The 72,089-nt window shown below is 39.2% G+C and overlaps 1 protein-coding gene across 1 annotated transcript; it reads left to right on the forward strand.

Moving 5' to 3' along the window:
- Window positions 1-33,990: 33,990 nt before the first annotated feature.
- Lamp3 (lysosomal associated membrane protein 3) lies at window positions 33,991-57,803 on the forward strand. Its single transcript, XM_038344324.1, has 6 exons — window positions 33,991-34,039; window positions 39,024-39,718; window positions 40,559-40,687; window positions 42,958-43,015; window positions 46,424-46,594; window positions 57,670-57,803. Exons 1-6 carry the CDS (start codon window positions 33,991-33,993, stop codon window positions 57,801-57,803), a joined length of 1,236 nt encoding a protein of 411 aa, XP_038200252.1.
- The last annotated feature ends 14,286 nt before the right edge of the window (window positions 57,804-72,089 follow it).

A 72,089-nucleotide genomic window follows, 5' to 3' on the forward strand; every position in this document is an offset into this window, starting at 1 on the left:
AGGCTGCCTTTTTATCTTAGTGACAGTGTCCTTTGCTTTACAGAAGCTGCTCAGCTTCAGGATGTCCCATTTATTCAATGTTGCCCTTAATGTCTGTGCTGCTGGGGCTATACGTAGGAAGCGGTCTCCTGTGCCCAAATGTTGTAGAGTACTTCCCACTTTCTCCTCTAACAGGTTCAGTGTGTTCAGATTGATATTGAGGTCTTTAATCCATTTGGACTTGAGTTTTGTGCATGGTGATAGACACGGATCTACTTTCATTCCTCTACAGGTTGACATCCAGTTATGCCAGCACCATTTGTTGAAGATGCTTTCTTTCTTCCATTGTGTGCTTTTAGCTCCTTTATCAAAAATCAGGTGTTCATAGGTTTGCGGGTTAAGATCTGGGTCTTCTATTTGATTCCATTTGGTTGACTTCTCTATTGTTTATGCCAATACCAAGCTGTTTTCAATACTGTAGCTCTGTAATAGAGTTTGAAGTCAGGGATGGTAATGCCTCCAGAAGTTCCTTTATTGTATAAGATTGTTTTGGCTATCCTGGGTTTCTTGTTCTTCCATATAAATTTGATCATTGTCCTCTCAAGATCTGTGAAGAATTTTGATGGGATCTTTAAGGGGATTGCATTAAATCTATAGATTGCCTCTGATAGTATTGCCATTTTTACTATGTTGATCCTCCCAATCCAAGAGCAAGGGAGATTCTTCCATTTTCTGGTATCCTCATCAATTTCTTTCTTCAAAGACTTAAAGTTCTTGTCAAATAGGACTTTCACTTCCTTGGTTAGAGTTACCCTAAGATATTTTATGCTATTTGTGGCTATCGTGAAAAGTGACGCTTCTTTGATATCTTTCTCTGCTTCCTTATCCTTTGTATATAGGAGGGCAACTGATTTTTTGGAGTTGATCTTGTATCCTGCTATGTTACTGAAGGAGTTTATCAGCTGTAGGAGTTCTTTGGTGGAGTTTTTTGGGGTCGCTTATGTACACTATCATATCATCTGCAAATAACGAAAGTTTAACTTCTTCCTTTCCAATTCGAATCCCCTTGATCCCCTTGTGTTGTCATATTGATATTGCTAGAACTTCAAGCACTATATTGAAGAGATAAGGAGAGAGTGGACAGCCTTGTCGTGTTCCTGAATTTAGTGGGATGGCCTTGATTTTCTCTCCATTTAATTTGATGTTAGCTGTCGGCTTGCTGTAAATAGCCTTTATTATATTTAGGAATGACCCCTGTATCTCTAATCTCTCCAAGACCTTTATCATAAAGGGGTGTTGAATTTTGTCAAATGCTTTTTCTGTATCTAATGAGATGATCATATGGTTTTTATCCTTCAGTTTATTTATACGATGGATTACATTGATAGATTTTCATATGTTGAACCAGCCCTGCATCTCTGAGATGAAGCCTACTTGATCATAGTGGATAATTTTTCTAATGTGTTCTTGGATTCTGTTTGCCAGTATTTTTTTGAGAATTTTTGCATCGATGTTCATAAGTGAGATTGGCCTGTAATTCTCTTTCTTGGTTGAGTCTTTGTGTGGTTTAGGTATCAGGGTAATTGTAGCTTCATAAAAGGAATTTGGCAATGACTGTTCCATTTCTATATTATGAAATACCTTAAGGAGTATAGGTATTAGGTCTTCTTGGAAGTTCTGGTAGAATTCTGCATTGAAACCATCTGGTCCTGGGCTCTTTTTGGTAGGGAGGTTTTCTGATAACAGTTTCTAATTCTTCACGACTAGCAGGACTATTTAGATTGTTCACCTGGTCCTGGTTTAACTTTGGTATATGGTACTTATCTAAAAAATGTTCATTTCTTTTACATTTTTCCAATTTTATGGTATACAGGCTTTTGTAGTAAGATCTAATGATTCTCTGAATTTCCTCTGTGTCTGTGGTTATGTCCCCTTTTTCATTTCTGATCTTATTAATTTGTGTGTTCTCTGTCAGCCGTTTGATTAGTTTGGCTAGGGGTTTGTCAATCTTGTTGATTTTGTCCAAGAACCAGCTTTTTGGTTCATTGATTCTTTGGATTGTTTTCTGTGTTTCTATTTTGTTGATTTCTGCCCTCAGTTTGATAATTTCCAGTCTTCTACTCCTACTAGGTGAGTCTGCTTCTTTCTTTTCTAAAGCTTTCAGGTGTGCTGTTAAGTCTCCAATGTGTGCTTTCTCCATTTTTTTAAAAGTGGGTACTTAGTGCTATGAACTTTCCTCTTAGCACTGCTTTCATAGTGTCCCATAAGTTTGAGTATATTGTGTCTTTATTTTCATTAAATTCAAGGAAGATTTTAATTTCTTTCTTTATTTCTTCTTTGACCCAGGTGTGGTTCAGTAGTTGACTGTTCAGTTTCCATGAGTTTGTAGGCTTTCTAGGGGTAGCATTGTTGTTGAATTCTAATTTTAATCCATGGTGATCCGGTAAGATGCAGGTGGTTATTAATATGTTTTTGTAACTGTGGAAGTTTGCTTTTTTACCGAGTATGTGGTCAATTTTCGAAAAGGTTCCATGAACCGCAGAAAAGAAGGTATATTCTTTTCTGTTTGGGTGGAATGTTCTATAGATGTCTGTTAAGTCCATTTGGTTCATTAACTTTATTAAGTTTCTTAATTCTCTGTTAGGTTTCTTTCGGATTGACCTGTCCATTGGTGTGAGAGGAGTGTTGAAGTCTCCCACTATCAGTGTGTTTGGTTTTATTGCTGCCTTGAGTTCTAGTAATTTTCTTTTACATAAGTGGGTGCTTTTGTATTAGGGGCATAGATATTCAGGATTGAGACTTCATTCTGATGGATTTTTCCTGTAATGAGTATAAAGTGTCCCTTTCCATCTTTTCTGATTGATTTTACTTTGAAGTCAACTTTGTTAGAAATTAGTATGGCCACACCCGCTTGTTTCTTAGGTCCATTTGCTTGATAAACCTTTTCCCAACCCTTTACTCTGAGTAGATGTCTGTCTTTGTGGTTGAGGTGTGTTTCTTGTAAACAGCAGAATGTTGGATCCTGTTTTTGTATCCAATCTCTTAGCCTGTGCCTTTTTATAGGTGAATTGAGTCCATTGATATTAAGTGATATTAATGACCAGTGGATGTTGACTCCGGTTGTCATTTTTTATTTGGTAGTAGAGATTGTGTGTTTCCTTTCTTTGAGATGTGCTGGTGAAGGGTCGCTAGATGTCTGAGTTATTTGGGCAATGCTGGACTCCTTTGTTTGTGAATTTCCTTCTATTACTTTCTGTAAGCCTGGATTTGTGGCTACGTATTGTTTAAATTTGTTTTTGTCCTGGAATATTTTGTTTTCTCCATTTATAGTGAATGAAAGCTTGGCTGGGTATAGTAATCTGGGCTTGCATCCATGATCTCTTAGTTTCTGCAAAACATCTATCCAGGACCTTCTGGATTTCATGGTTTCCATAGAGAAGTCAGGTGTTAGTCTGATAGGTTTACCTTTATATGTTACTTGACCTTTTTCCTTTGCAGCTCTTAATATTCTTTCTTTATTCTGTATGTTTTCTGTTTTGATTATAATATGGTGAGGGGATTTTTTTTTGATCTAGTCTATTTTATGTTCTGTAAGCTTCTTGAACCTTAATAGGAATATCTTTCTTTAGGTCTGGGAAGTTTTCTTCTATAATTTTATTAAATATATTTTCTGGACCATTGAGCTATAATTCGTCTCCTTCTTCTATGCCTATTATTCTTAGGGTTGGTCTTTTTATTGTGTCCCATATTTCCTGAATGTTTTTTGATGAGAATTTGTTGGATTTGCTGTTTTCTTTGATCAGTGCATTTATTTTCTCTATGGTATCTTCAGAATCTGAGATTCTTTCTTCTATCTCTTGTATTCTGTTGGTTATGCTTTTTTCTGTAGTCTCTGTTCGTTTACATAGATTTTCCATATCCAGCTGGCCCTCGGGTTGTGTTTTCTTCCTTGCCTCCATTTCAGCTTTCAAGTCTTGTACTGTTTCCATTATCTGTTTGATTGTTTTTTTCTTGGTTTCCTAGGATATCATTTACGGATTTACTCAATTCTTCAAACTTTTTGTTATTCTTCTCGTCCATTTCCTTAAGGGAGTTTTTCACCTCCTGTTTAAGGGACTCTATTACTTTCATAAAGTCAATTTTTTCTACTTCTTCTTGATTAGTGTGTTCAAGTCCTCCTGTTATAAGTTCGCTGGGTTCTGGTGCTTTCATGTTGTTTTTCAAATTGTTGGAGGAATTCTTGCATTGGCGCCTGCCCATTTCTTCCTCTGAATAATCCCCTTTGGGTCTTCTTTTGGAAGTTTAATTCACCCCAATGAATTCAATTCACTCACCCCAATGAATGATGGATCTTCTGGTAGGCAGTCAGGTGTCCTTGCTGGCCAAGTGGCTCACTGACAAAGGGCCTATCTTGCTGCAGGCAGGCTATCGGAAAAGGGGACCTCCCACCGGCCTGGGTACACTCAATTCCAGGTCCCCGGTGCCCAAACAGGCTGAGCTGTGGGATTTTGTGGCCCCAAAGAAGGGAGGATGAAGCGGGTGAGGGGAGGGTTCTGGGTGCAAGCTGGGAAGGGACAGGAAGAGAAAGGCAGAATCCGGGGAGAATCCATACTTTACATTTTTAAATGAGGTACACAAACACAATACCTTAATCAAGAACAGAAATATACATATAACAAAATTAACCTTAAATTTGTATCAATAAACCAAGATCCATGCCAATGCAAATATCTATAGCATATCATCCTTTAAATATAAACAAACATTTATAGACAACAGTTGGGAATATGGGCATAGTTTTATCCAAACTTCTTCCTGCTGTTTGGGGGCACTGTTAATCAGGTCTTTCATGATGTATCCTATGTTTTAGGTTCATCTCAGTTAGCAGTCAGCATTTGGGCTAAGTAATTTATTGGGGTTGTCATGGCAACCTTTCAGGAGGTCATGGTCTATCAAACCATTTTAGTCTGGAAGCAATCCACAGGTTCTCATCCTTTGTAGAAACAAAAGAACCTCTTTTTCAAAGCAACATATCCTTAGACTCAAATTTTAAAGTCAAGATACCTTTATGTTGATTTATCTTAGCAGCCTGTACAACGAAATGTCTCTCTGTACTTAGCTCCTTCACATTCAAAAATTCAAAGAAAACACCATAATATTCATAATCCAGATTCTCTATGAATTTTTCATCTTTATGTGGCTTATTTTTCCTTTACTCCTTTTAATCTATGACAGTCTGTAGGCTGTCTCTTTACATTCTTTTAAAATGATACACTTCTTTTCCAACTCTCTATACTTTTTTCTTCTCTCTTCCAAGCCTACATAGATTTATCCAACATTGTGACCCATATAGATTTTTTTAATGTCTGAATCTGCCCTTATTGCATTATCTGTAATTCTTTACTGTCTTGAAGAGCTTTTAAAATGGTAGACAGCTTGGTTACAGTTGCTCTGGATGCTGGCTCTACCTCTCTCCACTTTTAAAATGGTGGAGGTACCATTACTGCCAGCTCTGGGGCCACCAGGTAGGAGCTGCACTCAGCACTTTTACTCTGAGAATTAAAGTGTGCAGCATATATACCCTTTTAATCTGAGTAGTGGCTAAATCTGCCATGCAAAGCACTGAGTATCCTGGAAATATCTTTTAAAATGGTGTATGGCGGCAGGAATCCACCATGCTCTCCTGCCTGTGCACACTTAGTAGATCTGATCTTGCTGCCTGCCCAGGCAGGAAGCACTTAGTCATGGGCATAGTCTCATCTACTTTCCTCCCGACCCCGAGTGGGCACACAAATACCTGGGCCCACAAATACCATTCAAATGCTCCATAGCCAGATTTTGCACTGGCAGCGTGGCCCAAGAAGCTGCATTTTAGAACATCTCCTAGGACTGAATCAGGAAAACCTCTCTTAAAGGAGTCATGCTCTGCCTGCTTCTAGCAAACAGAGCCCACCCAAGAAAATGCCGGTACCAAACCATGCTTAAGTCTTTTCCCATCTAGGTGATCTGCTATATTTGGGGTTGATACTGGGGAATTGGAATTGGAGGAAGAGAAGGAGACTGAAGATCACCTACCTGATTCCATGGCTAGCATAGTCAGTGAGTGTCCATGGAGAGAGTGCACAGTTTGTTGGTGACTGAAACTGGGGGATGAGGTTAGGAAGAAAGGCTGTAGGAGAAACTCTGTTTAGTTCCTTGGGAATGGGGACAGGGAGAAAGGAGAGGCAATCGGTGGTCTTTTACAGAGCTGGTGGTAACACTGGGGAATTTGAATTGGAGAATGGAAAGGAGAATGCCAATTACATTCCTGTTTCCCTAGCCAGCATGGCTAGTGGGTTTCTAGACAGACTGCCAAGGACGCTGGTGGGTGAACCAAAGAGATAGGGTAAAGAAGGAAGGCTGTGGAAGAGGGTCTGTTTAGTCAGTTTCTCTTTTAATGTCAAGGACAGTTGAGAGTCTGATCATCAGGGACTACTTAGGATTTGGGAAGAGTCTTTGGCTCTTTTAGCATTTTACCATTGTGACATCTGCTAGGGATGAGTCAAAGTCTTTTTGACCGTGACATTTCCTTAGGAAGAATAGGGAACATACTTATGCTGACTATCCCTTTTTTTCAAGTTTTACACTATTCAGAATCTGTCCTCTGAGATCACCATGGCCTCTTCAACCAAGGGGACAGGTGACGTACCACCACTGTTTCATCCTCTGATTGATATCTCATATTCCTCTGGGACTTAATTGACTTAGAGATATAGGCCAAAATATTGGTGCTCTTGATGCCTATGTGTATATTACCATTGGTGTCTATGTATGGTGTTCTACTTTGAGCACCCAGAAGGTCAATTACATCACCACTGAAGAATAATTCCTGCTTTAAAATATATGTTGCATGGCACTTAGATGAAGCTTGACAGAGATGTTTTTAAGCAAACCTAATGTAAGACTTTGTTTCTTAATTAGAAACAACAGATTTGTAGAAAGTATAAGCAATTATTTTGATAAAACATAAAACTTTTGTTCTGTAACCATATTAATTACATAAGGAAAGCTAAAAGTACAGGGCAACATTGCCATCCCAATCTGCAGACTCTAGGAGTAGCAGAGCCTAGAGGATCACCATGAGATGAGAGCAATAGTCTATGGGGGAACAGGGCCTGCCATGTCCTGAAAGTCAGTTTGGTTTCCAACAATACGATTTTTTTTTAGATCTCTTACAGAATCAGAGTGGGAACAATAACTAGGTAACATCTTGACTAAGGCTACTTAACTATTTATCTTAAATTTTAGTTATACTCTAAACTAGAAGGAATTTGTGTTAACTTGCAAGTTTAAGTTAACATGTCTGCTTATGCATTAATTGGTAATCCTGAAAATACCACATACTTATGTCCATAGGCCTTGGAGACTGTTCCTCAATTTAAGGTCCCTTTTTTCCAGGTGTTTAGCCAACACAATACACAAAGATAGATTTGAAAAAAAATCAAATATTTTGCATCACTTGTTAGAAATATTCTTGAAGTCTGAAACTTTCAGGTGAGCAGTAGATATTGCTGAGAATGTACTAACAATTCTAATACCCCTAGCCCTGTTACTACTGTCTGTCTGCCTCAGTCCCTTCTCTATTCCTTTGGGGGCTCCCCAGCCAATGAGTACAGCCTTGCTTTCTACCTGGGACCACACAACCATACTTGGAGGATCTAGGTAGGCTATATTCTCCCTCTTCTACTTTGTTCTGTTTTTCCTAGGGTACCTTCAATGCTGCCACTTCCACCAGCTTAGCCTCTTCCTCCCCAGCCCATCTTAATTCCTTTGGAATTCCATACTGACACTAACCTCATTTCCCACCAGTGACCCTATAGCCACCATACACAGTAGGTTATAATGTAGCAGCATAGACCCAGATGGGATACCTGTGAGTTGCCTGCTCACACATTCTGTGCCAGCTCATTTTGATCAACTCTTTTGCTCCTAACCTATTCTCCACTATAATCAACATCCAGAACTAGCCCTGGTGGCATAAACTGTGCTCAGGTCAGGTCTGGTAAGTCCCTGTCTTAGTTTGTGTTTTATTACTGTGAAGAGAAACCATGATCAAGGCAACTCTTATAATGAAAGCATTTAATTGGCATTGGCTTATAGGTTCAGAGGTTTAACCAATTATCATCATAGTGGGAAACATGGTGGCACACAGGCAGACTTGTTGTTGGAGAAATGTAGCTGAGAGTTCTAGATCCAGATGGGTAGACAGCAGGAAGAGATTGACACTGGGCCTGGCTTAAGCATTTGAAACCTCAAAGCACCCCCTCTGTAGTGGCATACTTCCTCCAACAAGGCCACACCTACTCAAATAAGAAAACACCTCTTAATAGTGACATTTCCTATGGGGACCATTTTCATTCTGATGGAGGAGTGTCTATGTGTTAATTTCATTGGTTAATAAAGAAACTGCCTCGGCCCTTTAATAGGACAGAAAATTAGGTAGGCAGAGTAAACAGAACAGAATGCTGGGTAGAAGGCAGTGAGGCAGATGCTTCAGGCAGTCGCCATAGTCAGTTGCCATGCCTCTCCTCTCTGAGATGGACGCATGCTAAGATCTCTCCTGGTAAGCGACCACCTCATAGTGCTACACGGATTACTAAATATGGGTTAATTAGCCAATAAGAGGCTGAAACTAATGGGCCAGGCAGTGTTTAAAAGAATACAGTTTCCGTGTAATCATTTCAGGTGTAAAGCTAGCTGGGTGGCGGGACGCAGCCCCGCCTGCTCCTTCTAAATCATTCAAACTGCCACTTTCCATTCCCTGGCCCCATAAACTTACAGCCATATCATAATACAAAGATTGCTTTCAGTCCAGCTTCAAAAGTCCCCATAGTCTATAACATCTCAACATCATTTAAAAGTCCAAAGTTTAGAGTCTTTTCTGAGACTCAAGGCGATCTTTTAACTATAAAATCAAAATCAAAAAGCAGATCACATACTTCCAACATATAATGGTGTAGATGATGAGCTGATGGGCAACGTTCCGGCCACCTGGCTCCCGGCCACTGGCTAGCTTATGCCCCCAAATAACTACACGGAAACTGTATTCATTTAAGCACTGCCTGGCCCATTAGTTTCAGCCTCTTACTCACATCTTGACTAACCCATATCTAATAATCTGTGTAACACCACGAGTGGTGTCTTACCGGGAAAGATTCAGCATGTCTGACCTGGCGGCTGGCTCCATCGCGTCTGTCCCAGAGAGGAGAGGTAGGGCGATTGCCTAACTTCCCAGCATTCTGTTCTGTCTACTCCACCCACCTATGTTCCAACCTATCAGGCCAAGCAGTTTCTTTATTAATTAACCAATGAAATCATCAGATAGATAGAAGACACACCTACATCATAATGGCACAGGAGATATATATATATATATATATATATATATATATATATATATATCCATTCTCAAAGGGAGCAAATGGAGCATAATGAGGAAATAACTGGACCAAAGCAAAACCAAAAACCAAATGGGCAAACTCCAAACTCTGCATCCCCATGTCTGATGTCAAACTGCTTCTCAGATCTCCAACTCTTCTCTGCTTTGTCAACCGCAACATACTTCTTTTTATTGGGCTGATTCCATTCCTTGTTAGCAGCTTTCCTTCGGAGGTATCCCACCATTCTGCCATCTCTAATATCATGGGGTCTCCAAGAAAATCCAGGCTTCACTCTCACAGCTTTACGCAATGCCTCTTTAGGCCTCCATACGGGGATACCCCTGACACAGTTCTGGTCTCAGTAGCTTTCCCTAGTCACAGAGGGAGATTCCATAATCCCTTTTTGTATTCTTGACTCTATAGCCAAAACCATGTAACTAAAGCTACCAAGTTCTGCTGCTTGCTAGGGCTGGAACATGGCCCCCTCCTTCAATTATGTCTTTATCAGCTTCTGTTTTCAATTTCAATGTTCCCTTCATTGTCTAAGCTTGGTTCTCCTGAAACTTGATCTGTAAACCAGATTGGATTTGAAGTCAGAGATTTGCTTGGTTCTGTCTCCTGACTGCTGGGATTAAAGTAGTGTACCAACTGCCTTGACCTAAGTTTTTCTTTAATTCATTTTCACAAGTTAGAAGCTTAACTGTTTTTTTCTGAGGTTACCACTACCTTTATTCCATCTAACATCAAGATATTTATTTATTTATTTATTTATTTATTTATTTATTTATTTGGTTTTTTCGAGACAGGGTTTCCCTGTAGTTTCTAGAGCCGGTCCTGGAACTAGCTCTTGTAGACCAGGCTGGCCTCGAACTCAGAGATCCGCCTGCCTCTGCCTCCCGAGTGCTGGGATTAAAGGCATGTGCCACCATCGCCCGGCTCATCAAGATTTTTTAAATCCATTTATCTCCTTGAACACAGGAGCTGTCCTTTCTACTTCCCGTGTCCCTTTCTCCTCAAACTGTATATTTTGTATTTTTCATTGCTCAGTTTGCTCCTTTTCATTATATATTTGCATAAGACTGGCCATCAATAAACATTGAGCTGTTTTGAATTCTCTGCAAATGCAATTAATCCCAAACTCTTCAATTTAATCTTAGACAGATTTTAAGGGCAAGAAGAAGCCACATTCTTTGCCAAAAATACCACAAGAACAGTGTCTAGCCCACATCTGAAACATCTTGAGCTGGGTTCGCACAGTTCAAATCACCCTTAGCACCACTCTCTTCCATGCTCCTACTAGTAAGGTTCATTTAGTCCCACTTAAAGCATTCAATTGCTTTTCTAGTCTTAAGTCCCAAAGTATTCCATATTCCTCCAACAAAATCATGGTCACTCTTATCACAGCAATACCTAAACTTCTCTCTTAGTTTGTGTTCCATTGCTTTGAAGAGATATCATGATCATGGCAACTCTTATAAAGGAAAACAGTTAATTGGGACTAGCTTATAGATTAGAGGTTTAGTCCCTTATTGCTGTGGCAGAAAGCAATGTGGCACACAGACAGATATGGTACTGAAGGGATAGTTGAGAGTTCTATATCTGGATCAGCAAGCTGCAGGAAGAGAGTGCCAATGGGCCTGGCTTGACCATTTGAAACCTCAAAGCCCACTCCCAGTGACACACTTCCTTCAACAATGCCACACCCACTGTAACAACAACACGCCTTCTAAAAGCACCACTCCCTATGAGCCGATGGGGGACATTTTCAATCAAGCTACCACACCCTCTTTCTCACATTCTAGTCTATCTGCACCATACCTAGCCTCCAGTGTTACCCCAGGTTGCACATCTGTGCAAGAATCTAGCCTGTTAAGTCCCTAGAACCTGTGCCTAGTGGTGCCAATTTCAACCCTCAGGCTCAAAATGAAGCTATATGCTGGCCTAACCTAAGGCTGACTAAAAGCTCACATCAAGCACACAAGCAATGAGAGAGGTTTACATTCCCAGGTCTCCTCATAAAAACAAAAATAATATAAAAGGCCAAGAGAGTTTATCTCTTCCAAATCCACCAGCCAGTCCTATAGACATTTTCTCCAATGAGAATTGCCATGAATCCCATGACAAAACCTTAAGACCTTAAAAGAATACTTATAAACTTCATAAAAAATTTCAGACTTTAAAGAACACACACACACACACACACACACACACACACACACACACACACACACACACAGAGAGAGAGAGAGAGAGAGAGAGAGAGAGAGAGAGAGAGAGAGAGAGAGAGAGAGAGAGGCATCATGCACACATCCTACCAGTGCCACCACCATCAAAACAGTTCAACAAAGTTCAGGAGAATAGCAACAAATGCCAAATGATTACCTAAGAAAATATCAACAAGTAAAACCAAAACTTCAGGCCCATATGTCTGTTGAATGTAGATGCAAAAATCCTTAATAAAAGACTTTCAAGCCAAATATAGGTACATATCAAAAGTTCACCCACCACAATCAATTTGGCTTTATCCTAAAGAAACACAGATGGTTTCACATATGTAAGTCAATAAATGTAATAAAGTATAAAAATGCACACGAGGCCATAATCAAGTTGCCATTGCAATAGACGGAGAAAAGGCCTATGACAGAATTCCAACACACTTCACTGTAAAAGTCCAAGAGAGAGTAAGACTGGTGGAATATACTTTAGCACAATAAAGCAGTGTATTATTATATTATAGTCAACGTGATCTTAAATGGAGAATAATGCAAAGTAATGCAAATAAAATGAGGAACTAAACGGAGATTTCCATTATCCCCTATACTTCTTAATCTAGTGTTTGAGGCACCATCGAGACTAATAAGTTAAAGGAATGCAAATAATAAAAGAAGTAAAAATATTCCTATTTATAGATGATATATTATACACAAAAGATCTTAATAATGCCAACAGAAAATTTCTAGAAATTATCTCTGAGTTGAGCAAGGTTGCAAGATAAAAGTCAGCTTACAAAAATCAGTAGTCTTCCTATACATCAACAACAAACATACTTTGAAAGAGATAATGCATGCACTTCCATTCACAATAGTCTTAAAATATTTAGAAATTAACTTAACTAAGGAAATGTAAAACCTCTAAACTGAAAACTGCATCTTTGAAGACAGAGACTGAGAAACACATTAATAAATGGAAAAAGCTCCCATATTCATGGGCTGGAAGAATTTAATATTGTGAAAATGACCGTTTTACCAAAAGCAATGTGTATAATAAACACTACCCCAATCAAAATCTCCTGGACATTCTTCAAAGAAAAAAAAATTAAAATCCTAAAATTCACATGGGACCACAAAAGCACAAGGACAACAAAGCAATCCTGAGCAAGAAAGTACAGTGTTGTAGGAGAGATCGTCATTCCAGATTTCAAGATACACTGTGGATCTATTTTTATAAAAATAGCATGTTTGGCACAAAGTCAGGCTTGTAGAACAATGAATGAAATAGAAGCCCCAAACATGAATGCACTCAACTACTGCCATCTGGTATTTGACAAAGATGCCAAAAACCATACTGGAGCAGAGAGTGCCTTTAACAAATGGTGCTGGGAAAACTGTATGTTCACATGCCGAAGAGTGTAGTTAGACCCTTATCTATCACTCTGCACAAAAAGCAATTCCAGATGAATTAAAGATCCACACATGTTGGAACACTGAAACTGTTAGAAGAGAACAAAGGCAGTCCCCTACAAGGCAGGTGTAGAAAGGGACTTTCTGAAGAGGACTCTGCGTGCTCAGGCATTACCACTAACAACTGACAAATGGGGACCTCATAAAAGCTGAAAAGCTGTACAGCAAAAAAATCAACCAAGTGAAAAGGAAGGCATAGAATGGTATGCCTCATCATTTATTCATTTGACAGAAGCAAAACACAAAGAATCAAGAAAAAAAAATAAAGACCCAATTTAAAAATAGGTTATGGATCCGAACAAAGAGTTCTCAAAAGAAGAAATTAAAAGTTGCTAAGAAATATTTTAGAAAGTCTTTGACATTGTTATTAATGAATAAAATGCAGATTAAAAACAGCGTTGCGATTTCCTGTCACCCCAGTCAGAATGGCTAAGATCAAGAAAATAGCTGTCAAAAGTGCTGGTGGGTTGTAAACGCCCGCCCCCTGTTGGTGGGACTGAAAACTGCTAAGTCACTTTGGAGATCAGCATGGAGAGTTCCCAACACATCTGAAAACAGAGCTGTCACACAACCCAGCTGTACCACTCTGTAGCATATGCTCAAAGGCCTCCACATCCTACCCCACAGTCATGCTCATTGCCATTCTCTTTGCACAATAGGTGGGACATGGAAACAACCTAAATGGCCTCCAACGGATAAGTGACTAAAGAAAAAAAAATGTGACCTGTACACAGTAGACTGTTACTCAGCCGTAAAGAAAACGGAAGCAACAGAAATGGTTGTAATTAGGTAAATGGATGGAATTAGAATATACTATACTCAATTAGTAATCAGGACCCAGAAAGACAGACATTTCGTCTTCTCTCTTATTTATGGTTCTTAGTCCTAAGTCTTTAGACATGACTTTCAAAGCAAGAGTAACCACAGAAACCAGGAAATTAAAGGGGGAGGCATATAAAGAGGGCCATAGTAGGACACAGGTGCTATGAAAGTAAACGTGAAAAACGTAGGGGAAGACTTCCATCAAGGAGGAGGAAGGGGAGGGGAAGTAACACTAAGGATGCATACTATTTTATATTTACTAAAAAATATATAATATGTATGTGTATATGCTTCTAGTAGAACTCTCATTGGGCTTCAATTCTTAAAATTTCTACAACCTCCTGATAGTGCCAAGCTGAGGGGATACCTCGTAAATCATGGGCCTTTGTGGACACTTGCCCAAATAACAGTGCATGTACCTTAAGCATTGGGAACGTTGACTGACTTCAAGAAACAGGCATTATGTATAGCTGTTCTGTTGATAGGCTCTTCTGCCCATAACAGCTTTTAATCTAGCAAGACTTATGGAAATCAATTGTCTTTTGAGAAGATTGATGGTTACTACCAAGTAAAACAACACACACACACACACATTCTCTCTCTCTCTCTCCCTCTCTCTTCCTCCCTCCCTCCCTCCCTCTCTCTCTAACACACACACACACACAAACTCTCTCTCTCACATACATACACACACAAAATACATGACATTTGGGAAGTGCAACAACAAGAATTTTCACTCTTGCTGGTAGGAATGTAAAATGACGTAATCACTTTACAAGACAATTTGAAGTTTCTTGTAAAGTTAAAATAGTCTTACCAGGCAAGATAGCAATCATACTTCTTGGTATTTACCCAAATGATTGCAAACTGTGTAACATCTGGTATTACTCAATGACATAAAAATGAGTTATTGAGACACCGTAAATGGAGGATAAGTGAAAAGGGCCTGTCTTAAAAGGCTACATATAATAGTTTGGAAAAGCAAGAAATATGGATAGTAGAAAAGACTCGCAGGGAGAAGATTAATAAGTGAAACAAGAATTTTTAGGGTAATGAAGGTGTCACACTATAGACTGGTGATGCCATATGATGCTATAGACTGGTGATATTATAGACTCTGTACTATAGAGGCTGTATAGCATTGCATGCTAAGACACACTGACCTTTAGGTGAGTGTGACCTTTAGGGCAGTGCGAGTGACTCTACATTTTAGTCTAACTGAAAAACTGCCCTTAAATTTGATGAAGGGAACAAAACTTCAACAGGAGCCAGTAGAATGGATCAAGCTGTTCTATACCGCAACAATTTACCTTTGGCCTGTTCCAGCCCAGAACGTTTGAGGGAGTAAGTTCTCAGTTGGGAAGTGTGCTAGACTTGAGCTTACCCCAGCTCTCAAAGGCCAAGGAAGCCAGTTCAGACTGCCATGAGAAAAGAAAAGAAAGAAAGAAAAAAAGGAAAAAAAGAAAAGAAGAGAAGAGAAGAGAAAAGAAGGAAAAACAAAAGAAAAAAACAAGAAAGAAAAGGAAGGGAGAAAAAAGAAATATGTGGGATTAGAAAGAAGTTACTGAATGCTGAGGAGTAATTTGCTTCCTCCAGCCTAAACACAGATGCAACAAAACAGACACTTTCATCACAGACTAACTTTAGCAATCATGTTTATACTCTGGACCACCATGTAAAATATCCAGATTCAGACTTGTTCTCCTGGAGCATTCTACTGCTTTGCCCTGTGGGAATTCTAGACAGCAAATGGGCAAATGGACTTTATTTTTAGATTTATTTATCTGTATTTCATGTGTATGTGTGGGTGCCTGCATGTGTGTCTGTACACCACATACATACAGTACTGGAGGAGGCCAGAATAGAACACTGTTCCCTGGAACCGGAGTCTGGGCAGTTGTGAATGATGAAAACTGAATATGGGACCTCGGGAAGAGCAGTCACTGCTCTTGACTGCTGAGTCATCTCTCCAGTCCCATAACTTGTCCCCTTCTCCCTCATTTCTTTTTTCTCACCACATAAGAAAGGGCTCAACTGACGTCCAGTTCCATCTATTTAGACAAGCACTTAGCCTCTTTGCGCTTCCACTCTTTCATCATTTATTTTACAAAACGGAGTTAACATTGCACAGCCTGTGAGGATAAACATGCTGAAGCTCCTAGGATGATGTCCTGCTCTCCCTTAGCATCTGACCATCTGACCTGTGGAGGACAGGAAGGTGAGCTCAGGCCTTAAGCATTGTTTTAGAGAAACACCACTGCCTCCAGATGAAATGGTGAACTTTAGTTGACATTCTGGAGCTGAACTTTAGAAATTGTGCTTAGTTTTAAGAATAGAGAAAACAATCTGGATTTTAAATGAAAACGGTTCGCCCATTTACCGTCTATGCCAATTGAGCTGTCGCGTAACCAGCAAGATCTACGATAGTGATGTTCTGCCACCCAGTGGACAAAAAGAGAAAGGCCATCATTTTATCTCCAAAATCTAACTTACTAAAAACGTCTGTTAAAGCTACTTTATATTCACTAATAGCTTTATTTGGCAAATTTTACTCAGTTTGTTTAATCAGAATTACAACTTATAAATTTATTAAATTTGGATTCCCTAAACCATGCAGGGTTTATGTGGTGTGAGCTATAGCATCATCCATGAAGGTCTGTGGTTCACTTTCCTCATCCCTCCCATCCCACCTCCAACCAGCACTCTTTTTATTCTACCACACAGCCTGAAAATGTCTCCAAGACTCACATGACATCTTCTTTACCATCTGTTGGCTGCCAGGACCAGCCCTTCTCCAAATTTTGTAAGAATGTATTATTTAAGGGTTTGCTATTATCAAAGTAAAACATCTGTGTGTGTGTGTGTGTGTGTGTGTGTGTGTGTTATCTTAAAACTATTTGTTACTCTTATAACTTGATTTTCATTCTGAGTGTTTATAAGGATGGGGCATGGGGCATACCACTCAAGAGCACTGACTGCTCTTCCACCCTGTGTGCCAGCAGGTGGCTCTGTAGTCCCTCATAGCTCAACATTGTCTTAGAGATCAAGCCTTTCTGGGTCACAGGTGGTTGTGACAGAGGACAAGGTCTCTTGCAGACCTTTCAGGAAGACTGTCATTTCGCATCCTCACTGATGCTCCTGGCATCAGTAGACACCAGTGTAGGACAAGCACCCTAGAAGATGTCTCATGGGGATTTCCTACAAGAGGCAAACATCCCTGAGCCAGGTTCCTCTACTTCCCTCACTCATTTCCCACATATGGATTGACTATTTATAGCCATGACATGATTTCCAAACCTGAGTAACTTAAAGCTACAAGAGATGACCACAGTTTTCTGTGGCCAGCTAAATAGTTCTGGGTGTCTTTCGAGGGTACAAGAAACTGCTAGGAAGTGTTGTATGTCTCTGAAACTCCATCTAATCAGTGATGTTGCGGTGCAATTTATTCTGCAGAGTAGTTGGAACTTGTCTTTCAGCTCCTGGGTTACCTCGGTTACCACCAGGGTGCAGAAGGCACTTCAAATTTTTTCTTTGAGATTTTTTTTTTTTTTTTTTTTTTTTTTTTTTTTTTTTTTTTTTTTTTATCGAGCTCTACATTTTTCTCTGCTTCCCTCCCTGCCTCTTCTCTCCCCGCTTCAACTCTCCCTCAAGGTCCCCATGCTCCCAATTTATTCAGGAGATCTTGTCTTTTTCTACTTCCCATGTAGATTAGATCTATGTATGTCTCTCTTAGTGTCCTCATTGTTTCTAAGTTCTTTGGGATTGTGGTTTGTAGGCTGGTTTTCTTTGTTTTATGTTTCAAAACCACCTATGAGTGAGTACATGTGATTATTGTCTTTCGGTGTCTGGGTTACCTCACTCAAAATAATGTTTTCTAGCTCCATCCATTTTCCTGCAAAATTTAAGATGTCATTATTTTTTTTTTCTGCTGTGTAGTACTGCATTGTATAAATGTACCACATTTTCCTTATCCATTCTTCGGTCGAAGGGCATTTAGGTTGTTTCCAGGTTCTGTCTATGACAAACAATGCTTCCATGAACATAGTTGAACACATTTCCTTGTGGCATGATTGAGCATCCTTTGGATATATACCCATAAGTGGCATTGCTGGGTCTTGAGGACGGTTGTTTCCTAATTTTCTGAGAAATTGCCACACTGACATGCACAGTGGGCTGTAACCAACTTGCATTTCCACCAGCAATGCAAAAGTCTTCCTTTTTCACCACAACCTCTCCAGCATAAGTTGTCATCAGTGTTTTTGATCTTGGCCATTCTTACAGGTGTAAGATGGAATCTCGGAGTCGTTTTGATTTGCAACTAAGATGAAATCTCAGAGTTGTTTTGATTTTAATGGAGTACACATAATCTAATAAAAAAATCTTTTTTAGTACAGTCACCTGAACTTTTATTCTCAGATCAAACATAAGGAAATGCCATCTCACTGAAAGATGGTATAGTGCCTTCATGAGAGAAATGAGAGGTAATAAGGCTGTATTCCTGAAGCAAGCATTGCTGACACATCCTGCTATTGGCAGAGGGACCATCCAACCTCCTTATAGGATTTACATCTCTTACTTGGCTCCTGATTCTACAGGTATCGCCATGGAAACCCGTGGAAGTGGTAAAGAAGCTGAAGCTATGAGGAAGGAGAAGAACACTCTGAGAATAATGTTCTTTTGCCTCTCTTGTGCCTTCCCTCATTGCCATTCATCAGATGTCCTTGTCCCCACAGCCCTTTCCCTTCCTTTCCCAATTCTCCCCCATTAACACCTGGCCTGATCAGGAAGTTGAGTTTTGTATGCCACCCAGCACCTTCTTGCTAGTTGGGTTCTGGTTACAACTAGAGGGTCCTGTTGAGAACCCTAGTAATTAGTGCAGGGAATTTCCCAATGGGCCTTGTCTGGGCCAAGGCGTTTCCCTATTGTTACTATGAGGACTCACTCTTGTCCCCTCATCCTCATCTTGTGTGGCTTTTCCAGTTGGATAATAGCTGTGAAAACTTTAAATCAGTTTTCCTGGAGAGGAGAGAAAGCACAAGGGAGATGATGAGGGTAAGGAGTAGGAAAGGTGAGTGTGGAAGAGGAGCTAGAAATCTGCTGTCTAGTGCAGCTCTGACTTTCTTCTCGGTGTTTAAGGAACACCAGCATCATGGAGGAGCACTTACTGCAAGGTGTTGTCTGGCTCTCCTGCTCCTGTGGGGGGCGGTGAAGACTGGTGTTCTGGTGCAGGTGGTATGGGTGAGGGCAGGATGCATGAGATCCTGCCCCCGACTTTCATGGCAGTTGGCCCCCATCCCTGCCTGGCTATGTTTGTGCTCAGGAGAGAGAGGCAGTCATGTGGATTTGGTCATGGGCTCCAAAGGTGCAGAACAGGTTCTGCATCCTGCCTTGGGAATAGCACAGTACAATTCTGGGATGCCCAGGCAGGGACTTCTTCACTGTGAGTTTTGTCAGATGTAGTCAGATAAATCATTGTTGAATCTGGGCTATGCAGTGTAGGGTGTTTAACAGCAGTATTTGCCTCTCTCTGTTAGTTTCCCATAACACGCTTCTTCATCATATACCTGCTCATACATTATGACAATAAAAATGCCCTTCTACACTGCCAAATTTCTCTGGGATGGGATGGAAATCAGTTGACCCTTCCCCATTCATGCTGAGAATTTGGTTGTGTTGACCTTATGCAGGTCAGGCACATGCAGTATAGCCTCTGTGAGTCCATGTGAACAGTGCTGTTAGCTCTGGAAAATACTGTTTCATTGCTGGTGTCTCCTTTCTCTGAGGTCAACCTTTGACCCTCTCCCATTATAACCTCTCAACCTTGGGTATGTGTGTATATGTGACATAGGTGTCCCATTTAGTGCTGAGCATTCCACAGCCTTATATTTTCTGCATATTGACTAGTTATGAGCCTGTGTAGTAATCACCATCTATGATAAAAAGAAATTTCTCTCAGGAAGGTTGGGAGATGCACTGATCTATTGGGATAAAGATAAAAACACAGAGGTCAGTTATTAGTATGTCAATTTAGTAGAATAATAATGCTAGGTTATTTCTTACAGCCTATGACCTAGCTGGTCAGATTTTTAGCCAAGTTCACTGCATTATATAGTTGGCTTGAAATCCAACCAAAAATGGTTGGTTACTCCAATAATATTTGTTCCATGATTGAACCTGTGTGCATATCTTTCTAGAGAACCTGCTATTAAAGTTGACAGTTCACAGTGGCTAAGAGTGTTGATGACTTTTCTCAGCCAGTAGTGTGCATGGCATCTCATCTTCGAATACTGAAATCTAGCTGTTAAGAATAAAGTTTCTAGGATTTGGGTACCAGTCTATTTTTTCCTTGCCCTTGATTTCTTCATTCAACTATGTGGTGTCTTTAGCAATGGCAACATCAAATTCTAGGGAGCAATCAAGAGCAATGGCAATAGCCTGCAATGTGTTTTCTTTTGGATGTATAATATGGAACCTGGTACTGGACTTTTTTTTTTTTTTTGAGACAGACTTTCAGTCCTGGCTGTCCCAAAACATGCTTTGTAGATCAGGCTGGTTTTGTACTCAGTGAGATCCACTTACCTCTGCCTTCTGAGTCCTGGGATTAAAGGTATGCTCTACCACCACCTGGCTTGGTACTGGGATTTTTATTTGATAAACTGTGGTGTCTTCGAGAGGGCATTACTGCTCTTCATGGAGGGCAGCCTGTTTGTCTGACTGATCTGTACATTTTCCCAACTTACTCTACCTGGGCTCTTTGTGTTCATATAGCAGTGATGCCACAGATGGGACCCCAGACAGCTTCCAGGAGCTGAAGCATTTGGTCTGTTTAACTTTTGCACCCTGAGTGTCTTAGTCAATGTTCTATTGCTGTGAAGAGACAGCATGACTGCACGGCTTTTATAAATGAAAGTATTTCATTAAGCCTTGATTACTGTTTCAGAGATTCAGTCCATTATAATCATAATGGGGAGAATGGTGGTACACAGGCAAACATGGTGTTGGAGGAATTGGGAGCTCTACATCTGGTTCAGCAGGCAGCAGGAAGGAGGAGCCACTGGGGTTGCCTTGGGCTTCTGAAACCTCAAAGCTCACTCAAGTCATACACTTTCTCCAATAAAGCCACATCTACCCCAACAAGACCACACCTCCTAATCCTAAATAGTGACACTCCTTGATGACAAAGCATTAAAATATATGAGCCTCCTGAAGCCACACTTATTCAAACCACCACACTGAGGTAAATGTAGTGTGAATCGGCGGGCTGTGTCCCACCACCCGGGGCGCCAACCTGTAGAAGGAAGCGGCGGGGCTGCGTCCCGCCACCCGCCGCCGGCTAGCTTTACACCCGAAATAATTACACGGAAACTGTATTCTTTTAAATCACTACCTGGCCCATAGTTTCAGCCTCTTATTGGTTAATTCTCACATCTTCCTTAACCCATATTTAGTCTGTGTAGCACCACAAGGTGTGGCTTACCAGGAGAGATCTTAACCTGCGTCCATCTCGGAGAGGAGCAGCATGGAGTCTCACCACGCGACTGCCTGAAGTGTCTCTCCCTAACTCTACTTCCTTGTTCCCACAATTCTGTTCTGTCTACTCCACCTACCTAATTTTCTGTTCTTAAAGGGCCAAGGCAGTTTTCTTTATTAATTAACCAATGAAAGAAACATAGACAGATAACTCTCCTCCATCAGGTAAACAGTCCCCTTTCTCTATATATTGCTGCTTTAAATCTCTTGATGCGAGGGGCTCTTCCCTGTTGTATACTTCAGCTCCATCAATAAAATGTTTCACATCTGAATTGGGGAGCAGCTCATCCTTAAAGTTTGGCTATGAGGAGAAAACTGTTTTATAATTTCTATGTAATAATGGAGGGGCTCTCCCTTGCTTTTATTTTATTTTATATTTTTTTGTTGCCAAACTTTTTATTTATTTATTTATTTATTTATTTTATTTTTTTTCATGGTTTATTTTTTTTATATTTAAAAATTTCCATCTCCTTTCCTCCTCCTCCCCCCTCCCTCCCCTTCTCCTCCCCCTTCCCTCCCCTCCTTCTTCCCCTTCCCTCCACTCCCCTCCACCCATACCTCCCCTCCCTCCCTCTCAAGGCCAAGGAGCCATCAGGGTTCCCCACTCTATGCTAAGACCAAGGTCCTCCCAACTCCCCCCAGGTCCAGGAAGGTGATCGACCAAGCTGAGAAGGCTCCCACAGAGCCCGTCCATGCAGAAGAATCAGAGCCCAGAGCCATTGTCCTTTGATTCTCAGTCAGCCCCCGCTGTTGGCCACATTCAGAGAGATGGGTTTGGTCGCATGATCCATCAGTCCCATTCCAACTGGAGTTGGTGATCTCCCTTTAGTTCTGTCCCACCGTCTCCATGAGTGAACGCACCCCTCACGTTCCTGACTTTCTCCCTCATGTTCTCGCTCCTTCTGCTCCTCATCAGGACCTTGGGAGCTCAGTCCAGTGCTCCAATGTGGGGCTCAGTCACCTTCCCATCTGTCGCCAGCTGGAGGTTCCCTCACGGTCCTGAATTTCTTTCTCATGTTCTCCCTCCTTCTGCTCCTCATCAGGACCTTGGGAGCTAAGTCCGGTGCTCCAGTGTGGGGCTCTGTCATTTTCTTCATCTATCGTCAGGTGGAGGTTCTATGGTGATATGCAAGAAATTCATCAGTATGGCTATAGGAACTGGCCTTTTCAGGCTCCCTCTCCTCAGCTGCCCAAGGAACTAACTGGGGGCGTCTCCCTGGAAACCTGGGAACCCCTCTAGGGTCAAGTCTCTTGACAACCCTCAGGTAGCTCCTTAAATTAAGATATATGCTTCCCTGCTCCCATATCCACCCTTCCTATATCCCAAGCACCCCATTCCTCCGAGCTCCCCCCGTTCTCCCCTTCACACTTTTCTCTCCCCATCTTCCCTTGGCCCAGTCTTGCCCAAACCTCAAGTTCCCAATTTTGCCTGGCGATCGTGTCTACTTCCAATATCCAGGAGGATTACTATATCTTTTTTTGGGAGTTCACCTTCTTATTATCTTCTCAAGGATCCCAAATTTATAGGCTCGATGTATTTTAATTATGGCTAGAAACCGAATATGAGTGAATATATTCCATGTTCATCTTTATGGGTCTGGGTTACCTCACTCAGAATAGTGTTTTCTATTTCCATCCATTTGCCTGCAAAATTCAAGATGTCATTGTTTTTTACCGCTGAGTAGTATTCTAGCATGTATATATTCCACAGTTTCTTCATCCATTCTTCCACTGAAGGGCATCTAGGTTGTTTCCAGGATCTGGCTATTACAAATAATGCTGCTATGAACATAGATGAGCATATGCTTTTGTTGTATGATTGGGCATCTCTTGGGTAGATTCCCAATAGTGGAATTGCTGGGTCCTGGGGTAGGTTGATCCCGAATTTCCTGAGAAACCGCCACACTGCTTTCCAAAGTGGTTGCACAAGTTTGCATTCCCACCAGCAATGGATGAGTGTACCCCTTACCCCACAACCTCTCCAGCAAAGGTTATTATTGGTGTTTTGGATTTTAGCCAATCTGACAGGTGTAAGATGATATCTCAAAGTTGTTTTGATTTGCATTTCCCTGATAGCTAGGGAGGTTGAGCATGACCTTAAGTGTCTTTTGGCCATTCGAACTTCTTCTGTTGAGAATTCTCTGTTCAGTTCAGCGCCCCATTTTTTAATTGGGTTAATTGGCATTTTACCGTCTAGTCTCTTGAGTTCCTTATATATTTTAGAGATCAGACCTTTGTCAGTTGCAGGGTTGGTGAAGATCTTTTCCCAGTCAGTAGGCTGCCTTTGTGTCTTAGTGACAATGTCCTTTGCTTTACAGAAGCTTCTCAACTTCAGGAGGTCCCATTTATTCAATGTTGCCCTTAATGTCTGTGCAGCTGGGGTTATGCGTAGGAAACGGTTCCCTGTGCCCATGTGTTGTAGAGTACTTCCCACTTTCTCCTCTATCAAGCTCAATGTGTTCAAATTAATATTGAGGTCTTTAATCCATTTGGACTTGAGTTTTGTGCATGGTGATAGATATGGATCTACTTTCATTCTTCTACAGGTTGACATCCAGTTATGCCAGCACCATTTGTTGAAGATGCCCTCTTTCTTCCATTGTGTACTTTTGGCTCCTTTTTCAAAAATCAGGTGTTCATAGGTTTGTGGTTTAAGATCCGGGTCTTCTATACGATTCCATTGGTCAACTTCTCTGTTTTTATGCCAATACCAAGCCGTTTTCAATACTGTAGCTTTGTAATAGAGTTTGAAGTCAGGGATGGTAATGCCTCCAGAAGAACCTTTATTGTATAAGATTTTTTTGGCTATCCTGGGTTTCTTGTTTTTCCATATAAAGTTGATTATTGTCCTCTCAATCTCTGTGAAGAATTTTAATGGGACCTTGATTGGGATTGCATTGAATCTATAGATTGCTTTTGGTAGAATTGCCATTTTTACTATGTTGATCCTTCCAATCCACGAGCAGGGGAGATCCTTCCATTTTCTGGTATCCTCTTCAATTTCTTTCTTCAAAGACTTAAAGTTCTTGTCAAATAAATCCTTCACTTCCTTGGTTAGAGATACTCCCAGATATCTTATGCTATTTGTGGCTATTGTGAAAGGTGATACTTCTCTGATTTCCCTCTCTGCTTCCTTATCCTTTGTGTATAGGAGGGCAACTGATTTTTTGGAGTTGATCTTTTAACCTGCCACGTTACTGAAGGAGTTTATCAGCTGTAGGAGTTCTTTGGTGGAGTTTTTGGGGTCGCTTATGTATACTATCATATCATCTGCAAATAATGAAAGTTTAACTTCTTCCTTTCCAAATTGAATCCCCTTGATTCCCTTATGTTGTCTTATTGCTATTGCTAGAACTTCAAGCACTATATTGAAGAGATAAGGAGAGAGTGGACAGCCTTGTCGTGTTCCTGAATTTAGTGGGATAGCCTTGAGTTTCTCTCCATTTAATTTGATGTTAGCTGTCGGCTTGCTGTAAATAGCTTTTATTATATTTAGGAATGACCCTTGTATCCCTAATCTCTCCAAGACCTTTATCATGAAAGGGTGCTGAATTTTGTCAAATGCTTTTTCAGCATCTAATGAGATGACCATATGGTTTTTTTCCTTCAGTTTGTTTATATGATGGATTACATTGATAGATTTTCGTATGTTGAACCAGCCCTGCATCTCTGGGATGAAGCCTACTTGATCGTAATGGATAATTTTTCTAATGTGTTCTTGGATTCTGTTTGCCAGTATTTTATTGAGAATTTTTGCATCAATGTTCATGAGTGAGATTGGCCTGTAATTCTCTTTCTTGGTTGAGTCTTTGTGTGGTTTGGGTATCAGGGTAACTGTAGCTTCATAGAAGGAATTTGGCAGTGACTCTTGTGTTTCTATATTATGAAATACCTTAAGGAGTATAGGTATTAGGTCTTCTTGGAAGTTCTGGTAGAATTCCGCATTGAAACCATCTGGTCCTGGGCTCTTTTTGGTAGGGAGGTTTCTGATAACAGTTTCTAATTCTTCGCGACTAACAGGACGATTTGGAGCATTTACCTGGTCCTGGTTTAACTTTGGTATATGGTATTTATCTAAAAAACTGTCCATTTCTTTTACATTTTCCAATTTTGTGGCATACAGGCTTTTGTAGTAAGATCTAATGATTTTCTGAATTTCCTCTGTGTCTGTGGTTATGTCCCCCTTCATTTCTGATCTTCTTAATTTGCGTGTTCTCCCTCTGCCGTTTGATTAGTTTGGCTAAGGGTTTGTCAATCTTGTTGATTTTCTCCAAGAACCAGCTTCTTGTTTCATTGATTCTTTGGATTGTTTTCTGTGTTTCTATTTTGTTGATTTCTGCCCTCAATTTGATTATTTCCAGCCTTCTACTTCTCCTAGGTGAGTCTGCTTCTTTTTTTTCCAGAGCTTTCAGGTGTGCTGTTAAGTCACCAATGAGCGCTTTCTCCGTTTTCTTTAAGTGGGCACTTAGTGCTATGAACTTTCCTCTTAGCACTGCTTTCATTGTGTCCCATAGGTTTGAGTATGTTGTGTCTTTGTTTTCATTAAATTCAAGAAAGACTTTAATTTCTTTCTTTATTTCTTCCTTGACCCAGGTGTGGGTCAGTAGTTGACTGTTCAGTTTCCATGAGTTTGTGGGCTTTCTGGGGGTAGCATTGTTGTTGAATTCTAATTTTAATCCATGGTGATCCGATAAGACACAGGTGGTTACTAATATTTTTTTGTAACTGTGGAAGTTTGCTTTGTTACCAAGTATATGGTCAATTTTCGAAAAGGTTCCATGAGCCGCAGAGAAGAAGGTATATTCTTTCCTATTTGGGTGGAATGTTCTATAGATGTCTGTTAAGTCCATTTGGTTCATTACCTCCATTAAGTCTTTCAATTCTCTGTTAGGTTTCTGTCTGATTGACTTGTCCATTGGTGAGAGAGGAGTGTTGAAGTCTTCAACTATTAGTGTGTGTGGTTTGATGGCTGCCTTGAGTTCTAGAAGTGTTTCTTTTACATAAGTGGGAGCTTTTATATTAGGGGCAGAGATATTCAGGATTGAGACTTCATTCTGATGGATTTTTCCTGTTATGAGTATAAAGTGTCCCTTTCCATCTCTTCTGATTGATTTTAGTTTGATGTCAACTTTGTTGGAAATTAGTATGGCCACACCCGCTTGTTTCTTAGGGCCATTTGCTTGATAAACCTTTTCCCAACCCTTTACTCTGAGTAGATGTCTGTCTTTGTGGTTGAGGTGTATTTCTTGTAAACAGCAAAATGTTGGATTCTGTTTTCGTATCCAGTCTCTTAGCCTGTGCCTTTTTATAGGTGAATTGAGTCCATTGATATTAAGTGATATTAATGACCAGTGGTTGTTAACTTCAGTCATTTTTAGTAGTAGAGTTTGTGTGTTTCCCTTCTTCTAGTTGTGCTGGTGAAGGGTCGCTAGATGCCTGAGTTATTGTGGGCGTTGTTGGACTCCCTGGTTTGTGATTTTCCTTCTATTACTTTCTGCAAGGCTGGATTTGTGGCTGCGTATTGTTTAAATCTGTTTTTGTCCTGGAATATCTTGTTTTCTCCATCAATGGTGAATGCAAGCTTTGCTGGGTATAATAGTCTAGGCTTGCATCCATGTTCCCTTAGTGTCTGTAGCACATCTATCCAAGCTCTTCTGGATTTCATGGTTTCCATTGAGAAATCAGGTGTAATTCTGATAGGTTTCCCTTTATATGTTACTTGACCTTTTTCCTTTGCAGCTCTTAATATCTGTTCTTTATTCTGTATGTTTTGTGTTTTGATTATTATATGGCGTGGGGATGCTTTCTTTTGATCCAGTCTATTTGGTGTTCTGTAGGCTTCTTGTACCTTCATAGGAACATCCTTCTTTAGGTTGGGGAAGTTTTCTTCTATAATTTTGTTGAATATGTTTTCTGGGCCTTTGAGTTGTAATTCTTCTCCTTCTTCTACCCCAATTATTCTTAGGTTTGGTCTTTTCATGGTGTCCCAGATTTCCTGAATGTTTTGTGTTAAGAATTTGTTAGATTTGTTTATTTCTTTAATCTGTGAGTTTATTTCCTCTATAGTATCTTCAGAGTCCGAGATTCTTTCTTCCATCTCTTGTATTTGGTTGGAAATACTTGTCTCTGAAGTTTCTGTTCGTTTACTCAGAGTTTCCATTTCCAGTCGTCCCTCAGATTGTGTTTTCTTCAATACCTCCATTTCATTTATCAGGTCTTGTACTGTTTCCCTTACCTGTTTGATTGCTTTTTCTTGTTTTTCTTGTTTTTCTTGGGTATCTTTGAGAGATTTATTTATTTCGTCTACCTTTTTGTTTGTCATCTCCATTTCTTTATGGCAGTTTTTTACCTCCTGTTTAAGGTCCTCTATTATTTTCATAAAGTACTGTTTAAGGTCGGTTTCTTCTTTATCTTCTGGGGTAGGGTGTTCAATTCTTGTTGTTTCGGGATGTCTGGCTTGTGGTGATGTCATGTTGCCTTTCATGTTGTTGGAGGAGCTCCTGCTTTGGCGCCTGCCCATCTCTTCCTTCAAAGGGAGCCCTGAGGCGTTTGGTGTCCTAGATCAATCTTTGCTGTGACTGAAACTGGTTGGATCTCCCCAGTGCCAGAGGAGGACCTATTCCTTGCGACCCAATCTGAAGAAGCCCGCACTCCCTTGCAGGAATCCTCAGACCTGTCTGGAGGCCAGAGTCTGACTCCTCTGGGTGGATGGCCTTAGAACAGGAGCAGGACACCTGAGAACACTAGGGAAAGCTTGGGAGACACAGGGATGGGAGAAACCGACACAAGCCTGCAGAGGGAAGTGGGGGTAGGGGGTCTGTGCTCTCTTCCAGGGCAGGTTGCCCCAGGTTCCGCATTCACTCACCAGTTCAGATGGAATGTCAGTGCACAGGATCAGGGATTCCAGGCAGCCCAGGGTCGCAGCCCTGACAAAAGGGCCAAGGTGGGGGCAGGGTGGGATGGAATACCACACAGCGAACCTGGCAGCACAAACTGAAGGAGCCCGCACCCCTCCGCAGGAATCCTCAGACCTGCCTGGAGGCCAGAGTCTGACCCCTTTGGGTGGATGGCCTTAGAACTGGAGCAGGACACCCCAAAGAATGATGGATCCTCTGGCAGACTGTCAGGTCCCCTTGCAGGCCAAGCAGCTCTCAGACAAAGGACTACCTTGCCCCGGGCAGTCAAATGAAGGAGGGGACCTCCCACCGGTCTGGGTGCACTCAATTCCAGGTCCCCAGAGCCCAAACAGGCTGAGCTGTGGGATTTTGTGGCCCCAAAGACGGGATGATGAGGCAGGGGAAGGGGGGGGAGGATTCTGGGTGCAAGCTGGGAAGGTACAGGAAGAGAGAGGCAGTATCAGGGGAGAATAACCTCTCCCTTGCTTTTAGACAAATATGTGGCTGGGTAACATAACTACCATCATCTTTGAGGGCCAGGCATTTTCTGTAGTTGACACATTAGAATTGGCTTGCCCTAGACTGCAGTGGGTTGGTGTCTGGCAGAGCTGGTTTGCTGCTGGAGGCCAGTGAACATTGTATCAGGTGGATGCCACTGACAGGGCAAGATCAGGTGGTGTGGTGACTGCCTTGTCTCCACATGGCAATGGAAATTGGAGCCAGTCAGGAGTGGGAATCACATACTACATATATGTCACTATTCTCAATCATCTGTTAAGGGAGGTGAGAACCTGCTCAGGTGAAACGACCTCAGTGGGACCCATAGTCACAGAGCTGTGGGATCATTAAAAGTGTGTGCACACTCGTTCATCACAAATTCAGAAGTTATACATTCCCATTTTAAATTACTAGTTTGTCTATTTCTCTGGAAGCCAGTGTCACTTCAGAAGCTTTAGATGCAATCTCCTGCAGGGTGGTCAAACCCCAAATGACTCTTAATTGGTTTGGACCTCCAGCTCTTTTTCTCTAAGACTCTGGTTCTGGGGCTCACATTCCCTTGGTTACTGGAAGCTGTACCCTGGAACCCTGACAGGAGCATGTGATTCCCAGATTTATAGACCTTTGGTGGGTAGAGGCCTGGGATTAGTCTCTCTGGATCAACTGGGGTCTTAGTGAAGGAGATCTATCTGGGACCTCCAGAAATGTTGTGGGAATCTCTTTGGAATAAGCACTCCAACACCAGTGAGAGTGGAAGAGACAGTAGGCTGAAGCCAGGAAAGCTTCTGAGAGGCTTGAATACTGGGTCCAGTCTGTATTCTCATTTTATACTTTAAAACCACAAGGTCCATGGAGCAGGTAAACAATCAAGATTTTATGGAAAGCTACACGAAAGTCAGGAGGTTGCTAAGGACCAGGGCCCACTGTTTCAGCTATGTTTCCAGGTCATTCTGATTCAGGTAGCAAGTGAAGTCATGTTCGGCAAATAGGCAGTATATGCATTACTGTAAATAAAATGCTAAGTAAATCAATACATCAGTATCCAATAATTGGCCTTTTCTACCTATTTTATTTCAGCGTATTTCAGGGTTGTCTCAGAAAGAAGCTGTAATGCTGCAGCTGTCCACTTCTGGGTGGTGCCTGGATAACAAGCAGAGCTATCAGTAAACTAGACCCTGATCTTTCTCCCAGTCAACTAACTAATCATGATGATAAGGCTGCATTCATGGGAGCAGAAGTCAGGAACTGTAGGCATTTGGGCAATTTCTTCAAGTAGCTTGCTTGTGTTTTCAGGACTTGCTACAGCATGTAAATGCCACTTTAATTTGATGATGGAGTGTTATTGTGCCTGTCCTACTTCATGACTTGGTTGATTAGATAATACCCAAGTCATGACACACAGCTCAGGTCTATGGTAACTTGACAGCCTACTATGAAGTGTTTTGTTCCCACTAAGGTCCAAAAGCAGGGCAAGGGCCATCTCTCAAAGAGAGAAAAACTGTTTATAGATGATGGTAGAGCCTTGCTTCAAATTCTAAAATTCTTTTCAGTGATCCATCAATATGCTTCAAACAGGATCCCAATCTGCCACTGACACCTCAAGTCCCATGGGGTCTGTTGGAACTGAAGAGACTTCTCCTGTCCTAGGCCCACTCAAAGCTAGCAGCTTTTGAAGTCATTTGGTATATGGGCCAGAGTATCACACCTAAATGAGGAATGTGCAGTTCCTCAAATCTCAATCTGCTCATTATGCATCATGCTTCTTTCTTGGTAGTGGGAGGAGCCAGGTGCAATAACTTATCCTTCACCTTGGAAGGAATAGCTCAGCATGCCCATACCACTGGACTCCTAAAAATTTCACTGAGTTAGAAGGCCCTTGAAATTTTTTTGGATTTATTTTCCATAATCTGATATGCATGTGTGCTGTCAACAAGTCCAATATAATTGCTACCTCTTGCTCACTTTGTCCAATAAGCATATTATCATCAGTATAGTAGATCAGTGTGATATTTTGTAGAAGAGACAGTTAATCACAATCCCTCTGAACTATGTTATCACACAGAGCTGGAGAATTAATATATCCTTGAGGTAAAATTGTAAATACATACTGTTGGCCTTGACAACTGAAAGCAAATAGCTCTGGTGATCCTTATGGAAAGGTACTGAGAAAAAGGCATTTGCCAGATGAAAAGCTGCATACCATCTTCCAGGAGATGTTTTAATCTGTTCAAGTAAGGATGCCGCACGACATCTGGTACAGCTCCTGCAATCAGTGTCACTACTTGATTATGGTTTTGATAATCAACTGTCATTCTCTATGATCTACCTGTCTTCTACACTGGCCAGACAGAAGAGTTAAAGGAAAATGTGGTAGGACATCTTTCAAGTCATTTATGTTGGCCCTAATTTCTTACTTCTTACTTCAGTTTATCTTAGCCCCACTGTTGATGCGGTGGCTTTCTCAACCTCTCTCTGTCCCTCTGTTCACTCATCTGACTGTGCTCTCCATCCATCTCCTCATTCCTGCATCTGGGTTGGGTCCTTTCACTTCTGCAGCTGCATTCAACTTCACGTTTTCTCTTCCACACCCATGGCACTCACAGTCACCGCGACTTCTCCACCTTCTTCCTTAGGTCTCAGGTAGGTCCCTGTCTTCCCAATAGGGATTCAGTTTACATTTCTAAGATTTCCATTTAAATTCTTCTCTCCTCTGCCTGATAGAGTTTTGGGCTTTGGTCTCTTCCAGAACTAAGCAGATTTACTTGGATCTGCTTTTGAGGCTTCTGCCCATCACATGGAGCCATCGTAGATGTTTAACCCAACCATGAACCAGGATCTCGCCAGGTGTCCTGAGAACAAAATTCCCCCAAAGGCTCAGAAGGCCCTCAACCAGAAATGTTAGCAAAGGATCTATGAAAACTGACCCTCAACTCTAGCGCCAAGCTTACTTTCCCTCCAGATCCAGGACAGAGTGAAAGAACCCTGTGGGAGGTTAAAGGTGCCTTTCCCAGGGACAGGGTCAGGACATTACTGACATTGTAAAATGATCCTGTAGCAGAGTTGGAAAGATTTATGTGGGTTGACAGCAAAGAAAGAAGTGCTGCCCTTAATGGAGACCAAAATGAGGAAAGGAGGGTTCTGTTCAGATGCACCTGAGCTTTTGCCTGCATCGTGGATGGGATCCTTCTGAGCATGCAAATTGAGGAAAAAAGACAGACTCAATTTAGACCTAAATCTCACACGGTCATTTACTGCTGCTGATGCCAGACAATAGATGTGAAAGCTTTTTAAAAAATATCACTCAACCCCTCTCCAAAGACAAAGAGCCATCAGGGTTCCCTTCACTATGTTTAGTTCAAGGTCCTCCCAGCTCCCCCTAAGTCCAGGAAGGTGAGCAACCAAACTGACAAGGCTCACAGTGAGCCCGTCCATGCTGTAGAGTTCATGTTCATTGCCATTGTCCTTGGTTTCTCAGTCCTCCTCCACCGTCAGCCACATTCAGAGAGTCCGGTTTGGTCCCCTGTTCCATCAGTCCCATTCCGACTGGACTTGGTGGTCTCCCGTTAGATCTGTCCCACCGTCTCAATGGGTAAAAGCACTCCTCGCGGTCCTGGCTTCCTTGCTCATGATCTCCCTCCTTTTGCTCCTCATCAGGACCTTGAGAGCTCAGTCTGGTGCTCCTATGTGGGGCTCTGTCATTTTCTCCATCCAATGCCAGGTGAAGGTTCTATGGTGATATGGAGTGGGGGTATGGGTGAAAGGGAGGGGAGGGAAGGGGGAGGAGAAGGGGAGGAGATGGAAATCTTGAATAAAAAAATGAGAAAAAAAATTAAAGAAACCAAAAAAAGAGCAAAAAAAAAAATATCAAACAGTACAGCAGTCATTTTGAATAATCTGTGTATAAGTTCTCTGATACTGTTCATTTCTCTGGTGCTGGGCTCACTTCCTGATTTATCCCCAGTGATCTGTATGGAATATGCAGTTTGAGTGCATATGACTTCAATTTAACTTCTTGTTTTAATTTGATCCAAAGAAGCACAGGTGAGTCTTAATTATTTTGTGACTTTAGAAGCCTCAAATTTGAGATGAAATACACAAACTTGAAAGAATATAAATAGAATTTAGGGTAATTTGGTTAGGAGGTAAAAAATAGAGTGTATCATTGGATTTTTCTAGTTTTCAGAAATTTTCAATAAAGGAAATTTTGCCATTTTAGATTTTAGTAATAAATATATAGAACAGATTAAAATGGGAAGAAAATCATTTATTTCCAAAAATTCTTTAACTCTGTTGTGACCTCTTAGCTTTTCATAGGTATTCCATAGTTCTCTTTCTCTGTCTCTGTCTCTGTCTCTGTCTCTCTCTCTCTCTCTCTCTCCCTCTCTCTCTCTCTCTATGAGGCATGGCAGTGTGAGTGATCTGATTTAATATTAAAAATTAAGATTGGAATAAAGAACCCAAGCAAAGCAGAAACACCTGGCAGATAGCTACCACTGAACCCATGTGTGAATTTGTTGTTATTCAACAGATCCTAACATTGTGAGAAACACCAATAAGTTTGTCTATATTTTCATATCAGTATACTCTCAACAAAAAGTCACCAGTGTAATTCATCTGGTGAACGGCCAGAGCCAGATTCAGCTCCCCATGTCCCTATTTCCCACAAGGTTCCAAGGGAGGCAGCTATGAACACCACACTGGCATGCATCATACACAGAGAAAGCGTTCTAGAACTGCTGCTCAACCTCGTGCCTGAAGAACTGGCTGACAAGGGCTTACAGGAAAGTCCTCAAGGTGTTACATAAAGAGGAGAGCAAAGTCATAGGCCAGGCGCTGCCACAGATCTGCCACCTTTTTTGGAGAAATGATTTCTGCTGCCCTTCACCCTTGCCAGGCCCCACCCACACCTTCACCTCCCACAAACACTCCAGGAAGAGGCAAGTGCTTACTTTGCCACTGTGAGCTGCCTGTGGTTTCCCTCACCGTGCAGCACGATCCTTAGCTCTATTAGCTACTTCTCTCCATGCGAGTGAGATCAGCGTCTCTACCACAAGTGGACAAAGGGCGGGGAGTTTGACGTTCCTACTGTTCTGTGCACCTGCTCTGAAACTGACTCCATTCCTGCAGTTCACAAGGTTCCTCTGTGCTCAGCCAAGCTCGCCTGTCATGCCTGGGCAGCTCTCTGCGGTGGCCATGCTCTTCCTGTCCCTGGATGGTAAGTGACATAGCCCATTTTCTGTGGTGGCCATGCTTTATCTAGTTCTTTTAAATCCAAATGCTTGTCTGTGCCCTGGACCTAAAGTGATATGGTTTCTGTTCCTCCAGGTATTTATTGTGATGACATTTAAAAGCTGTTATGGTGCACAGGCAGGGACCACCTTTTTTTTTTTTTCCCAAAGGGCCTTTATGATTTGAGTAGAATTTCTGTGAACTAGAATGGGTATCAACCCCAGAAGACATTGTCTTAGGCACCCACATTGATATTATAGATCAATGTGAGTTTATAAAAATCATCTTAATTTAGGATAATTGGACCAGGGCTAGCAATCGGAGCTGTTATCTACTGCTGTTTATTTTATGTAAACCATGACATTCAAAAATACATTGCTGTCATCTGACCAGTTACAGCAATTTAGAAAGTGTAAATTCAGGCATCCAAAAGGTTACTAAAATATTGTTATTGTACAACCAACTCAGAAAGGTTGCCTGGGAGGCCCAGCTTAGATTAATTACTGACTGCCTTAAGTACCTACTCTCCACTGAGTATTTTATACCCAAGATATTGAGTTCTATTGGGTTCTTGTTCTTTTCTGCTGTACCAACTAATTTCCAATTTCTTCCAGAACCACGGAATTTAGCTTGTAAGACCACCAACACAGTCTACACCGCACTGCTGAAATGTTCTAGTGGAGGACACAGGGGCTTTAGATGTTACACGGATATTATGGAAGCTGCGTGAAGCATCAGGGCAGCTGCCTTAATACATGTAGTTTTGTTTGTGGCATTCTTTCAGGATTATATTTTCATGTTCTCAGAAATACATAAATGAAGTGACTTGGTTTGGAGATATAGGGCAACGATAGTGTTGGCTTAGCATTGGATCAGTCACTAGCACCGTGGAAAACCCCCCAAAACTTATTGTTTTAAGCTAATATAAAAAGCAAAAATTGCTACCTATGAACATACTCTTACCCAGCTAGAAGAAAAAGTAGGATGAAGGATTCTTTTACTCCACAAAACTCAGGCTCAGCTTATAGTCAAGGTTTCATTGCTGAGGAAGAAGAGGCTGGGTTTTGGAGGCAGCACCTTCCCATCTTTTGTTCTGTGGACACATTAGTAAACCTTTTGTCTTTTTAAACTATCATTTCATGTTTTCTTTTCTCAGTGTTATACATTTGTTTGCTTATGTGTATATATTATTGGCTAGTCCTTACGTGAGGGATGGATTCTTTTTCCTTTTGAGATTGGGTGCCATCACTTTTTTATTATTTAAAACAATTTTTAAATTTACTTATATTTTGATCATATTCATCTCCTCTCCAAAGTTATTCCAGATCATCTCCTCCTCCTTACCTACACAACTTTAAGTTCTTTCTTAAAAAACAAACAAAGGCCCAATACAACAACAGCTCACAAAACAAATAAAATAAAACCACACCCCAAAGAAAAGGAAACAATAAAAACAATGATAACTCACCAAACTGTAACCAAATATAAGTACAGTAAAAAACTGCATTGCATGATATGTTGGTCAACTGCTTCTAAATGTGAAGCCTGTCTTGGAGTGGTTGATATCCCCAGTGTCACTCTAGAGGAGAAAAGTTCTTTTCATTTTTCCAGCAAGTATAAATAACAGTTCAGCACTTAATTTTTACCCAAGGGATTAGGTTTTCATTCATTCATTCATTCATTCATTCATTCATTTACCCATTCATTTAAAAATATAAATATAACTAGAGAAAACTACCACAGCAAAGTTGGACAAAATAAATCAATAGAAGGAAAAAAACCCAAGAGAAGATGCAAGAACTAGGAAGTCACTTATTTGCACACTCAGGAACTCAATAAAATAACTAAACCTGAAGTCATAATACTTAGCCAAAGACCTGGTATAGACCCATGCAGGCCTGTGCATGCTGCTTCAGTTTCTGAGTTCATATAAGCTTTTCTTGTGTTGAATTAGAGGGCCTTGTTTTCTTGCTGTCCTCAGTCTCTTCCTACTCTTACACTCTTGCTACCTCCTCTTTCACAGGGCTCTCTGATCCCTGAGGGAAGGGATTCGATGGAAGAAAATTATGGTTGAGTGTTCCAAGGTGTCTCACTCTGGACATAGTCCGGCTGTGGGTCTCTGTATTTGTTCCCATCTGCTGCAGGAAGAAGCTTTTCTAATGAAGTTTGAGCAAGGAACTAAGGGTAGAGCAGAATGTTATTAGGAGTCATTTTTATTGCTTTTTTTTTTTAGAACAGTAGTATTTGATTTTATCCTAGGTCCCTATGCTATCTAGTATCTGGGTCTTGGTCACCCAAGCAGTTTTGGGTATGGGTTCTATCTCATGGAGTTGGCCATAAGTCAAAAAAGATGTTGGTTCATTACTCCCGCATATGAGCTTTGTGCCACCATTGGCCTATATATATTTCAGGCAGGACATTGTTGATCTAAGGGTTTGTGGCTGGATTAATGTTTATGTTTCTTTTTTAAATTTAGTATGCAGAGTAGTGTCCTGCACCAAAGACACTAGCCCATGGGGTGATGGTTCTATGTATGCACTAGCTTGATTTCTCCATGTTCAATGAGTTGTGTAGGTTTCGTTTTCGGTAATGAGGCCTTGTTGTCAGTTAGAAAGAGAAAAAAACCTCAAGTCTTTTTTAAAAGAAAAATTTTCATTTATTTTCTCAACTAACCAGTTTCTCCTTCCTCTTCTCCTCCTGCCCCATCCTGCAGCCTCCCATATGGCCCCGTCACCATCCACTCCTCCTCCATCTTCATTTAGAAAGGGACAGGCCTCCCATGGGTGTTAACCAAACATGGCACATCAGGTTTTGGCAGGGCCAAGCTCCTCCTCCTGCTCTACCCCAAAGCTGTGTGGGCAATCCAGCATGGGGAATATGTTCCCAAAAGGCAGCTAGACACTCCAGGGACAGGGCATGATCTTACTGCTAAAAGTCTCACAATCAGACCAAGCTACACAATAGCCTCACACATGCAGAGCGAGTGCCTAGGCCCATCCTATGCAGGCTCCCAAAGTCCAGAGTCTATGAGCTTTCACGAGCTCAGAAACTGCTAGTCTTGACAATAGCTTGGATTGTTTGGGTCTGGGATTCCTCGTGGAGTATGTTTTATTTTTTTTCTAGTTACATCCATTTACCTGTGAATTTAATTAAACTGCTGAATTTTGTAAGTGTACCATGTTTTTTAACCATTATTCTGTTGAGGGACATCTAGGTTGTTTAAAATTTCTGATTATTATGAATAGAGCAGCAGTGAACATGGTTGAGCAAGTGTTTCTGTGATAAGATGAAGAAGCATCTTTGGTTTGAAGCCACCATGTAGAATGTGTCCAGTAGTTGGAGAGTGTTATGGGTATGGAATATAGCTCAGTAGTAAAATGTTTGCCTGGCATATACAAAGCCTTGGATTTGATCCTCAGTAGCATAAGCGCTGAGGGTTTTGTTGTTACCTATTAATATAGAAAAATTAACCACTTAAAATATATTGAATGGAAGAAGAAGACCTAAAGATTCCTATAGACTATATTGACTGTTATAAACTCAAGGATTTCATAAATACCAGGGTAAAGCTATGTTTCTTCTCTTTGCATTTTTTCCCAAATCTCAGCCCAGAGTCAACTACTACAGCTCCTGCATAAATGTCTGCGTAAATTTAGTAGGACCAAGAAGTTTGAAGGGACAGAGCTGTTTCCCAGCACATCTTATCAAAAAGTTTCCAGGGGCCAGTCTTAGAATTTTGTTTACTTCTCTGGGTTTACATATACTTAGAAAGAAGAAAGGATAGAATCTGGAAGAAAAGAGACAGAGGTCTTAAACTCCTTAAAATATTCTTGGAGAGAATTTGTGTCAAGAGCAGTCACTATATACTCAATGGTCCTGAAGGTTTTCAAAGAAACAAACTTGTTTGAGCATTATAACAACTCTAGAATGTCTCTAACACTAGCATCTTCTTTTACTCACTCATCCAGCTCATAGCTCCTGAACACTTTTTATGCACAGGCACTTGTGGTAAACTATGCACACAGTTCTCGACTTTAGGTTTTTAGTCTAGTGAGTGAGATGCATAACCAACAAACTAGCAAGTGAACATTTCTTAAAGGAAGGAATTCTACAACCTACTGTCAACATGATCAGTAAATATCTGGATACTTTCCCCATATGTGAGTACAAGATGTGATAGGTGAAGCTGAAACAATGACTGTATCACTAGATGGAGAACCATGGTGATGGAGCCATTTTATATAAGGAGGAAAAAGGGAAGATACTCTGAAGAGCAACCAAAACATTTAAACCAAAACATGAAGGACCAGAGCTATTACACCTTGATCTTTTCTTAGTTAATAAAGATTGGATTGCTCAAAAGATCAAGAAAATAATAGAAGTTTGTCTATATTTAGAAAAAATAATATGAAAGGGACTATCTTGTGAGAAAATCTCTCGTTATTCACAGCAATTAAGCATAGATTGCATAAATATATTTCAAGTAGACATAATTTATCCATTAAATTATGGTTGAAACTAAATAGTTTGTGAGACTTATTTCATCTTGGAATTACATGATTCCATGAACAATCTCAAACCATATAAATCTCTACTGCTGCCTCAAGCTATAAAATAATCACAGCCACTGTTTATTCCAGGGCATTTTATGACTTCCTTTTTATTTCACAGTTGAACATTATCACTGTGGTGTTCATTGGTACTAAAACCTATGCAGATGAAGGGGTTACATGTATGGAATACAGTCATAAACATGTAAAAACACATGTGTAAACAAAAATATTACAATGATGGCCTGGCACTGGAGTCTTTGGTGTTCTTCACTTCATTGTTGCAACTTTTGGAAGTTTTCCCCAAATGTGAAACTGTGAATACTGGTTTACTTATAAGCGCATTAAAATGGGAATGGAGGAGGGAACTTGTAAGCATTTGTCTAGTGCTTATAACATTTTTGCTTTCTTAATTTGCAGTAATTTTACATGGCCATCAAATAAGAGAAAAAGATCTTCCAAAAATCAGAGGCTATCTTCAATATACTTCAATAGCAACAGGACAGACCACAACAAAACCTCTCCTACAGCTGACTAATGAAACACATCATGTAACATTAGTAGCAAGATCAAGGGATGATCACACTCAATTAACTGCTGAAACCTCCACCTCTGAAAACACAGCTCACACAACAATCAAAGCAGTAATTCCAGTAACCACAAAAAATCTTATACCCAGCAGCCCAGTTAACTACACCTTAGTCAGACCTAGTAACTCAAATGTGACTGCTTCATCTACTGAAGGTACCATTGGCCCTAGTTCAATTGCACATTTGCCAATTCATACAACTGGAGCTAGTATATCTACTGTCAACCATATAATTAGGAGAACTACACAGCTTGGTGGTCAGACTACCCTCCCCAAAACATTTTTCACAGCTTCACACAAAAGCACAACCAATGAGAAGCCAACTCCACTCACCTATGTCTCAGGAACATTAGTACCTACACACAAGGACAGCTCACCAATCTCCACTCCTCCCGTAGTTCCTGGGCCCACTCTTGCAACCCAGTTGTCACCAGCTAAAACTGGAACGTATGAAGTCCTAAATGGAAGCAGGCTCTGTATAAAAGCAGAGATGGGATTAGCGCTGATTGTTCAAGGAAAGGATTCGGTAAGTTGGGGTCATTGGAAGATAACGCTATCTTCAAAGTCTGACTGGAACTGTTTTCTTGAGAATGAGCAGTTCTTTCTGGGTAGTGGTGGCACACCCCTTCATGCGCAGCTTTTACAAGGCAGAGAAGAGCAGTTCTCTACATCACTTCCACTTCTTTAGGTGAGACAGGTAACTAGCTGTGGGCTCATCTTTCCAGTGTTCTGTATCATAAAGGAATGTGTTCCAAAAGAAAAGTAAAATAGAGAAGGCAGAGAGAACTTCAGTATGTATACTTCTTACTTGGAGCCAGCATTGCCAATATTAGAGAAGCTGAATAACAGTCACAGCCTGGCCTTGTTTCTCTGCATGCCTTCCCAGCCTCAATTCCTTTCTGACATGAGATGTTGGAATCTGATGTTCCCCATGGTTTCAGTCCACTGCGACATCAATACAAAAATATAAGTTAACAAGCACATTAGGGAAAGGGGTTATACGAAACATTTTACTTACAAAGGAGCCATCATAAATTATATTTGAGGTAGAAGTACTTTAGAATACAAACTCCCCCCTCTATCACTTTTCAATAATTGAACTGAACAAAAACTGAATTCCATATAATTTACCTCCTATGAGTTACTCATTAAGATGTCCCTATCAGGGGAGAATTTCTTCTAAGAAATCTTTTAGGCATATGCTTGGAAGTAAGAGGGTGTCATCCACCAGGGGAATGTGTGGGTCTCAAATGAATATCCATTTATTTATTACTCATTTAGTAGCGTGAACTTCTGGGGCTCTGACTTGGCTTGAGGTTTTTTTCCCCTGCTGTCTTACTGAATGGATCTATCTTATTTGGTTTAGGATTTTGCAACTCAGAGACACTTCAACATTGACCCCAAACTAACCCATGTATCTGGGAAATGTGGCTCTCAAAAGTCCAACCTCTTCTTGGATTTCCAAGGTGGATCAGTGAATGTCACATTTATTAAGGTGAGGCATGAATTTCACCCCACTGACTGGCTCTAGCATGGATTGACCTCTCCTCATTCTAGTGCCAGTACTTCAGTTCTAAATTTCAAGCTAGGATCTGGCAGAAGTACACAAGAATCTCTTGAAATCTTTTCAGATAAGAATAAGGAGCTTTGGAGGGAGAGGAAGGAAGTGTTGACATTGTGTTTGCCTTCTTCTTCAGCCTCCTCTAACCAGTACAAGAAGTGTTTCAGTTCCTCTCAGGAAAGCCTTAGCTTTATTGGGGGTCTAGTCACCAGTGTCCTTTGCAGATACTCAAGGAGGAAGTAGCAGGGGTGAAAAGATTTGTGGAAATTCCCAATGGACACCAGATAAATGGGGTTATTCTAAAACCAACATCAAATACCAAAATGCGTTCTTTCTAATGCCCAGAGACTAGAAAGGCTCCGAGTTTTTCTCACAGGAAATAGAGACATCAAGTAGAGTGGAAAAAGCTTTGTCATTAAGGTCAGCTGTAAATTTGACTCTGTCACTGATTAGTTTTGTGGTAGTAAGCAGGAAACCTTAATCTGTTTAACTTCTATTTTATTACTTAAAAATGAGAAAAGGGATAATTTCTATGAGAGCATATGCATTGCAGACAACACGGTGACTATTCAACTGCTGCCTACTATATTGAAGTGATTACCATGGACAGATATCTGGGGGAAAGTCAAACAGATGAACCTGGTCATGCCACTGTCCAGAAAGGAACTTATGCCACTATGGAGTCCGTACCAACTGCATGTGCACAAGCTACTTGGAGGATATTTCTTAATCTGTAAAATGGAAATCATGAGACAATTTACTCTGACTTTTATAAACACAGCATCCACCATATTCCCAAACTTAAAACCCTTCAACAGTTCCTCTCTTTACCTTTGCTATACAGTAGGGTTCTTTATTTTGGAAGGGGTTGGGATAGGCTCTTACTATGTAGCCTCGACTGGCCTGGAACTCACTATGTAGATCATATTGGCCTCAAATTCATAGAGACCTGCCCACCTCTGCTTCTGAAATGCTGGGATTAAAGCCAGCTCAGGCAGGGGGTCTTGTAGCCTGGACTATGAATGCAGAAGTAAAGGTCTCTTTTATGCTGAAATAAGTCCCAGGTAAAGAATAATATGAATAGATGAAACATAAAAGCAACCCAGACAGGACATGGGCCATAGATACTTTCTCCTAAAGTAAATTAGATGGCCCGAGTGTGTTCTACTTGCCTCTAAGACTGATGAGATGGAGTGCTTCATAGGGGAGCCAGGTCTTCTGCCTTGTACAATGTCTGACATGGAGGACATGTTAAAGACAAGTTAATTTTGGTTGGGTTTAGCAAACAGAGATATGGACTACAATGTATTTATAATTATTTCATGATTAAATGTGAAACTTTTGAAGTAATTTTATTTTATATTCCGATTTTGGTTACACTATCATTATTGTTACCCCTTTCTGGTAATAGCAATATGAATCACTAACTTTGAAAAATAGAAAGGGCTTAAGGACATAATAGCTCAGTGGTAGAGTATACACCTGTTATACATGAGACCCTGGATTTAATTCTCATCACCAAACAGATACACAAATTTACTTTTAAATTGAGCTTTTCATACCCAAATTAAATTTGCTTGTGCATTCTGTGCCTCCAGTCTTTCAAAGGATTGTAAGGCTATTGTGAAGTATTTTTTTCTCTCAAAATGAAAACCCCCACATAAATGTGGGACTAAGATGTGGATTCCAGAAAATTGTAGTCTTCTCATTTTTGGTGGTCAATTTAACTAATCTGAAAGCACGAATCTATTTAACTTTCTAGACCAATTGACATCTACCCAGGGAAATTTATATAAAATTTTGTTTGTTTTATTTTCTCCAGAGGATTGATGAAGCCCTCAAACTCTATCCAATGTATTCTTGAGCATGGGTAGTCTAAGTTAATTCCCTTCATCCTCATTAACCATTCCTATTTGTCTTTCAGATGTAATTGCATTTTGGAAACTTGGAAACACTGAAATTCTTCTGGTGGAACTTTAGTTTCAGGCTCTAGCAACAAATAAGAAATGGAGAAACCTAGGTCCAGGAGTCATTCATCATCTATTTCATTTATTGTGTGATATGTTTACTTTTGTTGAATTTTTCAAATATAATTTTGACTAGCACAAACATATGCTCTAGCTCTCATATCAAGGACTTAATAGCCAAGATTATAGATATAAAAATGGAGATTCCCCAAAGTTTAACACATTGCTGTTTTACAGGAAGAAACCTCATATTATATCAGTGAAGTAGGAGCCTATTTGACTATCTCAAATACAGGTTAGTAAGACAGCAACGGTTATATCACTGCTTTGCTTCTGTCATTGACGCCGATACATGTTGATGCTGTTTTTTCTTAAACAACAAGAAAATAGTCTATAATAAAATAATGTTTTGGGGGAATTCACAACATATATGTACCTCAGGTTATCTGATCATAGAGGATGATGGTCTAGATTATATTGGCAATTCTTATTTTGGAAATTGCAAGTCCAGTACCCTTTAAACTAATTTGTTGTTGGAGTGCAATTTATTCCATACTCTGAATTGTATATTAGTCTACAAAAATATGAGATAGCAAGGTACCATGCTCTCTCTGTCTGTGTTAGACACTGAGGAGTCATAATTATCCAAACTGATAAGATTTGTCAGAGTGGAGCTTCTATTCCAGAAGGAAGTGCACCATACACAGCTATGTGAAACTACATTCTTTTTTTCCTTTCTCTTTGTTTTTATTCTCTTTTTTTAAAAAAAAATAAAAACAAATTAAAACAGATGAGTATTCCTACTTTTTCAACTATATCTCTATAGATAAAATCCTAAAAGCAGATAATCTAATACCCCTTTAAACCTCAAATTTTGAAGAATGGAAACTGGCTTATGAAAGTGAAGCCCATAATCTAAACCAACAGACTAGACAATATGTTCTAAATATTGGGAGCAGAAAAGTCTGAGATAAAGGAGTTGAGTTAGGATAGGACCAAACCATGTTCCAGTGAAGAGTTACTATGGCAACCTCAATAGTCAAGAGTTTGTTCGTTTGTTCATTCGTTCGTTCGTTCCTTCCTTCCTCCTTCCCTTCCTTCCTTCCTCCCTTCCTTTCTTTTGTCCTTCCTTCTTTCTTTGCTGTGAAACTACATTCTTAAGTGGTAATGAATTCTAGGGAGAAACCCAAACCAGAATGTCAGAGGAAGGAGAGCTATTTTGTGTGCCCTTTGGGAGGCCTCCAGAGAAGAAACACTGCTTTGAAAGATATGAGGTTTGATCACAGTCTCTCCATTATCTCCATGTGTGGATACCTGGTTAGAGGCAACTTTTCCAGATGACAATAGTGAAAGATGCATGGGTCTTCAGGAGTGAGCTTGCTAAGGTAGCTGTATTCATTGCTTTTCCACTGTTGCAGTGAAGCTTTATGACTAAGGTAACTTATAGAAGGAAGGGTTTATTTGGCTTATTTTTTCAAAGACATAAGAGTTCATTAGTATCAGTATCATGACAGAAAAGCGGGGCAGCAGGCAGGCATGGTGACTGGAGTATGGGGCAAGAAACAGAGAATTTACATCTTAATCTGTAAGCCAAGGCAGAGAAATGAGAGGAGAAAGAGAGAGAGACACACACACACACACACAGACAGAGACACAGAGGGAGAGAGAGAGAGAGAGAGAGAGAGAGAGAGAGAGAGAGAGAGAGAGAGAGAGAGAGAGAGAGAGAGAGAGAGAGAGTTCCTGAAAATTCAGAAGTTTTGAAAACTTTTGCAAACTCTATGTCCATCCAGAGTGATGTACTTCCCCCAAGGCCACACCCACAAGCAGTGATGCCAACTGAAGACAAAATATTCAATTATCTGAGCTCATAGGGGACATTCTTAGTCAAACCACCACAGCAGCTTAGGAATAGCAGGGTACTAATGTGCTCTAGAGAGTGAACGCATAACAGATGCGGTCCCAGAGATGGACAGTCCAGGGCATGTAGGGCTTATGGGCAGGTAAACTAATGACTTGAGATTTTATTCTAAAGTATATAAATATATCATGAGGGGATTTGGGTTAAAGAAATGGGGTATCAAATTAGCACTTATGAAAATTCCTTTTAGTTCTCTCATGAAAAATTACCCATAGTGGAGCATGTTTAAAAATTTTTTACAAATGTTCACGTTTAGAGAGATAATGCTCCTAAATGAATCTACCAGCTCTACAGAGGGCCTCAGCTACTTCCCCAAAATGTCTAGCCTTAGATACACATTTGTATAGAGCTCCTCTACTGTGCCAGTTACTGGCTTTGAATTTTTTCTTCTTTTCAAAGTGTTATCATTTGATTGGTTTAAACATCATCTCCCACTAATGAAATTTGCTAAGAAAGGAAACCGTGTGGGCAAAGCCTATTTAAACTATTTGTTATATCTTATGTAGTTCCTCAAGAGGATTTTGTCAGTTATGCTGGTGAAGTGTAAATAGAAATGTTACAACTGACAACCGATTTTCAGATGTGTTAACTTAACACCTGTCTCATCTAGGCTAGAGAATAAGCATTGTGAGTGCTATTAGAAATTGCTTAATGTTATTGCTAGGGATGGACCAGATTTAGCCAGTGGGAGGGTGGTCAACTCTTAAAGAATGTAGGAAATGAATATTAGAGTAGAAATTAGTGTTGAGGCTAACAGATGGGGAAACCAGTTCTAGGTTCATATGATCAAGGGTTCAGCATTATTAGCATGTGGAACAGTAGATATAGTAATGATGGTTTTCATGTCAGTGTGGTGCTGGTGCTAGTATTAGTAATGGTAATTCATTATCACTACAGTACTGATGGCAGGCTAATGTTAATGTGGATGACAGCAATTGGATACCCAGGATAGACAGACAGATATGGATAGGCAGGTCATACATCCCATGATGCAGCAGTATAGTATAAACAGATAATTTAGTACATCGTTTCAGGCCAGCTTGTTAACTTTATTTTCTTTTTTTCAAACTTGTTAATTTTTGTGAGATTATTCTTTACTGTAACTGACAAACAGACAAGACACTTTGGCACTCTGACCCATGAAATATTTTTGTCATTCATGAAGGCACAGCATGATTAGAAGAATGTTTTGTGAGTGCCGACTGGAGCAAATGAAGTTTGTCTTATGCTTAGCCCCATCTGCCTTAACAACCTTTTTGGAAAGGGTATAATGACATAACTAGCGGGTCCCTTTCCTGGACAGCAAACAGAAGGAGTGGGATACATTTCCAAGGATGGGTGCAGCTTCCCTCCTGGAGTGTGTTTCCTGGACTGATCGAGTCTCACAGTTTGCAGATGCTCCATTTGTGGACTTGTCTGTGTTTGTTCTGACTCACTCTCATGCACTATATGTGTTAGAACAATGTTCTCTTCCTCAAGGTTTAGGAAACTCTCTATAGCCTTGGGAAGTGACAACTCTGTCTCCAACAATGTGGAGGAACCCAGAGGAAAAGCACTCAGTTCACTGTTGCCATCATTTCACATAAATTCCAACCAGGGCTACAGAAAAGACTTGCATACCTAGAATGTTGTTTTCATGAAGAAAAGATGGCAGAACTCCAAGGGCACATCACCTGAAGGAAGGTGACTAATGTATAGCAATACATGAGCAGGCCCATAGCACCTGGAACTCAACTGATAATGTCAGGATTTTTGAATATATCACATTTTATTTTTTCTTCTCAGAGAAGACTTACCAGGGCATGAAACATACTATGATGCTTTTTGAGACAGTAGTTGGGCATTCCTTCAAGTGTGTGAGTGAGCAGAGCATCCAACTGTCAGCTCAGCTTCAAATGAAAACAATGAACATCCATCTCCAAGCCTTTGATTTTGAAGGAGACAGCTTTGGAAACGGTAAGTTAACCATCCTTAAGTCACAAGAAGCCTTCAGAAACCCAAGGTCAGTTCCAAGGTTTATTAATTCTGAATCTGCTAAAAGACAAGAGCACATGACTTATTGTAATAAAATAACCCTGAAGCTCTAAGGGTTATGCTAGTATATGGTATATATGTCACATATGGTATAGATATGATATATATCATGTATATATATGACACACATATACATATATGTATATGACACACACACAACTAAATACATGTCCACTATCTTACTCCAGTAGGATGACTATTAACTGATGAAACACACACACATACACACACACACACACACACACACACACACTAAGGGAGCATTGTGGGCACATCTTGTAAATGCTGTTAAAGGCTAAACTCCAAAATGTTTAGAGAACACTTTAAGCATCTTCATTAAGAGATTTTTTTCTTTAAAATTTCATAATAGATTCTTCACACCTGCAAAGAGGAAAAAACAGGATGTATTTTTCCACATTCAAGAAGGAAGTAAATTCTGTGGGGGTACTTTTTTTTCTGGAACATAAGGCATTTCATTGAACATTTCTTCATAGCCAGTTTAGTTCTTACCTGATATTTTCTTTGCTTTTGAACTACTACACAGAACTTTCCTGGTACTTTAAGGGATGGAAACTAGCACTTAGATGAAGGCCAGGCCAAGGCAAGTCACTTTTTAGAAAAGCTCTTGTCTTAGTCACTGTTCTTCTGCTGCGAAGAGACACGAGACCACAGCAACTCATGAAAAAAGGCATTTAAGTGTTTCAGAGGGTTAGTCTATTATCATTGTAATGTGGAGCATGGTGGCACACAGGTAGGCATGGCCCTTGAATTGAGAGCTTTACATCCTGATTCATAGGCAACAGAGAGAGAAAGAGAGAGAACTTGGGTTTGCCATGGGCTTTTGAAGCCTCAAAGACAATCTTCAGTGATGTACTTTCTCCACCAAGGCCACATTCACCCCAATAAGGCATATCTTCTCCAGTAAGGCCACATCTCCTAATCCTTTTAATCCTTCTCAAACAGAGCCATGCACCAATGACTAAACATTTAAATATATGAGCCTATGGGAGCCATACTTATTCAAATCACAACCGTTTTTCATGTCTGAAAACAGTGTTACTAAGACTTCTACATTTGACCAGAAGGATTATAAACTTCAAATAAAATAACTGTGTTAGAGGAACTAAAAACACATTGTAAATTACTTTTCAAGCATTGTGAATAGAGGCTCTGTGCGAACTTCTGATATGAATTTTACTTTGGGTTCCATTCTAAAACTAAAAATGTGTCAGAAAAAAAAAACAAACTTCTTCTCATTAGGCAAAGAATTCAGGTGTTGTTTGTGTTGGATCCTGTGTCTTTGAAGGTTTTCTCTGAGTCTTTGAGTTTCTGCTTCTGCTTGATGCCATTGCCATAGGGTTCATGTAAGTAGGCGTCACTACAGCTAAGCTGTGGAAGGCTGGTCTTAGAGGGTCTGATGTCTAGGAAATATTTATTTCTTTGCAAATTCACCATGAAAATTTGAAAAATCTCTAACACTAATCATTTGGCTTCAACATAAGGCAGATACTTGCTTGTTTACTTGTGAAGAACCTCTGTGAAGCAGGAAAGGTCTGGAGGATAAAACTTTTCCCATGTCTGGATACCATTACTAATGCTCATAGGCAGATGTATAAGAGAAAGAAAACATCATCAAAGGAAAGAAACCAGACATCATCAATGAAAGAGACCCTGGGCAAGAGAGCAATGCTTCTTTACTCTTTCCCTGCTTCCCCTTTTCACTAAACTTTCACACCCCTACTATTATGTCACCAAAAGAATTCTGTTTTAGTCACTCCAACTCCTCATTCCTAGATTTTGTAATTTATTTTTTTAAATGATGATCAAGTGGAAAAATAAATGTCATTCTGTGAACACTACATTTTTTTTTACCAGAAACAGCCATTTTTTTAAAGCTACTATGTGAATGGAATTTAAAAAACATATGTACAAGACCATGAGTACTCAAAGAGATCAAGATTAACACAATGCTGATAGTGAGGGGTGGATTAAAGAAGGAAAATTTTATATTTTCCATATTCTTACTCCTTATTTTTAGCAGGAAGTTTATGCAATTTGGCAACTATTTCATGATTACCACTCATTTATGAAATGCACTTGTTCCTGAAAGTGTCTTAGCTCTTTCTACATTTTTGAGGGAAGCATCTGGAAGACTCAAGAGAGCCTGAAGAGCCCCTAAACATACCCAGAGTACTCAGAAACACCCATTTCCTTCTAACACAGGAGATGTTGATGAAAAAGTAAATGTGAGGGCCTGGCGTTCTCCTAAGTGATTCAGGTATTAGCACACACTTGGCTTGGAGAGATGTGACCTCATTTGACCTCTGTTAAACACTTTTTCTTTAGGCTCCAGCTACGCAATATCAAGGGCCCTTCTAAAGTTCTGCAGACCAGAGTGGGAGGTGTTGATCTGCGGGGCAACTAGTCATCTTAAAGAACTACCACATTAGACTTTAATCTATTTTGTGGAAGTGGTATCTGCACCAGATGGGAACAAGAGGCAGAGCTTATCATGAAGAATAGAGTAATAAGGTGTTTTGTAAAATTATAATTTTCATTTCTACCATCTTCAACAACTTCTTTCAGTTGATAGACTTCTGTTATCTATCCCCACCAGCATAAACTGTTCTCCATGTTAACTTAAATGAACTTCCCAGTAGTCATAAAAAGGAGGGGCTTTACTTGAATAGCTTTTATATCAATACTTGGATGTGTTCATTTCTCACAGTTTTGCTTATTTTCTTCAGTACAGAGTAGAGGATCAGCTGATGCAGGATCCCAATTCTGTTTTCCTCTTCTCATTCACTATACATAACACCCACTCTACAAAACTTTCAACAAGTGGATAGGATTCTGTTGGTGCCCCCTTCTGTTTGGAATAAGTAAGAATTGTTTGCTTCATAGTCTTCCTTTTCAAACCAAGGATAGAAAATAGAAAGAGCAAACATAGGAATGGAAGGAAGTGAGCTGTGAGTCATACCAAACAACAGGATGACTTGAGCCCATAGCTATTTCCCAAACCTCAAGGAATTCATTGACAGAGTTCCAGTACAATGGTGATAACTAATATAAGTCACTCATATTTTATCCAAGAAAATTGAATTTCTGGATTGACATGCTTAAGTGTGAGCAAAATGAAAATAAAGTGCACGGCCACTGGTAGAACCACTGCAGGAAATGTAAGACTACATTGAAGCTAAAGAATGAGGTTATTGCTTTGCTAGGCATACCATAGCAAAATGCCACAGGCTGGATGTCTTAAGAAATAGAAGTTTATGTTTTCACAGTTCTAGGAACTAAAATCAAAGATTAATATGTTGGGCTGCATTAGATTCATTATTTTTTATTTTGCTGGAAATAATTTTTTTCATACAATATATTCTGATTATGGTTTCTTCCCCCCTCTAATCCTCCCAGTTTCACTTCCTTACTCCTCCCTTCCAGATCCAAACCCGGGGACCTTTAAAAAAGAAATAGGCATCTAAGGAATAATAATACACTATAATATGATATACTATGAAATGATACAATACAACAAGATAAACCAAAATCAAACAAATCAGAATATGACAAAACAAGCAAGACAAAGAGCCACAGAAAAGGCACAAGAAACACATATAGATACAGACACACATACATAAGAATCCCCCAAAGAAACCTCCAACTGGAAGCCGTAATATATCCACAAAGGACCTGTAAGGTTAAAATTAATTTCTAACTTATATTATGAGGCAAAGAACCTGCAAAGATGTTGAATTCATTTTCTGTTGGCCATCTGCTCCTGGACATCAAGCCTATCCTTAAGAGTGGTTTGTTTCCCCAGTGAAAAAAATCTAAGTTTTTTTGCAAGTGGCTTTTGACTGGAGATGGTTTCTGGCTTAAGGATGGGAATATATCCACTCCTCCTTTCATTTCTAGGACACCATATGGTCCAGGCCCTTGCAGTCCATGTGCATGCTGTCTCAGTCTCCATGAGTTCATATGCACAGCTATAATGATTTGCCTTGGTTCATCTGTGCTTTCCATCCCTTATGACTCTTCCATTCTTTTTGCATCCTCTTCTGCAGAGATCCCTGAGTCCTGAGGGGAGGGATTTGATGGAGACATTTTCCCAGGTTTCTCATTCTTTGCATATTGTCTGGCTGTAGGTCTCTGTATTTGTTTGTTTTTGCCTGCAGCAGAAAGAAGCATTTCTGATGATGGCAAAGCAAGGCATGGATCAATGGGTATAGAAGAAAGCCACGAGAAGTCATTTTATTGTCATGCTATTTGGCAGAATGGTAGTATTTGTTTTTTCTTTAGGTTCCTGGGATATCTAATCTCAGGTTCTCTGCCACCCAAGAAACACTGAGAATGGGATCCTTCTCATAGCCTTAACTCAAATCAGACAGTGTTTGCTCACTCCCACAAGTTTTGTGCCACCATTGCACTAGCATGACTTGCAACCAGGTTACTCTTGTAGATAAAAGGGTGTGTAACTGGGTTGGTGTTTGCCTTTCTCCTTTGGTAGCATGTAGAACACCTTCCAGTACCATAAATATTAATCTGTAGGGGTGAAGGCTCTGAGTAATACGTTCCTGGCATTGGAGGTTTTACTTGGTGGCAAGAGATGTCTATTTGGGGCTTTGTCTACTCCATTTTTTTATTTTATGGATCTCAGTTTTTGGAGGCTACTATTGTAGTCACTTTTTTCATTGTTGTGAATAGACACTGTGACCAAAGCATCTCTTATAAAGGAAGTGTTTAATTTGGGGCTTACTTACAGTTTCAGAGGCTTAGTTCATTATCATCATGGCAGAGATAATGATGGCAGGCAGGCATGGTGCTAGAGAAGTAGCTGAGAGGTATATCCTGAACTGTAAAGAGAGAGAGAGAGAGAGAGAGAGAGAGAGAGAGAGAGAGAGAGAGAGAGAGAGAGAGAGAGAAAGTGTGTGTGTGTGAGAGAGCATCTGAGCCTAGCATGGGCTTTTGAAATCTCAGAGCCCACTCCTAGTGACATCTTCCAATAAGGCCACATCTGTTCCTATTAGGCCACACCTCTTAACCCTTCTAATCCTTTCAAGTAATACCACTTCTTGGTGACAAAGCATTCGAATGTCTGAGCCAATGGGGGCCATTCTATTCAAACAACCATAACCAGCAATAGCCCTGGCAATAACCTGGGTTGTTTTGGGGTTCTCATGGGACATCTTAAGGCAAAGAACTTGATTAAATATAACCCATTTCTATTTATTTATTTATTTATTTATTTATTTATTTATTTATTTATTACATATACAATATTCTGCCTACATGTATGCCTGCATGCCAGAAGAGGACACCAGACCTCATTACAGATGGTTGTGAGCCACCATGTGGTTGCTGGGAATTGAACTCAGAACCTTTGGAAGAGCAGCCAGTGCTCTTAACCGCTGAGCCATCTCTCCAGCCCAATATAACCCATTTCTGACTGGACTCCAGAACCTCAGCCCAGAGCTTAGTTGTGGATCTCTGCATATGCTTCCGTTAGTTGCTTGATAAAGATTCTATGATGACAATTACGGTAGTCATTAATCTGATTACAGGGGAACACCAGTTTAGTACCCTCTCCACTATTGCTTAGGGCCTTAGTTGGTGTCATCCTTGTGGATTTCTGGCATTTTCTCTAGTGCCAGATTTCTCCCTAGTGCCATTATGGCTCCTACATGATATCTCTTTCCTTGTTCTCCCTCTCTGTTCTTTCCCAATCTTAACTCTCTCATTCCCTCATCTCCTCCTCCTCCTCCTCCTCCTCCTCCTCCTCCTCCTCCTCCTCGTCCTCCTCCTCCTCCTCCTCGTCCTCCTCCTCCTCCTCCTCCTCCTTCCCCTTCTACATTCTCCGTCCCTGTCTGCCCTTCCTCCCCCAACCTGCTCCCAATTTTCTCAGGAGAACTTGTTTATTTTCCTTTCCAAGGGGTCCATGTATGTCTCTCTTAGGGTTCTCCTTGTTTCGTTGCTTCTCTGGTGTCATGAACTATAGGCTGGTTACCCTTTACTTTATGTCTAATAACCACTTAGAAGTGAGTTCATATCATATTTGTCTTTCTGGGTCTGGGTTACTTCACCCAGGGTGTTTTTTTCTAGTTCCATCTATTTGCAAGCAAATTTCAAGATGGAATTTTTTTTAATCACTGAGTACTACTCCATTGTGTATATTTACCACACTTTCTTTATCCGTTCTTTGGTTGAGGGGCATCTAGATTATTTCCAGGTTCTGGCTATTACAAATAATGCTGCTATGAACATAGTTGAACAATATCCCTGTGACATGATTGTGCATCCTTTGGGTATATGCTAAAGAGTGGTATTACTGGGTCTTGAGGTAGAATAATACCCAATCTTTGGAGAAACTGCCACACTGATTTCCAAAGTGGATGTACAAGTTTGTCCTCCCACCAGTAATGGAGGAGTGTTCCTCTTACTCGGCTTCCTCTCCAGCATAAGCTGTCAATAGTGTTTTTGATCTTAGCCATTCTGATTGCTGTAAGATGGTATCTCAGAGGTTTTTTTTGATTTGCATTTCCCGGATGGCTAAGGATGTTGAGCAATTCCTTTAGTATCTTCCAGCCATTTGAGCTGCTTCTGTCAAAAATTTCCATTTGGAACTATACCCCATTTTAAAATTGGATTATTTGGCTATTTTAATGTCTACTTTCTTGAGTTCTTTATATATTTTAGAGATCAACCTTCTGTCCAGTATGGGGCTGGTGAAGATCTTTCCCCATTCTGTAGACTGCCTTTTTGTCTTATTAACCATGTCTTTGCCTTACAGAAGCTTCTCAGTCTCAGGAGGTCCCATTTATTAATTGTTGCTCTCAGTGTTTGTGCTACTGATGTTATATTTAGGAAGTTGTTTCCTGTGCCCATGCACTGAAGGCTACTTTCTACTTTCTCTTCTATGAGGTTCAGTGGGACTGGATTTATGTTGAGGTCTTGGATCATTTGGACTAAGTTTTGTGCATAGGGATAGACATGGATCTCTCTTTATTCTTCTACATGCTAACAACCAGGTATGCCAGCATCATTTGTTGAAGAAGATTTCTTTTCTCCATTGTATACTTTTAGCTTCTTGGTCAAAAATCAGTTGTTCATAGGTGTGTGGACTAATATTAGGGTCCTAGCTTTGATTCCATTGGTCCACTTGTCTGTTTTGATACCAATATCAGGCTGTTTTCATTGCTATAGCTCTATAGTAGAGCTTAAAGTCAGGGATGATGATGCCTCTGGACGTTCCTTTATTGTACAGAATTGTTTGGGCTATCCTGGGTTTTTTGTTTTTTCCATATAAAATTGAGCATAGTTTTCAAGGTCTGTAAAGAATTGTCTTGGGATTTTGATAAGAATTGCACTGAATCTATAGATTGTTTTTTATAAGAATGTCATTTTGATTATGTTGGTCCTACCTATCCAAGAGGATGGGATATCTTTCCATTTTCGGATATTGTACTCAATTTCTTTTTTTCAAAGAGTTAAAGTTCTTTTCATACAGGTTTTATACTTCTTTGGTTAGTATTACAAGAAATTTTATGTTATTTGTGACTATTGGAAGGGGTGATGTGTATCATGGTTAATAAAAACCCAGAGACAGAAATTAGGATTCAACATGAAGGCTAGAAAAGCAAAACAGCCGGCCACTGGCTCTTACCTCTACCTCAGTCGAGATGGTGATCCTGACTTCAGAAATCTCAGAATGAGACTGTGTGTAAGAGATGCCTCCTCCCATCTTATAGACCTCTCTAGTGCTGGGATTAAAGATGTGCACCACTACTGTCTGATTTCTATGGCAAATTAGTGTGTCTACTGGTATTAAAGGTGTGTGTCCCCACTGCCTGGTCTGTAAGGCTGTTCAGTTTGACTGTTTTACTCTCTGAAGTTAAGGCAAGTTTGATTTATTAATATACAGATGAAATATCACTACATGGATGTTTCTCTGATTTCTTTCTCAGCCTGTTATCATTTGTACATAGGAGGGCTACCGATTTTTTTGAGAAGATCTTGTATCCTGCTACATTATCAAAAGTGTTTATCAGTTGTAGGAGTTCCCTCATAGGCTTTTGGGGGTCAGTTATAAATACTATCTTATCATCTGAAAATAGAGAAAGTTTTACTTCTTTTTCAATTCATGTCCCTTTGATCTCCTTGTATTGTCTTATTGCTTTAGCTAGAACTTCAAGTACTATGATGAATAGATATGGAGGGAGTGGACAACCTTGTCTTGTTTCTGATATTAATGTCATTTCTTTGAGTTTCTCTTCATTTAATTTGGTGTTGAATGTTGACTTGCTGTATATTGCATTTATTATGTTTAGATAAGTTCCATGTTTCCCAGATCTCTCCAAGACCTTTATCATAAAAGGGTGTTGGATTTTGTTGAATACTTTCCAGTATCTAATGAGATGATGAAAAATACCAACTTTCCAAAGTACCAAAGGTTTAAAAATTTCAAGCACCTTAAAAGTTCAGTGTCTTTAAAGAATTCAGTGTTTCTTTAGAAGTTCAAATCTTCTCTGAAAAACCTAGTCTGTAGAAATTTTAGAGAAACTATTTGAAATTTCTCTAAAACTCTAAACTGTCTTTACTGTGGGCTCCAAAAAAGTAAGTTACATACCTTCTTAGTCCAGGAGGAAAGAGGCAGAGCAGAATCACAATCAGATCAAAGAGAAACAAAAGTCAAATATTGTGAAGATCAATGTCCAGATGTCTTAATCACACCATCTTCTGCACTCTAATGGGTGTGTACCAAAGCACACATAAAATGTTTCATTGGGTCAGGCTGGCTTTACTCCTCAGATGCTACTGTCCTTGGTGGTCATCCATGCATCTCTAAAATGTTGAAGTGTGCACAACAACTGCATCCATACCATACTGTACCTTCATCCATAGCCTTTGCTGGGCTCTCTTCAGGGACAGTGACTTTACCATATGTTGCCAATGGCAAGCTGCTGTCCATGGTTCCTTCATGTCTTCAAAACCATCATCCATAGACACTTTTTTTAGTTTCTAATTTTCTATTGAAAATATCTTCTTATACACTATAATTTGGCTACGATTCCTCCTCCTTCAACTCTTCCTAGACACTTATTTCTACCTCCCCTCCCACCCAAATCCATATTCTTTCTCTCTTTCATAACAAAACAACCAGGTATCTAAAATAGCAATAATAAAATAAAACCAGATTAAATAAAGACAAATACACTGGAATAGGGCAAAATAAAACAAACCAAACCAAACAAAAAACAAACAGAAGAAAAAGAATTAAAGAAAAAGCACAAGAAACTCATAGATGCAGAGATACAAAAATTTGCACATATAGAAATCTATAAAACCACAAACCATAAAATCACAAAGTGTATGCTACATATACACAAAGGCCTACCTTTAAGGAAAAGAATAACAAAAAATAAAACCTCTGAGATGCCACTGAGTTATTTTGTATTGGTCATCTACTGCTGGATATGAGGCCTGCTTTTAAGTGTGGTTTGTATACCTTGTAAGACTCCATTAGAGATAACTGATTTTCCTTTCACAAACAATTGGAGCTAGTTTCTTGGAGGAGGAGGCTTGTGGAGGCATGTGACATGTGTCTCCTTCCTCTCTCTGTGCTGTGACCCCATCTGGCTTGGCCCTGTGCATGCTGCCACAGTCTCTGTGAATTCATGTGTGCATCAGTCCAGTTCTGTCAAGAAGACATTGTTTCCTTTGTATCATGTGTCCCTGTAGCACTTACTGTCTTTCCATTTCCTTTTTTCTACATAGTTCTCTGAGCCCCAAGGGGAGGGATTTGATGAAAAATCCCATTTAGCATATTTCAAGCTCTCTCTCTCTCTTTCTCTCTCTCTCTCTCTCTGTCTCTCATCTCTCCATATTTTCCATTTGTGGGTCTCTCTATTTTCTCCTATCTACTGCAGATAGAAGCTTCTCTGATGATGAATGAGCAAGACCTTTATCTATGAATATAACAGAATGTTGCTAGGAGTAATTTTATTTCTATATTCTTTTAGCAGAACAGTAGTATTTGGTTTTCCCCTAGGTACATGATCTACTTAGTCTCCGGTTTTTAACTAACTGTATAGTGTTAGGGATGGGTCCCATATCATAGAGTGAGTCTTAAATTAGATATTAGTTAGTTAGTCCCCAAAACTTTGACACCTAGAAGACTATTTTATGTTTTCAAGTTTGGCTGGCAGCACAAGGTACAGCCTTGGCCTGCTCTCGATTACAGGTTTTGTGTGCTGACTCTGAATAAACACTCCTAAAAGATTTTACTTAAATGATACCTCTCTCTCTCTCTCTCTCCCTCCCTCCCTCCCTCCCTCCCTCCCCCCCCCCTCTCTCTCTCTCTCTCATCACTGATGATTCTTTAGACCACTATAGATTATCCCAGGAAAGGAAAGTTTTCTCCTTAATGGTCCTGTTTTCTTGTTAATCACAGTTAATTTTTCATCTCCAGCTAGCCAGAGCCACAAATTCTTAATTCAAATTTTCATGTCATGTTCCCAAGAGACTTTTTGCTTCCATCCAAAACTTCATGAGTCAGACTTCTGTCATCTGTATTGTTTTCTGATTCTCTTTCCAGCTCCCAGAACATCCCATTAATCTTTGAATATCAATGGTTTTTATAGTACAAAGTACCAACTTCTTCCACACTCCTCTACCCAAACAACATGGCCCAGGTCTGTCACAACAGTCGTGCACTTTGTGGTACCAAGTTCTCTCTTAGTTGAATGAAAAAAAAGAAATAAAAAGGAGGACATGACTGCTCTCAGGTATGATGGTGGAGAAGGTTTATTATAGATAAAGGGGGACCACAGACAGAGGCAGGACTGACTTATGCGACAGAGTTTTAGTCCATTATTGTAAAGTACTAATCATAAAATATATTTTTTAATTCACCTATTTATTTTAAATTCCTGTCTGCAGCCTCCTGTAACATCATCACCCAGTCTTACCTGCTCTGTTGTATTTGTTTTCTCTTGTAGTGGATGAGTGTTTGTCTGACTACACAGTTGTGCTTCCTGTGGTCGGGGCCATTGTGGTCATCCTCTGTGTTGTGGGTCTGGCTTTCTACAAAATCCGGCAAAGGCATCAGTCAATGGGATACCAGAGTATCTAATTTATAACCAAAGGAGATGGGAATAGTGAAGCTTAGAAATTTTTTTTATTATTTCCAGCATTTTGGATGCTTCTCTTATTTGCTACTATCTACTAAAAACAATGAGTAATTAGTGATTAAAAATTGAAGCAGCATATCAATTATGAATATTTTTGTTCATCTCATGAAAGATTAAGAAAGATATTTGAAAGTATTTTCTTGGTTTTGTAGGAAAATTTTAGCAATTCAAATGAATATTTGAGATACATTAAATTAACATAATGTACAAGTGGCAGGTATTTAGAAATTATAAACCAAAATATTGATTTTAATTAGTCCTACCTGTGTTTGCCTAGAGAAATCCATTTTATCATTAATATTTTCATTGAAGAACATTTCACTGGATTTTCTTACCCTCTGTATTGATTTGATGAATGTGTGTCTGACTTGATACTTACCTCTCTTTCCATTTAAATGTTTTTAGTTATCAAAAATAACAACATATCCCATATTGATTAGTTTTTTACATGAAAGCAACTTATTTTTTCTTCATGATTCTTGCTTCAGAATTAATAGAGACTAAGAATTAGCTGTCTGTAGACATAAAAATAATAAAGCATCAATCACTCCAGCCCTTAGTTAAACAATACGCGTGTTACTCTAAGAAATTTCCTTTAATCTTCATAATTTATAGAAAATAAAATCTGTCATCCATCACTTGCACTGGACTCTTTTTTTCTTCCTTCATCCATTCATCAGAAAATAAGACAAGAACTGGAACTCATGTAGGGCTCAAGTGATCTCTTCTGTATATCTGGTCACAACAAAATGACACAAGTTCTGCCAAAATGTTTTGTACCCATATCTGCTCCATTTTTACAGGAGAAAGGATTTATCTAAAATCATCATTGGGTAGATGAAAGGAAGACTACAGATAATGAAAATGCCTGCCTTTAACAAATCTTTGGCTCCTTGGAGACTGAGGGGCCCTATAAGATATGAGTCAGTTTCTCACTTTAGTAAATGTGCTTACCAATAGCTCTAAAGATAAGAGAAAGAAATATATTTCTCAATGTATTTATTACTATTTATTTTCTTACAGCGTATTAGTCAGGGTGCTAAATATTAGAGTGGCTTATAGGCAGCTGTCTGCATAGTCCAACAATGCTGTCTGTTGACAGAAAGGCCAAGAATATAGTAGTTGTTTATTCTATGAGACTAGATGTCTCAGAATTCCCAGTCTGTTGGTAGAGTCCTGACACATTCCTAGAAAGCTGCTGGTCTTCAGTCTGCGTTGGAATCCTGAAGAAGTAGGCTCTAATAACACTGAAGGGATGCCTCAGCAGCAGGACAGGTGAACGAGCCAGTGAGAGTGAGGACAAGAAAGCAAAAAGCAAAAGCTTCCTTTTTCCATGTACTTTTCAATCGACTGACACAGGAAGGTGTGGCCAGATTTAGGGTGGTTCTTCCAACTTCAAATGATATAATCAAGGAAATCCCTCACAGGCATGCTCAGCTGCTTGATATATAGGTGGTTCCAGGTGTGGTCAGATAGATAATCGAGATGTCATCACAAGCCTACTCTTTGTCAGCTTGACACACAAGTTATGTTTTATGTCAATTTTAAAATGAAAAATCTGGCACTATAAATTCAACACATCTTATCCTTTGTTTCACTTGAGATAGGTTCCAATTTCTAGGAATTGAACATCTGTCTCTTGAAGAGGTCAAATCAAATGCCAAGATTTTGGAGTAATAATAACTACCTCTGCACCTGTGTCCAGTCGTCCTTCAGTTATAATGTTATTTACTTGCACTGTCAGCTTTTGTCTTTGATCATTTATAGAAGTCTGCCAAAATATACATTTCTTATTTTCTATTAAAATTCTGGATTCACCCACCATGTTTATTCCAGCATCCAGAACAGCATGGCTTTTTACAGAAGGCACTGGATTTAAAAATTTTCCTTGTGAGACATGTCCTCCACAGTATCTGGGAATGACTGGACCATGTTTGACCTGCGGGTCTGCAAGAGGCCATCCAAGGAGTTTCCCAATGGAAGCTGGTTGCCTTGTCTGTCTTTTGTTGATCTACATTCATTGGTCTAATGTTGGTCTTTGCCACATTTTCTACATAATCCAGAAGACTGAGACCTTCTATTTTTGTCATTCTCAGTGGAGTCATTATTTCTAGGAAAGCCTTCTTTACATTCTCAGATGTCCTATTCTACCACAATTAAAATATTTGGCATTTTGATGTTTTCAAATGACAAACCTTAATATATTCAGTAACTTTATAGCGATTTCCAAATAATAAAGAATCTGTAAGTGCTCAATGGACTCCTGTATCAATGTTAAATTTAAGGAGATTTGAGGAAGCACTAGTCTTATATGGCATGCATTGACCTTTTGTGGAGCAAATGTTAAACTCATGGTCAATTTATAATAGAATTATCCCCCAGAGATTGGATAGATTTGGTTGAAACTATTTTAGAGCCCGGTCCACAATTACAATGGAGTACCTGGTTCAGAGAAGAGGCTAATACTATTGAACAACAGTGTAAAGCTAGAGGTATGGGAATTTCCCAAGATCAACTTATTGGTGAAGGAATATAAAAAGGCAATCTCTATATGATGGCCACATCCTAGCTTTATTCCATGCAGTAGCTTTGAATTCTTGGGACAGAATTGAAGAAGTATGAAAAAAATTGAATCATTTATTGAAGTCATACAGGTCCCAAAAGAAACCATTGCAACTTTCTTACAAAGATTGACAGTGATAAACAAAATAAAACCAAGTTTAGAAGCTAAACAAATTATAAATAAATCTTTGGCTTTTGGAAATGCTAATTCTCAATGCAAAAGGATAATTAGGTTTTTAAATGCAAGGTTAGCACCTTTGGAGGAATGGATCTGAGATGCAACTTATATTAAATCTCATTATCATGATGATACATGGATAGGAGAGCTGATTTCCAGAGTTTTGAGGAAAATTAAAATGTTAACTATTATAGTATTGGCAAACATGGTCACCTTAAATGGGGTTGTAAACAGGGTGTTCCTAGAAATAATGTTTTTTTCTGAACATATTCTAAGCAGAATGCCTGCCACTTCTTGATTATGCAGAAGATGTGGCAAAGACAAACATTGGGTTAGTGAATGTAGATCAACAAGAGACATTCAAGGTCATCTTTGCCTTTATAAAACTCCTTGAGGGATTGTTCTCAGGCTCCTATGCTAAATTCAGTTCAATAACTTCCTGCCATCATTGAGGTAACTCCTTCCTACAGCATTTAAAGAACATAATGCCTATTGTTTTTTTTCCTAATGCCTATTGTAAGAAACCATTCTAGTCTGGATAATAGAACAGCTATAGAAGAGAGAACAAAAAATTTAGGAGAGACATAAAGTATTTTGGCAAACTTCTATAAATAAACAAAACTAAAGTAAAAATATGAATAAATGATGATGTCCGTGGGTTTGGTAGACACAGCTGCAGATGAAACCTTAATTGCATCAGAATCTTATCATCCAAACTGGCCTCTTCAGGAGGTAAATGTTCAACTTTTAGGGTATGGAACTTTATCTCAGGTAAAAGAGAGCACAAGATAGGTCGAATGTATAGGGCTGAAATGTATAGGGTTGCATATGTAGCTAACATAGCAATGAATTTGTGGGGATGCGATTTGGTACAGCCATGGAATATTCAGACTAACATTCTCCGAGTCTTAGAAAGAAACCCTAAATTAACATATGTTTCTGGGAAAATATTACAAGATATTATAAAGAACAGTCACCAATCATTAGGTTGTACAAGAACAGAACAGGGCACAGCAGCTGTTGATCTTTCAAAAGTGCCAACAGCTTTACCTTTAAAATGCTTGACAGACAAACCTATATGAATTGTGCAATGACCTTTAATAACAGAGAAACAACAGGCTTTATCAAAGCTGGTACAGGAACAACTAAATGCTCAACATATTAAAGTCAAACAGGCTTTGGAATTTTCCTGTGTTTGTTGTTAAAAGAACTCTGGAAAATGGAAAATGGTAACAGATCTAAGAGCTGTTAATAAGGTAATTCAGCCAATGGGATCTCTATAGTGTGGATTTTTTTGCCTTCCCTATTGCCTAAAGAATAGTCTCCTATAGTTACTTATTTAAAAGATTGCTTCTTCATTATACATTTACAAGAAAAGGACAAAAATTTGCCTTCACAATTCCTACTTAGAGTAATTTTCAGCCTGCTAAGAGGTATCAATGGAAGGTTCTCACAGGAAATGTTAAATAGCCCCACCCTGTGCTAATATTTTATAAGTTTGTTATTAAAATTATACATAAGCAATTTCCTTAATCTATAGCTTACCATTACACGGACAACATTTTGTTATCTGACCTAAATGTAGATACTTTAGAAAGAATGTTTGAAGAAGTAAAAGAGAAATACTTTTTTGGGGATTACAAATTATTTCTGAAAAAATACAAGGAGGAGATTCTATTAATTATTTAGGCTATAAAATAGGTCTATAAAACTTTGACCCCAAAATGTACAAATTAGGAGAGATTGATTGCATACTCTAAATGATTTTTAAAGATCGTTGGGAGACATTTTTCACTTTCAGTCACTATTAAGATAAAACCCGATGAACTGGTTAATTTAAACAAAGCCTTTGATGGTGATAAGGACTTACATAATCCCAAGAATTTATTATTTGAAGCTGAGAGAAAATTGGCTTTTATTGAAGAGAAATTATAGAAGGCGCAGCAGGATCATGTGGATCCAAAGCTTAACTGAATTTTGCATTCTGGCCATAATACCCTCCAAACATTCCCCAATATGAATTTTAAGCAGAGGAAAGATATCTTACAGTGGACCTTTTTTCCCCCACATAAACCAAGTAAAAATTAAAAGCATATGTGGAAAAGGTCTCAGAGTTAAACTTTTCTAAAAGGAAAATTGAGACTTTGTCAACTAGTGGAATAGACCCAACAGAAATTGTAGAACCATTCACTAATAATGAAATTGACAAATTATGGGCAGAGAGTGAACCATTGCAAAGAGTTTGTGTTAATTTTTGGGAGAGATTAATAACAAAGATCCCCAAAGCAAGAGAATTCAATTTGTAAAGAGAACTAACCGTATCCTTTCTCAAATTTTATGGGAAACACCAATATCTGGACACCCCACATTTTATCCTGATGCAAATAAATCAGGTAAGGCAGGTTTCAAGTCAGAGAATTTAAGTAAAGTGGATCTAAGACCTTATGATTCTGTCTAAAAGTCAGAATTATATGCTATTTTCATAGTACTAACGAATTTTAAGGAATCTCTCAACTCAGATACATATTCACAATATGAAATGTTGTTTTGTATGTTGAAACTTCTGAATTTATACCAGATTATACAGAATTGACTTTATTATTTATTCAGTTACTAGATATAATCAGGAATAGGAATCATTCAACATATGTAACACATATGCAACCCCATACAGATCTTCCAGGTCCTCTAGCACAAGGTAATGCAGAAATCGATCAATTATTGATTGGAAATGTGCGGGAGGTCTCAGACTTTCATATAAAATGTCCTGTCAATAAGAAAAGTTAAAAAATACTTTTCCATCATGTGGCAACAAGCCAAGGAAATTATAAGGAAATGTGCTACATGTTCTTTATACAACCAAACACTACCATTTACAGGAAGTAACCCAAATGTTACTCAAAGGAATTATATCTGGCAAATGATTATGTTTCATTTTGTAAAGTTTGAAAAACTAAGTATGTGTACCACACCACTGATATCTACTCAGGTTTTCAATGGGCAACTACTTTGACTTTGGTAAAGGCTGATTCTGTAATCCCACATTTGCTAGAAGCTATGGCCATCATGGGTGTACCTATACAAATAAAGATAGACAATGCTCTAGCATATGCTTGTAAGAAAAAGAAACAGGTTTTTGTTTATTATAGTATAAAACATGTTATAGGTGTACCACACAATCCTACAGGGCAGGAAGTTATAGAAAGTTCAATTCAAACATTAAAGGATATGTTAAATAAATAGAAAGTGATGATAAAGATCCCCAGAAATAGATTACATAAAGTTTTATTAACTTTGAATTTTCTAAATGCTAATGAGAAAGAAACAACTGTCGTGGAGACATTGGATAGTAGATAAAACTGTGGAAACAAATCAGTCATTTTACTTTAAAGAAGTACTAACCTCAGAATGGAAACCAAAGCATGTGTTACATTGGGGAAGGGGTTTTGCTTTTGTTTCCACAGGACAATAAAAGCTATGGATACCATCATAATTGATAAAGATGTTATTTGAATCAGAGACACCTTTTAATTAGAAGAGATGGTAGCTTATCAAACAGCATGACCATTTAATCTAAACTAACCTATAAAACTAACAAATGCTTTTCATTTGATCAGATATAACTTGCCAAAAGAGAATGTCCCTCAATCTATAGTTCGGGAAGGGTTTTGTTTCTGTCTTTTCAGAAGAATAAAAGTATCCAGCTAAGGAAGCTAAAGACCACTGGACAAATGAGAGGTCTGAAGAAAAAGGAAAAATCATCCAGAAAAAAATGTACCAAGAAAAAGAGTAAATTGGTCTATTGGCATACATATTTTCAATAGGATAAAATTTTATAAATCTCAAATATTTGTTTCTGCTGTTCTCTACAGACACATAATATAAATGATCTTTTTTTGTAGTAATGGTCCAGTTAAGTTCAAAGTTGGCTTTGAGTGTGGCTCCCTCTTTCTCTAAACCCAAGCATGCTTATTAATGTGAAATCCAAAATCTCTGTCTCATGTCAGAAGAGCCACCTGATATGGGACAGAAGAAGAAAAAAATTTATGGACTATTTTATTGTCTCTAATTTCACAAGTTTTGGTTTTATATTAACTTTTTAACAGCTTTTCTTAGGGTATAAATATTATCTCCAAATTTGTAAGATTTATGTATATATATATATGTATATATATATATATATATAATATTAATGGTCATATTGAGGACTAATTTCAGAAAAAGATTTCATCTACCTTCCTGTACATGATTTGTGTTTGAGTCTCTATCAGCTTCTGCGGTGAGCCATAAGCATGCTTAAGAGTGACTTCTGAAATCTCAAAAGGGAGGATGGGGCCCCTCAATGTTGATTCCTCCAGGACCATGATAGCACCATTAAGCTGAAAAACACCACCTAAAGATTGGCTTTGAACTACAAACTACTCAGAACAGTTTTGAGGTACCTAGCTGAGATGATCCAGCCTCACAGAGTACTGTAACCAGGACTTGAGACAAGTGTTGAGGGAACCGCTTGTTTGTTCTGACCGCCCTGGAACCGAACTAATCACACAAAAACTGTATTCATTAAATCACTGCTTGGCCCATTAGCTATAACTTCTTATTGGCTAACTCTTACACCTTAGTTTAACCAATTTCTAGTAATCTGTATATTGCCATGTGGCAGTGGCTTATTGGCAAAGATTTGGCATATCTGACTCTGGCCTCTCCATAGTGTCTCTCTGACTCCACCCCTCTTTCTCCCAGAATTCAGTTCTGTCTTCCCTGCATACCTAAATTCTGCCCTATCAGCAGACCAAGGCAGATTCTTTGTTCATTAACAAAGAAAAGCAACACACAGACAGAAGGACCTCCCACACTAGACAAGCCCTGCAGTTTCCCATTATATGGACAAACAAATGACAAAACTCCCAGGACTTGAACAATCAACCCAAATATTTCTTTACAGGATCTCCTTAAAGATGACATCACCCCAGACAGCAGGAAGTAAAATTTAAGAACACAATGCCCCCATTCCTGAGAGGTTGGGTGTGAGGTTTTTGGTTTTTCAGTGGGTTATGGATATTTATTGCTGTTTAGGAGGTTTTTTTTTTTTTTTTACAAGTTGTTACTGGTTACTGTCAAGAGGGAAGTTGAACAAAGAAGATTAGATTCAGAGTTCTTGTTTTGAAAAAGACAGGAGGATATAGATGTGATAAGATAGAAGGGTAGATTATTGAATCTATTCTGAAAAGGAAAGTGGGAGGATATAGATATAATAAGATAAAAGGTATATTATTGAAACTACTTTCTACTTTTAAAGAGCAACTACTAGTTTTGAATATTTTGTATTGGATTGGACTTCTGTATATTGCATACAAATTTTGCATATTGATACAAATTTGAAATTGATTTTGTTACAACATACTCTACATATGTTTTTAATCTTGTTCAAAGTATTGTACCTATATAGCTCATTTAATAATGTCTAGTTCTCAAAAGTTATTATTACCAACTATTTTGGATAGTAAGGAAATACAGGTTAGTAATTAGTCACCTATTGCAAATAAACTTGTAGTCATATTAGATATGTTTTCAAAGTCAAACATTTATTTTAAGTAGGTAGGTTATCTTCAAACAATTCAGAGATCTACAGAATAGGACGAGTGGGCCACATCCTGCCTGGCTCCTCACCGCCTAGCTAGCTTATACCCTGAAATAACAACACACAAATTGTATTCATTTAAATACTGCCTGCCCATTAGTCCTAACCTCTTATTGGCTAACTCTTACATATTCATTTAACCCATCTCCATTAATGTGTAGCCACTTCACTGTGGCTTACAGGCATGAGTCTAACCAGCATCTATCTCAGACAGGAGAATCATGGCATCTGCCAAACTGCCCTTCTTCCTCCCAGCATTCTGTTCTGTCTACTCTGCCCACCTAAGGGCTACATTATCAAAAGGCCAAGGCAGTCTCTTTATTCAACCAATGAAAGCAACACACAAACAGAAGACCCTCCCACACCAGTCTGCTTCTGGCAGCACCAATCTACTTTAGAGAAGATGATGGGCATAGAAGAATCTCCACATGGAGTTTACTTTCCTTGTGGCAAAAGTAAACCACTGGGTAAGAAAGTGCTCTTGCCTTGGTTGCTGATGGTATGCTGTACAAACTGGAAGGACAAGGCACAAAAGAAAATGACTGACAAATCGTGTCAAGACAGGGTGGGACTGAACTGCTTCATAGAAAAATTTGTTGAATATTCTAGGCTTTTATCCTGAGGATGGATGCCCCAACACAGTAGAGGATCTTTGTGTGACTGTCCAGGTAGTCAGATGTTTCTGCCATTTCTCACATTTTTTTGGAAGTTGCCTGCTTGTACTTACTGATTACTCAGTTAACATTATTTTCTTCTTTTTAAAAATTTATTTATTTATTAAAAATTTACACCTCCTTTTCTACACAATGGAGTATTACTCTGCTGTAAAAACAACGACAACATGAAATTTGCTCTGAGTAAGGTAACTCAGACCCAGAAAGACAAACATGGTATGTGCTTACTCATAAGTGGCTACTAGATGTTAACCAGATTACTATTCCCAGTTTCAGACAAGCTAGGTAACAAGGAGAACTCTAAGAGGAACACATGGATCACTCTGGGAAGGGGAAATAGATGTGATATTCTGGGTAAACTATGGGCAAGGAGCCATAGAGGGGAAGGGGTAGGGGATGAAAACATGAGGGAATGAGATGGTTGACTTGGGGGAGGGATGGAGTAGGGACCAATAAAAAAAAAAATATATATATATATATATATATATATATATATATATATATATATATATATATATGATGCCATTATGAAGTTAGGGAGAAACTTAATGCTAGGGAAATTCCCAGGAATCCACAAAGAAGAATCTAGCTAAGACTCCTAGCAATAGCAATAGTGGAGAGTGTGCCTCAACTGGCCTCTTTATGTAATCAGATTGGTGACTACATAATTGTCATCAGAGAGACTCCATCTTGTAAATGATGGAAATCAGACACAGAGTTCCACAGACAAGCACTGGGCTTAGCTTTGGGAGTCCAAGTCAAGAGAGGGATGAGATACTGTATAAGCCATATGGGTCAAGATGATGATGGGGATACCAAAAAAAGAAAAAAAAAGAGCTGATCTAAGCTCCTTATAAGCTTGTGGACTCTGAATTGACAGCTAGGGTGCTTGTATAGGACTGACATAGGCTCTCTGTATGTAGATAGCAGTTTTGTAGCTTGGTCTGTTGGTGGGGCTGGTAACAGTGGGATCAGGACCTATCCCTGGCACATGAAACATTTTTTTGGAACCTGATCTCCATGCTAGGATGCCTTGCCCAGTCTTGATGCAGGGAGAGGTGCTTGATCCTGCCTCAACTTGATATGTAACACTATATTGACTCCCATGGGAGGCCTGACCCTTTCTGAATGGAAGAGGAGTGGATGATGGTAGATGAGAGGTGGTAGAAAGGAACAGGAAGAGAGGACAGAGGAGAAATTGTGGATGGTATGTAAAATAAATGAAAAAAATTAATAAAAAAGAAAAGAAAAAAAGTCTTGCTACTTCTGTATAGACACTCCACATGCAAGTAGCATGCAACTTCCCTGCTTGCTCCTGGAAAATCCCTCAAATTGTAGAAAATTTAAAGATTAGGTCACAATTGTTCATGTTCTGAAGTCTGATCAATTTGTTTTTCTAATCAGTGGTGGGTTGGTCATCCTGGATGACTCTGACTCTCAATATTCACTTTACCACAAGACCTCTGCATCAACCTGTGACTAAAGTAGAATTTCTGCCTAGGTCAATGTCTCAGTATATGTGTACCTCTCTGGAGCCCAGATTTTATAAATTAGGTACATTAATACATATTGACTAACATCCTTCACAAGTTTCAAGTCATAATCTGGAATAATTCAGTCTATATTTTGGAATTCCAGTTCTGAAATAATGCAGTTACCCTCCTTATTTTCAGGCATTTTGTAATTGTAGGAGTGGCAATTATCAAGTATTTATTTCTCTAAGTTTATAACTGAGCTACCTCAGAGCAGTCAAGTCAGGAGAAATGGCCAAGGTTTTGTTTGTCTCTGTAGATTTAGAGACAAGGGATCAATTAGAGGAAAGAGAGAAACATCTGAGTCTTGGTGATGCAAGGTTGTGCTTATAAAAGACAGCATTGTCATTCTGCTTTTCACTAATATAGTCTGTGGGAAATGAATCTAAAATGTCTCTTGTGTTTTATTTAAAAATAATTAGTAAGAAATGATGCTTCATCTGAGCAATGAACTTGAATTTCAGAAGGATTAACGATCTTCTCTTGGTTTCATCAAGAATATATGACTAATAGATAATTCTTGAAAGTTTCTTAACTGTTATTGTAGTGGAAGAAGGGGCTGTTGTATAAAAATCAGATTTTCATCCTTCAGTTGAGATTGCTACACAGTGAGATGATCTTGTGGGGTACTTGGCAGGGTATTTGAACAAACAGGGAAAGTGAAGACTTCTCAAAATGCACAGAGACTGTCTGCAGGGAACTGCTTTTTTGTAAAGGTACATTTTCCCACAAATACAAGCATAAGTATAAGATAATTGGATAAACTACATCCAGAAAACACAATCAAACATAGTTGGTTTGTGTTAGAATAACTAGGAGAGATTCTAGGTATATGATTTCCATGTTACTTTAAAATTCTAAGTAAGAGAATTGATATAAACATTCTTGAATTCTACAATGTACTGTTTTTGAAGGTTGTGACCATAACTAAGAGACTGAGTTTTTCTGGTCTTGACTTTTCTGAAAGGCTAAGATGTTGACTAGAGGAAAGATATGGACACTTCTACAGGACCTAATATATGCAGAGTACAGACTGCTCATTGAGGTACATGTTCTCAAGAGTCACATAGAGTTTTTAAGATTAAGAAGCAACTCAGATATTCAATTACCTGTTTGATCATGTGCTCTGTAGATTTCTTTCTGACTGTGCATCCCTGTAGTGATTACGCACCTGTGACTTTGGAAAAATTATTCTAGCATACTGAAATTGTAGCACTCCTGTATAATATGAATCTCCATTACAGAGCTTTAAATAACTCTGTGTTTCATGGCTTTTGGAATGATCAAGGGAGACACTAACATTACATCTGCCTTGCAGCCACTGGAAGATTTAAAATTAAAGCATTATAAAAATACAATCCTTTCCATGACTCTGTATTAAATTAAGCCCACACCAAATACTGAAATTGTCTGGTTATCAACGTAGAGATCATTGGCTCTGACTTAATGCTTTAGATATTAAACCTTAAGTTCCAAGTATCTGGCCTCCTGAAAATAGCTGTTTTTCTAAAATTACCTGTTAACATGACAGTTTATAAACATTGGGAGCAAATAATTTCTAATGTAACTGTTCCCAAAGCATGTTTATGAGCCAGAGAGAAATGACCTATGAGCATATACATGTACATTCCTTTTATCGCAAACAATTGTGTGACATGTAGTGCAGACTCCATGTTCAAAGATGGCTATCAGAAACACCTCCTGAGAGGACCTATGGAGTGTTTTTTCCTCTGCAGTTAAATATTCATTCGAGGCTGTAAAAGAAAGTACCTGTATAAGGTTCCTTTTATTTACAAGTTATAATGCAGAAGGCTGATTTTTAAAAATTATGCTACCAGCTCTGTCAGTATGAGCAGTTGTAATCTATCCTTTCTAAGAGTGATGTTCTTTTCATTTTTAACAGGCACACAGGATGAGAGCTTGCTATAGCTAAGTGCTGTTCCAGGGAGTAAATATTAGTGAATCATCACTCAGGATCCTATGTTCAGGTAGGCAGCCCATTGCTGTAACCAGTCCATGTGCCAGTGGTGTTTTGGGACCCGTGTCTCCTTTCTCATATCCAGATCACTCACCAGATGTTCTTCTTTCATTTAATTAATATTCTCTGTGTGGTCTGCATCACAGCTCCCTTCTGAATAAGAACATCCTGGATATGGTGTGGAATGTACCTAAGAGCACATCACTCTCCCTGGTCTTCCATCTTATTCAGATCAGAATCCAAGTACTTTCCCTTTTATACAATTGCCCTGGCACCTTCCCTTCACAACCAATATTCTCATTGTTTCTGTCCTCACTGACTTTCCCTCCCAGGCCTTTTTCTAGTTCATCAGTTAGAGAAGTTGACTTCACAGAGACATGCTTACATGGAGACTACACATAGTGGCTTGGGGGCAGGCTACAGTTCATCTGTCTCTTTTTCTCTGTATATATTTTTCTCATATGATGACTTATTATGTAAAATCAGGTCATACATTTAGCTTGTTTGTCTATTATTAGCATCACTTTCTTAATTTGTGCTACAGGTTACATGATATTTCATGGCTTAATGAAAAGGGCTCATAGGCCAATAGGAACATTGAAGGTGTTTTGAAGGTATACAGTAAAGTTGGTGATTATGTTTTTTATTTATACTTCATGTTTATCAATCAGTTTCTAAGCATTTATATTTGAAAGGTGATAATAAAGCACAAAATTTTTCTGTTATCAAGTTTACTGTGTGCCAAGTAGTTCTGTACACCTGCTCCATTCTTTCATATGCATTCCTAGTTGTATCTCCTTATCAGATAATTATAAAAGTGCATTTCTGTTACAAACTATTTTATATTGTCTTTGTGCACACCACAGACAAATAGAATGCTAAGTGATCTATTACCAAATAAGAATAATTTTTGCAAAGTACCATTTGCTGGTCTTTAGTGTTGAAAATTAATAGTTATCCAACATTAGGACTCAGGCCAGTAACCTTTTGAGGCATTGTTTTCAGTATTTGTCCCACATATAATGATATACACATATAAAGCATATACTTTCATACTGAGAACAGGTGAGAGAAGAAAGAACATGTATGTTGGAGAGATAATAAATCATACTTATGGATTTAGAATGCTTGCTAGTGCGCAGAGTAGAATCAGGTGACACTGAACAGCAATAGGAGACACTATTACTGAGGCAAGCTGTACACAGAGGACTGACCATAAAAAAGTAGGAATAATTATCCTGGTGGAAACAATAATTCATTTTATTTTTTAGATAATATTTTTGTATTTCAGATTATAATATAGTTATACTAGATTCATGTTTTTCATTTCCTTTATCCAGGCTCTACCATTTATTTTTCATGCTCCCTTGCAAATTCAATTTGTTATTCAATACTAAAAGTTCATTATTGTGAACATATACATATGTGTACCATTATATAAGCTGACAATGTTGTATTTATATATTTAGGAATATATAATTATACACATATTTATGCAACAAGCAATTATTAATTTTATTATTGTTTAAAATCATTTATTCTAGATACAAATAATACTTTTGTTTTATTTTCCTCAGATAAATAAGTCTAATGAGTTCAATTAAAATACATATGAAACAGACAATTATTAAATAAGAAAAAGTCATTACTTTGCTATTTGGGC

The sequence above is a fragment of the Arvicola amphibius genome, chromosome 10, assembly GCF_903992535.2.
Source record: "Arvicola amphibius chromosome 10, mArvAmp1.2, whole genome shotgun sequence".
Lineage (NCBI taxonomy): Eukaryota > Metazoa > Chordata > Mammalia > Rodentia > Cricetidae > Arvicola > Arvicola amphibius.

Bases quoted from the DNA above. Each gene is read 5' to 3' on its own strand.
- Lamp3 (XM_038344324.1), top strand. From the start codon at position 33,991: ATGCCTGGGCAGCTCTCTGCGGTGGCCATGCTCTTCCTGTCCCTGGAT. The intron at 34,040-39,023 runs GTAAGTGACATA...CTTAATTTGCAG, and splicing joins GCTCTTCCTGTCCCTGGATG to TAATTTTACATGGCCATCAA. The intron at 40,688-42,957 runs GTGAGGCATGAA...GCTGTTTTACAG, and splicing joins TGAATGTCACATTTATTAAG to GAAGAAACCTCATATTATAT.